The following is a 72,089-nucleotide window of genomic DNA, read 5'->3' as shown; positions in this document are numbered from 1 at the left end:
ACACTAGTCACACCAGGTGGGAGTTATCTTGAGAGCTATGAGTGCTCTCTGGACGAGCTATGTTGGGTGTAGAGATTGCTCTTTCGTGAGAGCTAAAGAGATTGGTTGAGTAAATTGAATATTGATGAGTATGAAATAAATAGGTATGTTTGACAAACTACTTGAATGAGATATTTGACTCCTGGCAAATTGTGTATATAGTAAAATCTATGTTTGGTAAATAACAATTGAGAGAATGTCAAATTATATGTATGGCAAATCATTTGAGTAGCAAATTGTTGAATATATGTGAATATATAGTGATTTCATGATATGAAAAAGTTTGTGTGACATGTGTCATATGCACATAAATTGATAAATCAATAAATCATTTAATATGCAACACGCATATCTTGAAATTAGTATTAAATGCATGCAAATTCAGAATCTATGTCCATTGCATTTCATATTGCATATACATGAATTGTAATGATCAATGTATTATGAATTAGTGATTGTGTGATGGTGATAAATGATTATGTGTTATAAATGAGTGATTGTGTGATCACTACAAGAAAAATGCTGATTTTCGACGGAAATTTCCGACAGAAATAGGTAAATTTTCGACGGATTTTGCTTTTTCCAACGGATTTCAATCCGTCGGAAAAAGTGGCGTCGAAAAAAAAAATTCGTCGGAAAAAAATCCGTCGAAAATTGCTGTCAAAATTTCCGACGGAAAAATCCGTCAGATATTATAATTTTTTTTAAATTTTAATAAATTTATTAATGTAACAACTCTCATATTTGGCCTCTCAAGGGTTCTATTTTTCACAATATTTCACTATTTAGCGTGTTTTATCCTTACTTGTGCAATTTCTGGGAGACTTTCCAGAAGGTCACCCATCCCAATATTACTCCAGGTCAAGCACGCTTAACTGTGAAGTTCTGATGAGTAAGCTACCGAAATGTCTATGTATGTTGTCAGTATAATTTGTACAAATTAATTCATTTAAGTCATCCTCAAATATACAATCTCATATTTGTACTATAATAATAATATATAATAATTTTATATTACGAATAATAATAATAATAATAATAATAATAATAATATATTTAATTATTCTTTATTTATATGTACTTACTTATATAATTAACATCTACTTATTTTTATTTAAAATTGTCATTTAAATTATTTAATTTTATAATTTATAATGATAATATAATTTATAAAATTATAAATATTTATTTATTACATACTAATAAATTAAATTTTAATATTTTAAATAAATTATTAATTAATTTAATATATTTATTTACCTTAAATCAAACATATAAAATTTAAAAAAATATATTTATCCTTATTTTTTTTCTTCTAATTATCAACTATTAATAAAATACTAACTTAAAATCTTATCTAATTATATATAATATTTTCATATCAAATTTAAAACCAGATATTAGTTATACAAAAATATTAAGATCATATAGTAAATTGTCAATAAGATTTTAGTTAAATAATTTAAAATAAATAATATTTCAATTATATTGTTAATTAGTAAATAATTTATTCCAAAAATAATTAATTTTTATATTAATTATTAGTAAAATTTAATAACTTTTAATTTAACAATTAATTGGATCGATGAAATTCAACACACCATGAGTTATTGAGCGGAATAACTTTACCAAGAGTTATTTTGTAAGTTATCTTAAATCAAACATATAAAATTTAAAAAATGTATTTATCCATGTTTTATTTTTTAATTATCAACCATTAATAAAAATACTAACTTAAAATCTTATCTAATTATATCATAATATTTTCATATCAAATTTAAAACCAGTTCTTACATTTTCGACAAATATAAATTTGTCTGAAATATTCTATCAATAATATAGCTTTTCCTACAAAAATTTTCTCATCAAAAATATAAATTTTTCGACAGATTTAATTTTGTTTTATAAGAAATCATCTTCGATTAATATAACATTTTGTATATATGATTTAAGAGTAAAAGATTTTCAATTTAATGGTTGAATTTACAAAATTCACATTTAATATAAATTTATTGAGCGGTGTAACACTTAGTAAAATTTATACCATTGTAATTATAACTCCCTCATATATATATACATATGTGTGTGTGTGCATGTGTGTCTATATATATATATGATTTAAGAGTAAATTTTTTTTTAATTTAACGGTTGAATTTACAAAATTCACATTTAATATAAAGTTATTGAGCGGTGTAACACTTAGTAAAATTTATACCATTGTAATTATAACCCCCCTTATATATATATATATATATATATATATATATATATATATATATATATATATATATATATATTAAATGCGACTTTTACAATGTATTACACCGCTCAATAACTTTATATTAAATGTGAATTTGGTAAATCCAACTGTTAGATTGAAAGTTCATATCTCTTATAGATTATATATACAAAACTTTATATTAATCCAAGATGATTTGATACTTCATTTTTATAAAACAAAATTGATGTAATATATTCATTTCAAAATACACTAAAATATGAACACTTGGATTATCTTCCAGTTATTGTTCAATTTTAACAAAATTTGATATACATGTATAAAGTGATATGAACTTTCAATTTAACGGTTAGATTTACAAAATTCACATTTAATATAAAGTTATAGAGCGGCATAATACTTAGTAAAAGTTACACCGATATAATTATAACCCCCTATATTATATATATATATATATATATATATATATATATATATATATATATATATATATATATACACATACATATATATACAGCGACAACTGCACGTTTGGAATGGTGAGGCACTTGCCCTCACTACTATTTGACATATACATAATTTTTTATCTAAAAAAATAATATATTTTAAAAAATAAAAATTATATTCTAATAAAATAAATATATAGATTCAGAAAAAATGTTTATTTATTTGATATCTGTCAAATTTTTGAAGGAAATTAATTCTCATGTGATAAAAAAAATTCTTAATAATGAATTAATTTTTAAAAAAAGTTTAATTATAATATATATATGTATATATATATATATGTCTTAATATTCACATATATAATGTAATATATTAAAACAAATAATTTTTTGATAAAATAAAATTTGTAGCATGCATGGTTTTCTTTTGTGTTTTTTATTTATTGTATACGTTGATTGAAAAAATCAAAATAGTAAAATTGTATACATTGATTAAAAAAATCAAAATAAGAAAAATCATAAGATTTATATTCCATTTAGAATTGTTATTATAAGATATATTTTAAAATAAATTATCATCTAAAAATATATATTAGATATTAAAAACATATTTATATCATAAATAAATTAAACTTTATTTTTATAAATTTAACATATAGATTTTTATATTTTTAATAGTGTTAAATTATTATAAAATAAGTCTATATGATTGTAGTTCTATCCAAATATTTAAAAATTATCTATGATAGATAAATAAGTCACACTTAAAATATATATTTTTAAAGAAAGTTAGGTTCAAACCAAGTAAATTATAATAAAATATAGTATAACCTAATTTATTTTCATCTTTAATACTAATCGTAGATATATATAAAAAACTTGTAATAAATAATTATAATATATATTTATACCTTTAAAAGATATATAAAATTTTTAATACTACAAATATATATAAGAAATTAAAAATAAGAAATTAAAAAAAGAAATTAAAAATAAAAATAAAAAATAATAATTAAACATAAGATTTTCGACGAAAAATTCCGTCGGAAATAAATCTGTCGGAAATTTCCGACGGAATATTCCGTCAGAAATTTTCCGTCAAAAATTTACATTTTTCTTGTAGTGGATGGTGATGTATGAGTTATTTGATAATGATAAATATCTACTAATGTTATTGTATTAATAATATATTAATTGTGTTTTATTATTATCCCTTATTCTATGTCATGAGCTAGAGTGAGAAGCTTTTTCACTCTCTTTGTTTTCATGTCTTGGTTGTATGAATGTTGTGGTAAGTAATGTTTATCAGGATCTTGATGATGTCGATGACAAGACATAATCCTTATTTTAGGAGTGTTCTAGTAAGTCATGTGATATCAAGACTTGGATTATGAATAATATTTTTGTTAATTCTTATGATAGGATTAAAGTTTAGTTTTATGTTTTCACTTAGTAGGGAGTTTGTTATGTGATACTCTTACCCTATGTTAGAGATTTAATTTGAATTATTTATGCAGATTTAGATTAATTTTTATAAATATATTAAGAAATTTTAAATTTATCTATATATGTGTGATAAAGGACGTCAAAACATTCAATCCAAATATGTCTAGAAACATTCATCAAAAATTTATAAATGTGTTCAAAATACTTAATCTAAAATGAAAATATGTCTTTTTATAGTTAATCCAAAATTTCAAAGAAAATGAATGTTGACTATTATTAAAAAAATTACAACTAATAATTAAGGAATTATTAAATACTTTAAAGGCTAAAGAAAATGGTATATTTTTTTTACTCATTTTATTCTAGACTGAGCAAAGAAACTCCAGTAAGTACGACTTTTTTGATTAACTAATCTAGAACATAAAACGGGAAAAAAAAATCCAGATTAATTTATGCTCTGAAACACTTATTTTGAAATGCATAAATTATATTCCAAAAAACTTAATTCGGAACACGTTTCTTTATGTAGATGAAGATCATGAGGATAGAAGGTGAAGTAAGAAAATAATGAATGCTGAAGTGGGGAAGTAAAAGGGGAGGGTATAAAGATAGAGTTAATGACTTATACATTACTAGTGTAAAGATTTTTTATATTGACAATTAATTATATCTTTTATTTATGTCATATTACTGTTAAAAATAAATGTATTTATAATGACATGACACAACTAAAAGATATAATTAGTTGCCAGTATAAAAAAAATTTATACTGACAGTGTATAGGTTATAAAAATATTTTGAGAACTTTTCAAAAAGAAAAGAAGATGGTAGGTAGTAATTTCAACGGTGCAGAAGGCAAGGTTGCAAAAGTTTTAATTAATGGGGCACGTAGGCCCAAACTCAATAGAAGTCTCTTAGCCAACAAGGGCTCGATGTCATGCATTTGGGCACAGGCCCATTTTGTTTAGCTTTTCAAATTCTCTTTGCAACACGCCAGACACCAGATCTGCACACTCTGAAACATTACAACATTTTATTATTTTCTTAAATGAGAAAAGTTATATAATCGAGTAAATTAAAAATTGATGTTGAACTCTTATACAAATTAGTTATGCCAAAACTTAATTTAAATTAATGATATAACATTAAATTAGTTTAATATATTGTTTAGTATGGTGACATTACGAATTGCTAAGTAAAAAGTATATGAAGAAATTTTAATATATTTATCATATCTCAAATGCACTGTCTTAAAATAAAGAAAAAGTGGAGAAAAAATTAACAAGTAATTTTACATTAATTTACCATAAATTATATAAATTATACATTTGATTCTTGAGAAAGATATTGAAATATTATATCACTTAGTATTCTTTATAAATTGAGCTTATCCAATAATTGAATTACAAAATATTATTGTTCTTAATCTTCTCTAAAGTAGATATGAATCAAGACATTACGAATTACTAAGTAAAAAAGTTATAAATAAAATTTAATATATTTTTCATATCTCAAATGCAATATCTTAAAATAAAGAAAAAAAATGAAGAAAAAATTAACAAAGGAATATTTATCACATAAATCATATGAATTATACATTTCATTCTCGAGAAAGATATTGAGATATTACATCACTTAGTATTCTTTTTAAACAACAATATCAAAAGAAAAAAAATTATTATCGAGGAAGAAATTCACTTATAGACATTTCATTAATAGATAATGGAATGTATCTATTGATAAATTGATTGGAACTTGATTCTTGTGGGAATGTTGTTGGATCCATTCTGCCATGCAAGAAAAATGCAGGTTCTTTTGGAGTTGGCAAGTTAATTGAGTAATTACTAAGATACGAAACAACGGTTGACATTGTTGGTCTAGCATTAGGATCATGTTGAACACATAATAAACCAATTTGAATGCACTTAACAACTTCTATTTTAGAATAATTTTCTTCAATACTTGGGTCTAATATGCTTAATAGTGTTTGATCCCTCCATTGTTTCCAAACCTAGAACAATTTGTCAAATTAAAAATCAAAATTAATTCCAATATAAATTAAAAATTCAATCTTAAATAGGCTATAACAATTAGTAAATATTGAAAATGTAACATATAAACAATTTAGCAAAGGGACAAATTATTAGATTATTATACTCACATAACTTAAGAGGCCATCAGCAACACGATGCAGTTCATAAGAACTCAAATTCTTTTTTCCAGTAATAATCTCTAGAATCATGACTCCAAAACTAAAAACATCAGATTTCTCTGAAAATTGTCCAAACATTACATATTCTGGAGACATATAACCACTATAAAGTAAAAAAAAAAAAAATTAGCCAAAACACATCATATGAGGAAATAAGAATGAAATAATAACAAGGAAAAAAAAACTCTAGACTTACAATGTTCCGACAATTCTATTTGTACCCTCATGGTCTTGATTTATTTCAACAATTTTAGCTAGACCAAAATCAGAAATTTTTGGAATCATGTTTTCATCTAATAGAACATTACTTGGTTTGAGATCACGGTGTATAACTTTGAGGCGAGAAAGTTCATGTAAATAAAGAATTCCTTTGGCAATCCCTTCTATAATATTGTAACGTTCAAACCAATTCAACAACTTTGACCGTTGAGAATCTATATGTCAAAGTAAAAAATGTATATAAGTGAAACATGTATATACATAAACATATATATGTGTGTGTGTAATGCACAAATATAATCAATAAACTTTATTTAATTAAGGTGTTTAAGAGTAAGCTTCATACCAAATAAAAAATAGTCAAGGCTTTTGTTTGACACATATTCATATATAAGTATTTTATTTTGTCCTTCAAGACAAAAACCAATGAATGTCACAAGATTTCTATGTTGAAGTTTGGCTATCACTAAAACTTCATTCTTGAACTCATTTGCACCTTGCATAGAACTTTTTGAAAGTCTTTTTACTGCTATTTGTCGTCCATCAAGGAGAATTCCCTAAAAATTAAATGATTACTTATAAGAAAAGATAAAAATACAAAAATAACTATATTATATATATATATATATATATATATATATATATATATATATATATATATATATTAGTTTCTCACCTTATAAACTTCTCCAAATCCTCCTTTACCAATCCTATTCTCATTTGAAAAGTTGTTAGTTGCTGTTATAATTGTAGCTAAATTGAACCGCAAGTGTTCTAGTGTGACACTTTCATTGCCAACTGGATAAAATAAATATGATTGAATTATAAAATTAATTAAGTTGAAAAAATTGTTGAAACTTAAAAGGCATATATTTAACATGTTTTGTCTTTAACAATACTTACAATTTTCTCTAAGAAGACTCTTAATATTCTTTTTTGATGCGAACACAAATTTTTTTGACATGTGGAAGTGGTTGAAGCTTGATTTCCTCTTTGTCAAATAGTAGCATAAAAAGATAAGTGTTACAGCAACAATTGTGGATGCAATAATCAAGATTTTTGTTAGCAATCGGACTTTTCTTTTTCCTGGAAAACAATCAACATATATCATTCGCATGATGGAGTAGTAATGTCATAATATATAAATATAAATACAAATATAAATATAAATATAAATATAAATATAAATATAAAGTGATCTAAATTTTTAATCTAACAATTTAATTTACAAAATTTATATTTAATATAAAATTATTAAACGGTATAATACTTAATAAAAATTACACTAATATTATTATAATTCTTTTATATATATATATAGTCCAAATTAATTAATTAATGGTGACTTTTTAATCCATTAGGGACTAATCCTTTTTATAAAATAAATAAATATTTTTAAGATACATTCTTTTTCTAAAAAAAAGTGTACGTAAAAAATAGTATTTTAATGTAAAAAAACTAAAAGAAAAGGATACACGACGTGCCATCTTTTTTAAAAATAAATAAAAATCATGTTTAAAATTACAACATAAAAATAAAGGAAATAAAAAAAAGTAAAAGTCGTGAATATGACTTCCAAATTACTTATTTCGAAAAAATTTTAAAAAACATACTCCCAAAAGGTTAAAAAGCCTCCAAATGGTATTGGACTAGCTCTAGTCCATGTTACTCAGGCATTAGCAAGTGAACTGTTTGACCAAGCTAATGGTCAATAATTAAATACAATGAATTTGCTTAGTCAATTCAAATTTTAAGATATAATTATGATTGTAACTTTTTTTTTTTTCCATGAATATCTCCTATCTCAATCAAAGGCTAACCTTGCTCACGACTATCGCTGGATTGAAGAGTTTTAGTAATTAAATATGTTCTTAAAATTAAATCACAATGCTTGATTGAATTGGCTCCACCCATATTGTAAATAAGAAAAAATAAATGGGTGAAAATACTATATATATTACATATATGTTGTTAATTTAATGGACTGTGTAATTTAACTAATTATCATATTTTTGTAATTTAATTGTTGATAAATACTCTCTCTAAACTTATATATAACAAAAAGTGTTGGAATTTTTTTTAATTGAAATATGAAATTTTTTTAATTAAATTAATCTTAATGTTCTTAATCTAAAATTACTCTTATAGTAATAAATGAAAATAGTATTTATTATGAATATGGTCAATAATATTTTAAAAATTTTAGTATATATTTTTGTATAAAATTGTAAAAATTATATACATATATATATATATATATATATATATATATCAAATTTTAATTTGTGCGAAATTAATTACTTTTTTTACTTAAATATAACATTTTTTTAATCGAAATATAGCTCTGTTTTACTCTATGGAACACATAATTTATTTTTTAAATATGTGATGTCGATTGATACTTATTAATATTTTGAAATAAATGAGTTTAACAATATCAAGAAACCTTTGAATTGAAATATTGCAATAATTATTTGCAGATATTTGACGGAGAACGAGCCAAAATCCGGAAATTGGTTTCTGTTTAGACCTGGAATCCAAGATTTAAATGTAATTATAAACCATGACAACAAATCATGACTATTATCCCTAGATTTTAACTTAAAATGACAACTAAAATTTTTTAAGCAGACTATTGATGAATTTTCCAGAAAGAAATACATTATTTAACCGAAAAGATATAGTATTTTAAATACCGATTTAATTAAAATCATGTTTAATGAACAAAATATATATTTTAATATAAAAAAGTGTAAAAAAATTATAAATATAACTTCTTTTCAACTTTAGTCAACTAATTTATAAAAACAGATATAATATTTAGCTAGTGAAACCCATAAATAAATATAAGTGATAAGGCTAATATAAGTCAAAGAAGGAAACCCATATTTTAAAGGGAAGAAATATATGAACACGTCTCTATAATAATATTTTTTAGGTGAAAGACGTGTCTATAATAATTTTATTTATTAATAGTTATCATTTTCTATTAATTTTCATTGCATTGTTATATGTATTTTTATCTCATTCTCACCTTAATTTATGGTTAAAGAACATAGGGGTAGTAAGAGAATCCAGGTCAATTAATTTAGAAGTGCGTGTGCTATTATAAATTTTTCATTTCGAGTTCAAAAATATAGCATATGTATTTTTTTATTTTTTATTTTAGAGTATAACACATGGGTGATTAGTTGATTACCCATATAGAACATGATTTTCTTTTAAAGGGAGATGAACACTGTTGAATGCTACTTACTCCTACCTCATATCTATACAGTAATATTTTCCATAAGAAGAAAAGGCTCAACCGTCAACGGTCAGAAAGGTGTGCGGATGTATTAAATACAAAAGAAGGGAAAAGTCAAAAGAAGCTAAAACTCTTAACATGAAAAAACTTTAGATGTGATCAGTCAATGGCCATTCTCAACTGCGCTTCTTAAATACAACAATCCGGTCTTACAAATTTTCCTATATTGTAAGAATCATTTTTACATAAAAATTTTCAAGAACCAACTTTTATGAAAAAAAAAAAAAAAAGAAGAAAGTGATTAAGATTCCAAGTTAATAATTTGATTGAAACAAAATTTAGGAAACTTCTTAAATTCGATGTGTCATAAAAGCCCATAAAAAAATGCTTTAAGAACATAAAATACTTTCTTTCTTTAGAGATGTTTTAACTAAACTCGAAATGAAAATAAATAAAAAAATTAACCATCCATATATTATTAGTGTAAAATTTTTTACACCAACAACTAATTATATTTTAAATTATTTTAGTTTTATTTAATTAAATAAATAAATAATATTATTAAAAGATATAATTAATTGTCAAGTGTATAGATTATTACCTTGAATAAAAAAAAGTCTGAGAAATGAAGAAGCTATAGCAAGCATACCTGAGTGTGGACATGAAGCATTTTGAAGTCCATCCTTGCAGAAACATTGAAATTTTGCAGCATCGAAGCCACACTTTCCATCAGAATCAGTACAAGTTTTGCACTGATCCTGATTTCCCGTCCACTCCAATCCGAAACCGTCATTCAGTGCTGTGTTTATTGCATTGGAATCGGCAGACACAAGTGAAGTGATGTTTTGAGAAATAGGAATGACCACAATCTTGCATGGCCCAGTATACGAATAAGGGAAAGGTCCGAAAGTGTAGTAGACATCATTTCCACAGCCAGTACTATAGGGATTCGTGATGCTATTGGGGTTTGAACTTGAAGGGCACTCATAATACAGCGTCAAGTTAAAAAGCACATCATAATCATATTGAAAGGGAGTATTATCAAATGTGATGTTCTTGTAACCACCCACCACACAGATGTTACTCCAATCGTCCCTAGCGACTGTGAGTGTCTTTGCATCATCCCAATGAAGAATACGGTATTTGGTGTCATGGATGGTTATCTTGGGGACATTCTCTTCGCATGTGAGCTCCTGTGAACCACAATACTTATCTCTGTTTCCTCCCCAGAATGGGTACTTGAGATTTGTGACACTACTTCCGCACCTGAAAGCGTTACTACAGGTCGTGTAACTACTATCATCCTCACAGAAACAAGTTGGAACAGTGGTTGAGATCACAAACAGAATGAAAATGAAACAAGGCTCAAGAGGCACAGCTTTCATTCTTCCTAGCTACCTAGCTAAGATGAGAAAATATTACATGATGAGGTGCAGGATTAGGAACGAACAACAAAAGGAAGATGAAGGTTGAATCGGTAAACTGCGCGTATTAGATTCATTATATTATAATCAATGCACCTTTCACTTTCAACTTTGTTTTAAAGATTGCATCCAAATTTCAACACTGATGTTTCTACGAAACCCCAGCGAAACTGCAACTTAGAATTTACGGAAAACTTGGGTTTCCAATTGACCAATTATTTATCCTTTTTTTTATTTTTTATTTTTCCTATCACGAGTATCTCTCATCCAACTAGAGATTTGGCACTACTGTGAGGACTATTGACCCAAGAAGATTTGCAACAATGTGATTATCGTTGATCGGAAAAATTTGCATATTATAAGTTGACCCAAAAAAATTTCAGGGAGCAAAATATTTACTCTTGTTTGGTGTGGTGATGAAATCCTTGATACAAAAGACTGTTTTTTGGACACCGATTATTTAGAAACACTTGTGAGACATCTTTACACAAGACAAAATATACCGAGTCAAAAAAATATATAATTTGTTTAATTTATTAAAAAATAAAAAGACATTTTTTAAATGTGTTGGAATAAGACTTTTTTGTATAATAAATATGTAGTAGAGTGAAAATATAATAAATAAATTATTTTAATAGGATTTATAAGAGTTACCAGGCTCTTTATTAAATTTATACAGAGAGCATATATTACCCTTAAAATTTAATAGGCTTAACACATTTATCACTATTTATTTAAATGAGAACAGTTATATGCGACTAACGTCATCGGAAATTTTTCTTTAACGAAAAATGACTTTATGGGACTTTCTTGTAACGAGAGTATTTTCTAAAGTTTTTATTTTATTTTAATTTTTATTAATCATATTTATTTTTAAAATTAGACTTTAATATTTTTAAAATAAATTATCAATAATTAATAATCTATATCTATTGCCTATAGATATATACAATTGAAGGTCATACAAAAAAGTAAATTTTTACATGTGTTAACCTCTCAAGCATCCACCATTTTAATGAAGTTTCAAAAATTAGCATCAGAAGCCCTAAAAATAAATTAACTTTAACAAAAACAATAGCAAGATTAAAAAATATACATGTGTCCGTTTGCATGGTTATAACAAAAGCTTTTAACAGTTGTAATAACCATATTACCTTTAGCTCGAATAAAATAAAATTGGATTAATTTTAACCCAAATCAAATTTCTTTGTATATTTACTCACAGACCTATTTTGGGAAAGGATTTTTGAAGTGATCCTCAGGCCTCAAAAGTGCTCCTATCAAATTTGAGTAGCTAAAATAGAGAACTGAAATAATTTTTTTTATAAAATATTTATGTCATATATATATATATATATAAATTTTAATAAAATTCATATAATGTCTTAAAAAAGCTTTAAATTTTTTTTGTAGTATTGAGAGAAAAAATAAATTATGAATTAGTTAAACTTCATAAATTAATATGTAATTTTAATTAAAATATATTATATAATTTATTTGAGTTAATTATACAACAATACAACATGTTAATTTAATTACCACATTAAAGTGTTAAATAATCAAATTCATCTTTATTTTTATTTTATACAAAGAAATAATTAATTTAAATTAAAGATATGTATATAAATTATTTAAGTCAAATATTATATAATGTAAAAATAAAACATAATTTATTGTTATTATATATATAATATGTTTGTGTAGCATATACTAATAAATATGTATGGTTCAGTGGTAGGTTTAGTGTAATTCATGTTAAATTGGTGGATTCGAATCTGACATGTGAGTGTAGTCAATTTTTAACGGTTGAATGCTGACGTCATTTCCGAGTTAGCTACATATATAATCTCATGTGTAACTCAAACTTCTTATGTATCTGAGTTCCTGTTGGAGCCGAATTTTAAAACTCTGCTTTCACAAATGACAAATTATTTGCTTGGTTTACGAGGAGATTGTGCAATGATAGAACAATATTCAATTTATTGTTTACTCTATTATATAAATTATAAATATATCTATTGTTTAATAATGTTATGTTTTTGTCCAGTTACAAACATATGAAGTGTACAACATGATACAAAAACATGACATAACGGGGCGTCCAGAAGTTTACACCATTGCCGGATGATAAAATATAGATTGGGAATTTGCTTCAACTATGTACAATGAAAGGGATCCTAATAAATTTGGTAAAAGCTGTGATAATAAGTGATAGTTAGGTTATCCATGGGGACAAAAATTATGACAGATATATATGTTGTGTTCATTTTGCATTTTCAAATTTGTTAAAGTCTATGTCTGTACAACATAATTGATGTCATTCAAAAAGCAATTCATTCTTTTTGTTTAACAATGTTATGTTTTTGTCCACTTACAAAAAGATGAAGTGTACCAAACTACCAATGATTAAAAAAAATAATATAGCGGGATCTTCAGAAGTTTACACTATGGCCATTAATTCTTTCGGCCAAATTGGGAATTTACAATAATGAACTGGATCCTCTCGAATGAGGTTTTTTTTTCTTTTTTCTTTTTTCTTTCTTGGTGATATTGATTATTAAAATCTTTGACATTTGATTTTACCTTTAATTTTGAGAGATTTTTGCATAATAGAAGTCTGTGTTTTATTTAATTTATTGAATGTTTTATTTTAAAATAATAAAAGCTTGAGTATCAAAATCCCCCCCTCTCTCTCTTTAAGAAAAGTTGATTTTTAAAATTACTCGAGATAAATTATAAAATTGTATCATTGTGTTTTTATGACAACCGTAAGCAAAAACATAACATTGTTAAACAAAAAGAATTTTTCAATTACTTGAATTTTTCAATTTTGTGACACAATTATACTTTTATTGCTCGTTATGTTTTGATTTTGACTATATATATATAAGGAGAGTTATAATAATATCGATGTAATTTTTGTTAAGTATTACAATGTTCAATAACTCTATATTAAATGTGAATTATATAAATCTAATTATTAAATTAAATTTTTTTTATTCTTAGATCATATATACAAAGTTTTATATTAATCCAAGATGATTTGATACTTCATTCTTATAAAACAAAATTGACATAATATATATATTGCAAAATATACTAAAATATAAACACTTTATTTCCTTTCAAGTTGTTGTTCAATTTTAACAAAATTTGATATACACATATAAAGTGATATGAATTTTCAATCTAACAGTTGGATTTACAAAATTTACATTTAATATAAAATTATTGAGTGGTGTAATATTTGGTAAAAGTTACACTGGTATAATTATAACTCTCAAATATATATATATATATATATATATATATATATATAAAGGTTCAAACGACACCGGTGTAACTTTTACTAAGTGTTACACCGCTCAATAACTTTATATTAAATGTGAATTTTAAAAATCCAACCATTAGATTGAAAGTTCATATCTCTTAGATCATATATGTCAAATTTTATATTAATCTAAGATGATTTGATGTTTCATTCTTATAAAACAAAATTGATGTAATATATATATTTTAAAATATATACTAAAATATGAATACATTGATTACCTTTAAATTGTTGTTTAATTTTAACAAAATTTGACATATATGATCTAAGAGATATGAACTTTCAATCTAACAGTTGAATTTTTAAAATTCACATTTAATATAAAGTTATTAAGCGATGTAACACTTAGTAAAAGTTACACCGGTATCGTTTGAACTCTCCTTATATATATATATATATATATATCAACTATAATGTTATGAGAAACGTATTCAAGGGTGCCTTGACTCTTTGGATTTTTTTTAATAAAATAGTATTTATTATACAAAATATATAATTATATTTTAAATTTAGTTAAAATTTTATATATATATATATATATATATCTTATATTATTAATGATTTTATTATTTAAAAGAATAATATTCACATGTTATATAAATAATGTAATATATTTAACAATTAAATTTAATATTTATTTTAATATATTATTTAAAAAAAATCTGCCTCTTAAATGGTGTTCACGATCTATCCCTGATTGTTATTAATAAATTTTGCGAATTACATGTAGGGACGATCGTAAATCAAATTTATAAAAAGTTTAAATTGAACTGGACCAATTTATTTTATAAAAGTGAATTAGTTAATAAATTCATTTTTTATAAATTGATTATTGGTTCAATGTTTTAAAAATGTGGATCGAACTTTTTTCAATTTGATTTTTTTTTTTTCACACTCCTAATAAGTGTATTATGCATGTATGAATATACTAATATACTACAATAAGATACAACTATAATATTTTCAAATAATTTTTTTTGTCTTAATCACTGCTCGTAACATCTGCCTTTTGAATTTTTTTTTCCAAAAGCTAGTAGCTATCTGCTCTTTACACAGGTGATAGATGTACCCAAAACATACAGAATATTAGTAAAAGACTCAAACTCAACTTTTCCCCTAACCATCATTGAGTGAGTATGACAAAGAAAGGTGCAAATCTAACTAGCAACAATAACAAATGTTGCATGGTCAATGCATGATAAGCCAAGGAAAAAAAAATCATGAACCGGAGTCATTGACAAGGCCATGTATCTTTCTATCCAATACTTCTGAGCAAATCTGGCCCATAGTATGATAGAAAGACAAAAGTTCAGACAACTGTTCCATTGACATTTTCTCCATTACCTTTCTTGCCATTTTTTCTCTTTCCTCATTCAGCTTCAATCTCTCTATGTAGGACCCTGCATTTCTAACCGTTGCACCCATTTGCTTTAACCTATTCTCTTGCTGCACACTCAAGGCTGTGTTGGACTGCAAATTTTAAACATAAATCAATACAGAGAAGAAGAAAAAAGTGATAACTAACTAGCACATATTCCTTAAACAAGGTAAAATGATGAATTTACACCTCATGCTAGTAGAAATGGTATCTAAATCAATACAAATAGTAGAAAAAGAAACACTTATAAAATTGTATATAAATTTTGTACCTCAAGAAATTCTGCCCCGGCTTCAAGTTCAGACACTTTGGTGGCGTTGGTTCCACGGCCAGCGTTGTAGAGGTTTTTTGCAAGTGAGAAACTACGCACTATAATCTTCCTTTTGTTTTCCATTTCCTTGTTAAGCTTAACAGGCTTTTGGATGGATGCCAAGTTGTTCAACTTCTTCTGATAAGCAACAACTGCCTTTACAAATTCCTGCATAGTTTCCATCAAATCACAAATGCATGTTAACTCAACTAGCCAATGCATAACACCAAAATACATCTCCAAAGGAATTTAACATTTTCATACCTTATAAGCAAAGGGGCATCCTGGGTAATCAAATTCATCAGAATCAGGCTTCCTCATACGCTCAGGGTGAAACTGCAATCCCATAATGAACTTACCCTCTTCTGGATTATAAGCATCAGGGTCATAAAACCCTTCAATCAAACCATCAGAGGCAAAAGCCATGGGCACAAAACGTTGTGCCAATCTCTTTACCCCTTGGTGGTGGTAGCTATTAACCCGAATATCCATTTTCCCTTCTTCCAAAGAATCCTTAAACCAATGATGCAAAGGGGTGTTTTCAACCACTTCCACATCGTGCCTATGCCCATCATAATCATCATAGTTTATGTGCATCACCCTCTGGCTCTCGAGGCACTTAACTGAAAGCTCCTTCCCTATGTCCTGGTAAAGGGTACCCCCACATGCAACATTCAGGATCTGTGAGCCCCTGCAGATTCCCAAATAGGGAATGTTCCTCTCGAGACATAGCTTGGCGAGGCTCAACTCGATTGAATCTTTCTCTTTGTCAATGGCTGTGTCACTTGCGTGAAGCCTTCTAATCTCTTCCAATTCCTCTTGTGATAGACCCGACGTGTCTTCCTCGTACCATGAGGGATCAATGTCCTCTCCTTCACAGAGAAGCACACCGTGGATTGGCTCGAAGCTATCCAACAACATGTGCACCCCGGAAACACGAGGAACAATCACGGGCACCGCGCCATACCCTACTATAAGATCAAGGTGATATTCACCTGAAAATGAAAGAGTCACATAATTAATAACATGTTTGATCAACAAAATTAAAAAGGGTCATGAATCATGATTCATGCACATGATTGGAAAATAATTAAAGGAATTTCACAATTGCACTACCACAACAAGAAGAAAGCCTTATGACTATGTGAGTTTAATTTTTTTGTAGATCTAGATCAGGTATACCCTGATGAAAGTTCCGATAAATATTTTTCTATATATACATACCAGAGATCAAACTTCTAATAATATAGTTAAAGGAGAAAGTTGTTTATCAATCATATCACACTGATATGTGGGTGAGATCACGTATAATTATTGGTAGTCATTTATCATAAGATTTGTCTTTGAATTGCACTATTGCACTGAAGGGTTTGAAGGAAAAGGAGGAAGATGAGATACGTACCAACGAAATCAACGAACTTGTTCTTGCGAACGCTTCGTCTAGAAACGATTAGAACGCGAGGGAGAATGACGGAGAGATCGGTGGACATTGTATGAGAATGAGGTTAGTTTTGAAGAAAGTATATTGTGTAGGTTATGATGGGGCTTTTTGAAGCACTATTTATACATTAAGTTATTGGATATGGATAAGGATTAGGGAATAGGGGAATAAGGAAGAGGGATTGATGAGCAATGATGAAAGGTGGGTGAGTTACAACTATGGATATATACTGAGAGAAACAACGTTGGAGTCGCAGAGGCACAGAAAAACTAGCAAACATTTTCGTGGCTCCGCGTATGATCCACGTTTACATACCTTTCAGTTTCCTTATTACTTAAATATTTAAATACTACCTTTTTAAAGTTTATTCAGGCATCAATTAGGTTAACACGTTTTAAAAAAAAATGTTTTGACTGTTGACTTAAACTTCGGAGGCTGTGTGTTTGATGGTGCCAAACTAGAGTCTTGATTTAGTTTTTTCTTAAGGCAGTATAGGGGGTTATGATAAGATTTTGTTGTCTACATGATAAGTTTGTTAATTTTATAATATCATATTTTTATCTTATTTTATTTAATGTTTAAGTCTTTAGCATGTGTTAAAAAATATAATTAATATTTTAGATTTTTTTTATATTAATTAGATTTTCCCTTAATATCTTAAAAACAATTCTATTATTATACTTTTTTATATCACTTCATAATAAATTTAAGGATATAATTGAAAAATACTTGATATTTTATATTGATATTATAAATGCTTAAATGTATTTTTAGTCTTTCAAATATAACTGTTGTACAATTTTAATTTCTTAAATTTTATTTGAGCTAGTTTAACAAGTATTGCAATCGTGTAATATTGTTCTCTTATATAAATATTTACCTATTTAAATTATATATTAGTAATTTTAATAATAATAAATATATATTTAATACATGAATGAAAAATTATAATACATATAATTTAAGTAGGTCAAAAATTGAATAATTATAATACTTAAAAGACTAAAATCTTACAATTATAATATTTGAGAGACTAAAATTATTTAATTAAAATATATAAAATATTTTTAATAAAAATCATCTTTTAAAATTAATAAAGTCACTTCCAATTGAGTTAATCGATATCATGATCCTACCTTATTAATTTAATCATTTAAAAAAAAAAAAACACATCCACAACCTATCATCCTTTTTTTTTACCCTTCAAAAAAAAAGTATTAAAAGCTATATACATAAGTATTTCATCCATATCTAAATATTTAATCCACTAACATATTCAGGATTTTAACTCAAAATTGACAAACTGAAACAATATTATATTGTTTGTTGGTATTATCTATTGATTTAATTAAATATATTTTTATATTTTCCTTAATAACCAAGGGAATTTAAATTCATAATTAACCTTTTTCAAGGGGTGGAGCAAGCTATTCATTAATAGGATTTTTATTTATTAAGGAAATATCTTATCCGTTGCAATAATATATCATTATTAATCAATACATTGGTCTTGTCTTGTGTATGGATTTATATCGTAAAATAACATATCACACTTTTCTGAATGATTCATTCCATATATTATAATTACATAAAATATTAATTATGGTACATAGCCATGTGTTATGTGAGTTGATAATTTAAAAATACATATTTTATTAATGAAGAACAAGTTAACAGGAAAGGAGGCCTATTCCAAGCAAATGGATGTCATATATATATATATATATATATATCTTTAATTTTTATAGAAACATACAAAATATTTGTCTCCCATTAATGAATGTTAAAGAAAAACTTGAATATAATTAAACCTTACAAATAAAATAATTTCATTTTTATCAACTTGTTAGAATAATGGGGTCGGTATGGTATACAGTGGTGCAAGACATACATGCACTTGGTTATAGTACTATAAATTTAATAGAACAGGAACGTGATTAAAATTATAGACATAGATGAGGATTTATCTGGTGCAGTACTCATCCAGTTTAGTTAATTAGATTCGATTTTTTAAGTCTTTGCTTTGTTATATAATTGCTATTTGAGCAATGTTTTTCTCATCAACAGCTTAACTATGTTGACCACTCCCTTATTAAAAGGGGAAGAAAAACGATAATAACATATAGGTTGGCAATGATACCTTTTGCTTCGTCACTGCCTACGCAATAACTTCATCCTATAAATATTATACATTCATTAGTAATTAATCATCACTCATGACAATATATAATATTAATGTTATTTAGATGCTTTAGAAGATTAGAGTGGTGTCTTTAATTTGTAACATATTTTTTTAAAGCAAATGTCTGACAATTAGTTAAGAAATTAAAGCTGATTTTTTTTAATAAAAATGATATTTATACACTCCACTGTATTTTTTTAATATATTTACGATGGGATTTCCAATTTTCAATAAAAATATTCTATTCACTAATAATGATTATTTAATTAGTATTCTAAAAAATACTACTTTGAAAATTAATTTTGACCCATTAGTTTGATAGGTCGAACCGAGGATTGATCCGAAAGTTAGCAAAAATAAGTTGTTTGAAAATCTATTAGAGTTAGTCAAAAATCAGTTGAAACAGTATAAAATCTGTTTTAAAGATCCGGTTTGAACATGACCTATTTAAAATAATGTTTTTATTTAGTTTAAAATATTTTTAATAAAATAAAACAATTATTTAATAAAATTATAAATTAAAATAAATCATTTTATCAATTATTTTTAAAACTTTTGTAAAGAATATAATTTAGTCAATTGTGTTAATTTACAATCAACTCTCATATATTAAATACAAATTTTTATCTTAGGCAATAATATTTTTAGAGATTTTTTTTAAAGAAAGATTTTTAGAGATTTTTTAACTTGTTGTCTAATTATATTTTCATTTATCATAATTATTCAGATATTAAATTTAAAATTTTAAAATAAATTATCATAAATCAAAATAATATTATGCTATAATATAAATTATTTATCATGAATCTAAAATATAATTTATATATTAAAAATATTTTATTTATATAAATTATATTCAAATATAATATTTATTTATATATATAATTTATTATAAATTATAATTATATATAATAAATAAATAACTTATACGTGTTAAATCGATTTTTATATATTAAACACAAATCCATCTCTTTTAAAGATTTTGTTTTAATGAGAATTTTTAAACAATTTTTAATTTCTTATTTAATTTAATTTTTATTTATTAAAATTATTTAAGAAATAAATTTTTAATTTTTAAAATAAACTATCATAAATAAAAATAACATTATACTATAATATAAATTATTTATCATAAATGAAAAATATAATTAGTATATTTATAAATATTTATTTATATAAATTTTAAATATAATTTATATATTAAAAATAATATTTGTTTTTATATATAACATTTATTATAAAATTTAAATATATATAATAAATATTTAACTTGTGTATTACAAATGTTAAAATATTAATTTTTAATATCTTTATTTTTGTAATCTATATTATATAAATTTGATACTTTTTTATTTTAGATGTAAACTTATTATTTATAATAGAAATTGTTATATTTTATTAAAATTTGAATTTAAATACTATATTATACTTAATTTAGATTTTTATATATACATTAAATATTAAAAACTTATAAATAATGCTTTATTTTTACTTTTTATATTTATTTATTTAATATTATTTTTTATTAATAATATTTATACTTATTATTTTATTAATATTGACTTAACTATGATTAAAACTTTATTAAATTTTAAATTAATATCTAAATTAATTTAACAGTTGATTCAATTTTAAAAATATTATTAGAAAAGATACATATTGGTAAGATTTTTTTTCTTCCAATACTTTATGAAAAATATTAAATAAAAAACTAATATTATTTAATATCTCCTACTACAAAAATAATACTAAACATTATTTGTATTTTTTTTTTGGTAGATAAACATTATTTGTATTAATAAAAACAATATCATTTAATTTATAGTTTATCAATAAAAACAATACTAAACATTAACATTATTTGTATTAGTGCAACTAATTGTTTAATAGAAATTAAACTATTCCCTTAAAAAAAATAAAGAAATTAAACTATTAAAAGAAACGCGTGAGTTTATAATAACAATATGTATATTATATTAATTTATTTTTTCCCAACAAAAATTGGTCCGAATAGAATTCAAATCTCATAAAATGTGAGTTTAAATTCCACTAACAACGTAAAAATATAATAAATAAAATTTAAATATTATTTTAATTAGTCATAAGATTTTACTTGAGGACTTAAATGAATCCCGAGACTACGTACATACACAATCTTTCTAAATTCTAATATTATAATCTATTTTTTAACATAAAAACCTTAATTAAAATAAAACACTAAATAAATAATAATCATCAAAGGTGGCAATATATAATAACAGTTGCAATCAAAATGAAGATGATAATGTTGATTATAATTAATAATTTTCATCATAATAATAGTTGTCTCAACCATGTTACCATAAATTAAATTTATAGTCGTGTTTTATAAAAAAGTGTCTATCACACGCTTTTTTATATGAATTAAGAAAAATTAATAATATAAAAAATAATTTTATAAAATTAACTTTATTATTAATATTTTTTACTCCAACAAATCATGCAATTACAGTTAACTACATAAAACAAATTAATGTAAAATAATAATTTAGAGTCGAATATAGGTCACATATATATGTGACACTAAAGAAGTCCAGCACTAATTCACTTGAAAAGATAATTAATATTACACTAAAAAAGTAAAATGATACTTATTTTAAAATTTAATTAATTATTTTTATTAAATGATAATTATTATGGAACATAAATAGTATATCATATTATTATTTTTAAGATTTTGTTATACTCACAATAGACTTTAGAAGTTTGCTAAATTTTTATTTGATCTTTTTAAAATCTTAAAATTACTGATATATTAAACTAGGCATCGCAACGAGGCGGAACGGGGCGATTTTTACATTTCCCGTCCCCGCCTCCACAGATTTAAATTACCCCGTTCTTGTTTTTACTTTTTTTTTCTTCTTTTAAATAAATATGAACAAATTTAAAAAATAAAAGAAAAATAAAATAATATAAATTTTTATATATAGATATTTTTAATTTTGGTTTATATATATATAAATAATTTTTTAATTATATTATTAGGGAAGGGCAGGAGCAATAACATCCCAGTCCTCGTCCCCCTCCCCGATTTTATTAATCAGAAAAATTCAAACCCGGTAAACACAGATTTTTCCCGTCCAAATCAGAGCGTGTTCAGACGAGTACCTACTAAGATGGGTTAAATTACCATGTCTATATCAAACTAATTAAAATACTTAAAAAAGCTTGAGATTCTCCAACTTCATTTCTACCCACACAATGAAAGCACACATTTAATTTACTAAAAAAATTATTTGCAATACATTCTTTAACGTACTTTTTTAAATACAATTTTAAATACATTTTTTTATTATTATCTAAAAAATATTAAAAATCATTAATTTTTGTGAGACCGACTTCTTTTTTTTTTTTCCAATTTACATTCATGATGTTGTATTTTTTTTTATAATAAATTATGTTCAAAAATAAAAAATGCCTTATTATACTCCTAGTCTTATAATTAGATGATGGGATCAAAGTTTAGAAGTTAATTTTAAAAAACTAAAATCGCTGAGCCCGGGTTCGAACCGGGGACCTCTAGTGTGTGAGACTAGCGTGATAACCAACTACACCACCCAGACATGCTAAATTTTGTGATTCCTTTGTTCAAACTATTTTTATCTAATTACAAGGTGGTCCTAGTTTTTTTTCTTTCCCACGAAACGCCCACCTGTTCTACTGTTTGTCAAATTATCGATTGTGCCAATTCAATTATTAATTGGATTTTCATCACATGGAAATTTAATCATTATTTCCTCTTATGTTTCACTGTTTTTTTTTTTTTTTTACCGGAATTTGTCAAAGATGAATCTTCACTATAGCCTACTGGCCCGTACAGAATTCTAATTTTAATTATCTCTTTAATACATAATAAAGTATATGTTCTAATATGAATCTACATGAATAAATTCATATACACATGTGAATTTCATTAACAATATTTAACTTTTTTAACAAATTAAGTTAAACCATGTTACTAATTTTTCTGTAACTTTTTTTCTATAATCATTAAATGTCTATAACTAAATGGTCATGAACAATGCACAGGCGAATATAATACCACATTATTTCCTTATTTATAGTCCTTAAAACACCATATTACACATAAATCCCTAGATACAACGTGTATACTAGTGTATACACCATATTCATATCTCTAGAGACGAGGCAACACGTCCAAATTCTTAGACATACTTAGACTGAATAATATTCTTACAAAGCTCAATTCACATACAAAAATAACAAACATAAAACTTCTCTACACAGATATTCAATCAGAATTTACTCTATTATTACATCATATTAATGAATCGAATGATGTAATAAGATGGTTAAAATTCTCTTGAATATCTGTATCAAAATGTTTTACGTATAATAAAAACTCAATATAGAACTTGAGTTTTTTTCAACGTTACTTGGGTATATAAATTAAACTCTTGATATATATTTGACACACTTTATATTAACAAGATGGGATGGCAACGCCACAAGCAGAAGCAACTCTTTTGGCACCAGGAGAGCTAACATAGGCCTTGAAGCTAGGGTTTTTGAGGTATCCACACAAGCATGGCTTTTGCTGCTTCAGCTTCTGACAACAAGTAGTAGAGGGAGGAGCGTTGGAAGAGATTGCTGCAAGACAAGAGCTCAACTCTGTTGGAGTGCAATTCACAGCCTCAGCCATGGGCCCCACCTCAACCAGAACCAGTGCCACCACCATCACTATAGCTACACCACACTTCATCATTCTCTTCACTCAACACAATGTTTGTTGATCTGAAAAATGTGCTTGTGTTGTGGCAGTTTATATAATGAGAGTGGAGCGGTGGATATTGTCTGGTTCCAATGAATAATGATGGTTTCTGTGGGTGGAAAGTAAATGCCCAATGTCCCCACAATGGAATGGGAGTTGGGGATGATATTGTTTTGCATTAACTCCTCTGCAATATGTGGCAATAACTAGTGGTGTATCAACACTTGAATTTAATGTAATACACCTACTTTTTAATTATATGCAGGGTCACCTGCCGATCGATGTGAAAGTACTAGTATTTATTTTAGAAGGGTGTGCCCACAATAAGTTTTTTAACCTAAAACTTCATACAAAATTAATGAAGGAAAGAGGAAAAATATTAAATATTTTTAAAAGGTAAAATTCATATTTCTAGTAGATACTTATTTTATTCCTCATTTAATGATGTCAATGTGACACTCTTAATATTTTCTTAATTATGTACTGTTATTGGATTTAACTTCTGATCTACACTTTAACTATTTTATCAACAGATTAATTCAAGCTTTATAGTCGTACTCATAATAAGTTGGTGACAAAATTAGAAACTTTAATCATTTTTAGTTTGCAGCACCAACAATAAGTGGTTAAGGAAAAATATCAAATATTTATATTTAAAAGATAATTATATACCTAATAGCTATTTTGACTTATTTAATATGTGATACCTCTTTCTAGGAATAAGATCTTCTGAGGTTCAATTTTCAACTGCACGAATTTTAACCATTGTCTTACATTTACTATATTAATAGAAAAATAAAATAAAATCTATATTGTATAATAAGATTGAACTGCATCCGGTACAGTTTTTGTTGAACTGTATATGATCCATATCCCTCTTACTAATATCGTGTTGGTTTAAGTGGAACTGGTTTTATTATACTCTTAAGTAAAGCTTCATGTTTAAGCTTTGTTTATGGAGAAAACAAATGATTGAAAGATGGTACTCTACTAAAAAGGTGGTCAATCAGGTAGGTATATTGATAAAGATTAATTTTATAGATAAAATTAATAGATATTTTACATTTATAATTTTAAAAAAATGTGATTCTCATAACTTTTAATTAAATATGTATTTTTATATATTGGATTTAAACTTCTTCAAAATTTAATTAATCACTTTAGAAGTAAAAGTAAGAAATATTAAATATATATATATATATATATATATATATATATATGTGTGTGTGTGTGAGAAAATTAAAGGTCAATATTATGAATTTCTTATATTTTTGTCACCTCACACGTACATCTCTTTATTTCAAATGACTCAACTCGTAATTATCTAAAAAAAATAGTTGAGATTGCTTATAATCACTCGTTTTAGAGAAGTTGGATTCGTTATCATTTAATCAATTTTGTTGCAAGTTGCAATTTTAAAAGCTTATAGTAAAAAAAGTTGTATTTATAAGGTTAAAAACCTTTTTTAGTTTTTTATAATTTTTTTTTTAAATTTAGTCTTACTTTAATTTTAAGTCTCAATTTAGTCTCTAATAATTTAAATTATTGTAATTTGGGACTTCTGTCTAAATGATTTAAACGAAGTTAACTAGTGGCCACATGGATGCCAGGTGGATGCCACGTATGTGGATCCCAAAATACTTGAATACACTTGGAACCAGAATGACTCGTTCTGAAACCAGAACGTCCCGTTCTGGTTACACTATTGGTGTGTAAATTTTGTACATGGAACGGGTCATTCTATATGCAAAATTAACACACCAACAGTGTAACCAGAACGGGCCGTTCTGGTTCCAGAATTTCGAAAAAAAAAACCAAAATACAAAGCATTTCAAACACTAGATTTGGTAATATTCTTAATGGGTATTGATAACTTCAATTGCTAAACATTTGGGCTTATACAATGTATCATTAAGGACGATGCAGTGTATCACTAAGGACAATGGTAACAAGTTTTATTTCATTGTTAGTCAAACTGGAGTAAACCACTTACTACCAAATTGATACTATACAGTTAAGGATGAAACGAAACGGTATTTTCCCTTGAAGTCATTGACGATGTACCCCAATGTTAGAATATATTTAGCATATATTCTCTTATTACTTGTATATATCTTTATTTAGCTAGTCAATATTTGTTACCATAATTTCAGCCATTAGTTAGCTATTTTATAGCCTATCTTGGCGCTTGTATCTTGTATATATTAATCTGATTTGTAATGCAATCGACACGGAATCAATTTCCTTCATGGTATCACAGACAGTTTCAATCCTATCTCTTGAACCCTAGCCGTTCATCTTTTTCTTCTTCCCCCATTCTTCTTCTCACTCTCAAACATGGCAGAAAGCGCCAAATTTCACCCTGCCCTCACTATCACCAATGTGAAATCTCTTGTTCCATTCAACGTTACCCAGATGATTTCCTTTCTCAAGAATTTCTTTGAACTTTTTTAGTATATGTTATGTTTTGAATTTTTGTTTTCAGTTTCTGAACCATGTTTCTGTCTTTGAATTTATGATATATTATGAATTTTTATTTTCAATTTTTTAATCACATTGCGACATTTTAGTCAAGATTTTGAACTAGATAAGTTCAAATCAAAGAAGGATTTTGGAAGGTCTTATTTTATTTGATTCTTTTTTTTTAGTTTTATTCATAAATGAATATTAATTTATTGTATTTTTTATTTATTATATTTTTATTAATATAGATATAATAAAAAAATATAATAAAAAGCATGAACTTAGCGTTCTGGAACGGGCTGTTCTGAATTCAGAACGGTCCGTTCTAACAACATAACGGCCCGTTCTGGTTTTAGAACAGTCTGTTCTGCTTCACTCATGGTGTGTTAAATTTGCATTTGGAACGGCCCGTTACATTTGTAAAATTAACACATAAAATAGGCATGTAGAACGGGTCGTTCTGGTTTCAGAACGGGTTATTCTGGTTCTAGGTGTATTCATGACATTTGACATCCACCTATGCATCTACGTGGCATCCACATCAACAAGAATTAACCCCTTTTAAATTATTTGGACGAAAGTCTCAAATTACAATAATTTAAATTATTGAGGACCAAATTGAGACATAAAATTAAAGTATGACTAAATTAAAACAAAAAAATATTATCAGGACCAAAAGAGTTTTTTAACTTATTCATAATTAAGGAGATATATATTGGAACTTTTTCGATTATCATTATTTATCGACAATTCGACAAGACTCGTCGAATATTGAATTTTTAATATTTTATAAACGTTATTTTTATTTTTTTTTAATAAATAGCATATATGAAGTTTTTTTTTTCTCTCCTTGTTTTGCATTACGGAACGTATATTCATGTGCAGGAAAAACATATATATGGATAACAAAAAGTCATTTCTATAACAAAATAATATTTTTGCTAATTATAAAGTTATATAAAAATTAAGTGAAAATATATATCTTCCATGCATGAAGAAAAAATCATTTTCAAATATAAATTAATTAAAAAAACTATTAATATGGCATATTTAACTGCTTCTTAACTAAACTACACAAAGGAAGATGTTGATGATATTTTAGAAAAATAAAATAAAAAGATCCACTCATCAGGTTAGAAAAACCATGCTTACAAAAAGCTTCACTCGTGTATTTACCAGGTATATAATATAAGGCAAGGTAAGGTAATTTATCAAATTAAAAAAATAAAAAGAATAAACTAAGAAATTGAATAACTCTAAAAAAAATTGAATTTAATAAATGTGTATTTATAAGGTGAAGAAGTATGGAGGCAGAAGCTGTTAGCTGTTAGCTGTTAGCTGTTGTTGTCAAGACTAGGCAACCTTGTATCTGGAGAAGTGTAGAACGAATTAATCATTACAATGTATAGATGCAGATGCACGCACATGTCTACGTCTATCATACCATGTACTACATGTAGGGATGGCAACGAGACTCCATAGGGCGGGTAATAGTAAACTTGTCTCTGCTCCGCTAGATAAAAGTTGACCTTGTACCTATTCCATATCTGCGCGGGTATCATTAAGTGGGTATTCATAAATTTATTGAATACTCACGGACATCCGTGAATAACTATGAATATTTATAAATTTTGTAAGAAATTAAAAAAATTATATTATAAATAATTTTAAGTTTATATTTAATGTCATTGAAATATTAAAAAATAAAAATTAATATTAATTTTGAACTTGTATTTAACGTTAATTTTGTTGAAATAATAATAAAAATGCAAGATAATCAATAATTTAAAATATATCAATCTCACAAGTAAGTTAAAGTCTCGTCACAAAACTACAATAATTCAATCTCATAATTTCAAACGAAAGTAAACAACTTAAAATACATCAAAATTTATTGGTTCAATCAAAGCTAGAAAATTAATCAAATTACATCCAACATAATTATATAACATGTTTAACACGTTGGTAACTTCAACCTCACTTTTGTAAGAAAATAAGTAGAGAGAGTGTAATTTTAGGGTTAGGTGATACAAAGATAATTAGGATATTTAAGAAATATTATTAAACGGGTAGCCGCGGGTATGAATATCATCATACCCGCCCCCGCCCCATTTATAAACGGGTAAAAAATTATCCGTCCCCATTATCTGCGGGTACCTAATTAGTCTATTCATTTATTATCTGTAGTGGATTTTACCCACAAATACCCGGGGTGCAGATATTTTTGTCATCCCTAACTACAGCGCTTGTAGCAATCATAATATATAGTTATTGTAGGAAGAAAAATTAATTGTTCTTGTACTATCAATAATTTAAATTAAAAAATTAATTTACAAAACTAACCGTTAAGTTAAAATTTATCGTATTTATAAATCATATTTATAAAATTTGAATCTAATATTACCTTAATATACATCAAAATTATAATGTTGTATGTATTTTAAAATAAGTGAAAATGAAAATCATTTTATTTGTATTTTTATTGTTGGTCAATTTTTATAAAATTTGATACAAACAATCTACACATAAATAACTATAGTTTTTTATTATTATTTTATTATAAATAAATAAATAAATAAATAAATATATATATATATATATATATATATATAACATAATAGATTCAAAATGACACTTTTATAATTACCAAATTGAAAATCAAAGATGTATTGAATATTTTTAAACAAATATTACCATTCAATTAATTGTTAATCGATTATCGTTTATTTAATAATCAATAATTTTAATGGTTTTTAGTTTGGTTTAGGAAATTTTACTTATCGTAAGGACTATTGATATAATTTTAATGATTATAGAATGTATTAAACTCGTCTAATAGATAAGTATAAATTTGAATTAAAATTTGAATCATTATCATGAGCAAATAGCTATAATTTAATTGTTAGATTGAGATGCAAAACAACTTGTAAATAATAAACTATTTTAGTTTAAAAAAACTACAATTGCAAGTTAAACGATTTCAATAATATGACAATAAATCAGTAAATAATAGGCTAAAAAATTTTACTTTATCAATGTATCAAAATTTAATACATAAATTTTATTTCGCATGAACGCAAATTAGACAATAACTTGTTGCTCATGTATCTTTTCGTTCATTAAATTAATAAATTGCGGATTAAGTATTTTTTTTCTTTGAAATTCCAATCTATCCAGCATGTCTTATATAACCCAAATTCAGTTGTTCAAACTAAATTGGAGTTTACATGATTTTGTTTTATTTAATGAATAAATAATAGTATTTTCTTTACATCAAATAATAAATTTATTTTTTTTATAATAATTACCTTAAATATTATACTAATAATAATTATTTATTTGTTTGATAATATAAAATATTTTACACTACACATATCTATTCAACTTTTTTTAAAACTAATTCATATTTATTTCTAAAAACTAAAATTACTCAACTAAAAATTAAGAGATCAAAATTGAATAATTACAATATCTAAGAAATTAAAACCGCTCAATTAAAATTTGAGAAATTAAAATTATTACTTAAAATAAAAATGCATTTAAGCATCTTATTTATTAAGGAGACCTAGTAGTTTTAAAAAGTGTCTTATTTATGGATAAAAGTGACCAATTTAAAATGAAAAGCAAAAAAAGTAGTCAATCGTACCCCTTTTAGACCGACTACCGACTGTTCACGCTCTTTCCAAATAAGAAAGTAGTAACAGTTGTCCAAACCAAAACGCTCGATTCCCCAGTTGGGTGTTTCTAAACATAAAATGTCAATACAGTCCCAAATATAAAGCATTCAATAATTCATTGAACAATTCACAGATTCTACCGTGCTCTTCTTTCAAATATTTCCTGTCCCCGACACAAGGCCTAATAGATAATAATAGATGATACACAGCAAAATATATGAAGAAACTGAAATAAAACATTTATCTATATTTTCATCTCCTATCTCAGAAAAATCACTGTAAAAATGTTTTATAAAAAATGTATGATATTTGGGAAACAACAGTGGCCAACCTCACCTAATTGTACAAGTCTCCGTTTCTGTTATATATGGGAAACCACAGTGACCATCATCATCAGAAGGATCAGAACGGGCAAAATATTACCATGCAGAAATGCATGTTATTGGTGGTGACCTTCCTCTTGGGTTTTTGCTTTGCCACGAAGCATCTCGCTAAAATTTCCCATCATGATCCGCTTGAATCTAGTGTCTTCTGCTGGCGAGGGTGTAGCAGCTTTGGGAGACACAGTTGCTTCTGATGTTGGCTCTGTGGATTCTTTCTTTCCAAGCAACCCACCCTCACCAAAGAAGCTTGTGACGGATGAAGGAAGGCCAATATGAGCACCCATCACCTTACTAATAGTCTCAAAAGTTCCTCCTGATCTTTCCTTCATAATAATTTCAAGGGCTTCTTTATGTGCTGGATCCAATGCATCCAAGTCCTTCAAGAGATTTTGTATAGCAGGCAGGAAGTAGTCCCGAACACTATTTGCAGGAAGATCTACAAGAGAAGAAAAAACAAATGTAAAAAATCAGGAAAACAAATTCTCCATGGAAAATTAAAACAAGTAAATTATGACTTTTACATACCATCTTGAAATTTTAGACTTGGCTTAAGAGTGTAAATGAGTCGAGTTAAAAACGAGTACTAGAAGTTTTGGATTGACTAGTAGAAAAACAAGGTTGCTTAAGCTTTGACTCATTTAAACAAACCAAATTTAAAACCCAGAGTTCGGCTAGACTTTTACAAAATGCTACTGGTAGAAAATGATAGATTTCTTTGAAGAAAATCTTTAGTCGCCATTTAAAATGATTCTTGAAAATTGAAATTAGGTGTGTATATATATAAAAGATTATAATGTTTTAAGTAAATATAATAAATAAAGTTACAATTATCTAATTTTTAAATGAGTAAACCTGTAGCATCCAGAGCACGGATTGCCTCACAAAATGCATTCGCTCGCTCTCGTCGACGCATCAAATCACTTGCTGAATTTGGCGTAGCTGTAAGCTGAGAAATCTTGGACAAAAGATGTATGTCAAGTTAAAGAAACGAACAGAAAAATTTCAGAGATCTTGAAGCCAACAAAATACAAGTAACTATGACAAAAATGGTTATGACATTAAGCACTTTTCGAAACATATTTTTTTCACAACAAGGTTAAGGATATAATCTCTAAGTCTTTCAGTTGTATGTGGTACTGCAACCACCAATGCACGAATAACAGCAATAGTAGCTTCATGGGAACCATCTTCAAGAAAAGCATCCATTTGAACACGTATCTTGTCAACAATCTGTAAGATATTTTATTTCATCAGCGATTCAAAATTAGGACCTGCATTAAAATCATAATTTAATCAGAAATCAGGGAGAAACATTAATGATACCATCTCATTTTTGAAGTGTTGAGCCACAGCACCAAATGCATCTATGCTGGCATACTTTACATTCAGGTTTTGATCAGATCCAAGAGTAACTAGGGCAGGCAAAACATGAGTTGAAGCAACCTTTGCATCAATGTATGGCACCTATTAATGAATACAGCTGTGTTAGTTTTGTCATTTGTATGAGATAAGCAGGAACTAAGGAAACAACAGCTTACAATAACTTTCAGAAGCTTAGCGGCATTTATTTTCATGCTCGCATTAGAGCTGACAACCATTTCCCATAGTATATTAACTATCATAGCATGGTTTTCTTCATGTATGCTGCATTACAAAGAATGATCATAATAAATATTGGAGAAAAATATAATAAATTTTAAGAATGTTTATGGTGCTTAAATGCTGATCATACCAAAGGAAGCGAATAGCATTAATAATTTCAGGAGTGTGCTTGGTTGACGGTTTCTGCATGGAATTGTCTTCTAGTAGCAGCTTCCTCAAATATTCTGCTAACTGATCATGTTTTCCTGGAGCACTCAAAACCCCAGCCAATAGAAGCGGAAGGACACCCATGGTAGAGAGCCTATCAGCAACAGCAGACCTTGGTCTCAAACCTACAAGTGAAAAGTCAAATACAAAATAATTGTGTGAAAAATCGCAGAAATATTGAAGAATCAAATACCTTTAATTTTTGAATGGATAGATGTAGGAAAAAATGTCAAATCAGCGTCATCCCCAACTGCTATTAAAAATACTGGAAGCATTATGCATCTCACGTAGGAATCCCCAAAACTTTCAGAAACAGATAACAGAAACTGCATTTAAGTGAGTAATGTCAGCAAAAGCTCAGACATAACTATGATCAAACTTTGATCAAAAGTCATTATAAAATAATAAAATAAAAATCTTCAAAAGATAGGCAAGTGACCTTTGAAATGCGACTACGTAAATTATCTTCTTTCTGAGGTAACAAGCAAGCCAGCTGTATCAAATTAGGAAAGCACTCAACATGCATCCATTCAAAGGCATCCCATGCAACTTGCCCCCTAACAAAAATGGAAACCATTAAAGATCAGTAACAGCAATGAAAGTGCGGTCATACACAGTTTGTCCTTCAGCAGCACATGTAAATGTGCTATGCATGTCTGACAGGACGCATATAGACTTGCAACATATACCATTCTTGCTAAGCTTACCTAGCATACAACTCGAGCAAAGCAGTGGATAACGCAGCTTGGGTAGTTTCTGTAGTGGATGAAAAGGGGCATGTCTCAATTACTTTCTGGTGCACCATACAAAGCAATTCCGCCAGCATTCTCAACAGAACATCTATATTCCAGCGCTCTCTTTCACCCAAGACACGGAGATTTGACTCAACAGATCCTTCAACCCCAGAAAGGGGTGGACAACGCTGCAGATTGGGGCAAGAATTTCAACTTAGAAAACAATATCCGTCAATAATGAAATTCTCAGTCACGAGGGAGTAGTGACAGCACAAAGACAAACAAATACCAGGGCAGAGCTTATAACGTGAGAAAGCAAAACTCTCAAAACATGATCTAATTTGTTCCCCCACTTCATAACTGCAGGAACCAATTCCTTGAGAGTTGTTTCCACCACCACTCCTGATGTGTCACATACCAATTGGAACATTATATCCTCCACCTAACAACAGAAAAAACAAATACTTGGAGCAACTCTTAATCTTTATTATTATTCTTCTAAAAAAAATGCTGTCATATTATGGTAAGGTAAAAGGCTCCATTCCCTAGACCATGTTTCGTCAACCTGTTCTAGAGCTTACATTGTAGCCAAGTCTCAAGTCAGAAACCTTCTCCATGATTGCCTCGAAGCAAATATAGTGAGGCTGACCTTGAAATATTTATCCATGTTTGGGAAAAGTGGAAGCAGCATTGCCAGATTACGAGAAGCAGCCTCTCGAACAACACTGGCAGAATCTTCTATTAGTTGCTGCACGATAGATAAAATAAGAGAATCGCGAATCTCAGGCCGTACAAAATCTGCAAGCTCTCCACATGATTGAGCCACTAGCAGTCTACGCTCCTCGTACATGTGACTGATCTAAAAACAAAAACATTTAACAAACTGAAAACCTGGTTCCAAAATCAGCATGGCAAAGAGTATGTTGAAAATTGAGGCAAGAATATACTTGTTCCCAACACTGCGGAAGCAATTCTGTTTCTGTTCTCATCTCTCCAACATTCTTTGCAAGGCTGACACATGCCTGAAATGACAAAAGAGAAATTAAAAGTTGCACTTCAAACCATTCATAAGAAAAAGTTCAGAAAATATGACATACATCCATTATTATTCGCCTCTGTTGTTCATCAGGACGCTTTATTAAATTAAACAATGTGTGGGTCAAAGAATCTCGAGTGCTACTATCTGGGTGGCGCTCAATTGCACACATTATTAGGGGAAGGAGCTCCTGCAACCAAACAAAACTGATGCAGCCAATATAGGACAGTGAACAAGTGAAATACATTTATTGAGAAGCAAACCTCTCGATGGTTGATCAAGACATAAGGAACAATTTTTGGCAAAGCATCTGCAAGTATCTGAATGGTTCCTAACCCCTGTTAAAATATAAACATAAATAAGAATAAAAGAACATAATTACACTATGGTGTAGACAAAGACATATCACTTGTTAAAATCTAGTCATTCCGACTCTTCCTCATTTCTTTTGAATAAATATGGGAGAGATTTTTTATCTTTATAATTTTCAGATGCACTATATTACTGGCAATTGAGACCAGCAACAGTACCTCTAGTTCACTGTTTTTAACACAAGAATAAATCCTGACTACAACTGGTATCATTTATTCAGTCTCACTAATTCAAAAAAGTAAGTAATATGAAACCAATAAGTAACGATGTTTATGGATTTCCTCAAGCCAAGAGTAAAATGAACTTGCCGGCTCAGATATTTCTTCATCATTCACATTGTCTGATTTTACAAGTAAACTGCTATCCTCTGCCTGTTGCCCAACATTTTGTTCAGAGATGTTTTCAATATTTTCAAAAGCACTATTTGTATTTGCAGGATTGAATAACTCAGGCAATGCATCCTCATGTTTATCAGCATCTTGATTAATTGTTTGAACAACTGGAGATTGGGCAGATTCACTTTGAACAACACCCAAATCCACATCAACAGAGTCAGAGATTACACCTCTGTCTTCATGAATCTCAATCACTTTATCATCTGTCTGTAAATTTTCATTTTCAGAACCAGCAAAATTTCCAGGTTCAGGAGCTCTTGTATTCTTTTCCTTCAAAAATTCATTTTCCATCTGCAATTTCTTAATTTCTTCCTTATACTTCTCCAGAGATTCAGATTGAACATTATTAACATCACTGACAACCAGATTATTTCCCAAGTGAGACCCTTCAATATGCATTTTCAGGGAAGTGATCTCAGATCTGCAATCATTGATCTCCTTTCTTTGGTGCTCCAAGGATTGCTTCAAAACTTGCACCTGAAAGTTAAATTAGTATATCATAAATTGAAATATGGATATTGTTTGTCAGCATCTTTTAAACATACAAAGGAATTACCATGTTTTCTTTGTCTTTAAGATCTCTCTGCATTGCATCCAAGGATTTGGTTAATGTTACTATTTGAGCATCTGCCAAATCTTTGTTCTTCAACAAATTCCCTTTTTCTTGATTCAGCCTCTTATTTGCATTCAGCAACGTTTCGTTTTCTCTAAGTAGGGAAAATTTTTCCTGCATTAGAATTCATGCGTGATTCAGCAGAAAGCCAGAAACCATAATTTGGAATGAACATTATAGGATTAATTTGGTAAAAATATTTACCTAAATCTCCGAAAGAACAACTAAAAATCAATTCAGAACAACCAATGCCTTCAAAATATAAAGAAAAGAAGTTTCACATACTAAGAACAGAAACAATTTTACGAGAAAAGTGACTACCAAAGAGCACATCTGTTAGGCACTCCTATATGGGTAAAAGGCAAAAATAGTATTGACTTTGGCTATAACAAACTTGCAGATGTGGCAACAGGTGCAAGAAGTGTGTTGGTAAAGTTAGTGGCTGTGGGTAATAAGGGAAGAAGAGAGAAATGAGACAGAGGAATCATTTTGGCTAGTTTTGGGTGGCTGTGGGCAGAGGAGTTTTCTGCTCTGATTTGTTTGTCTTTCATTATTTATTGCTATATGCATATTAGCCTTGTAATCAGAGCACTGTTCTCTGAGTATTTTTTTCTATTAATCCACAGTAAATTCAGTTCCTATTAACATTACAGAAAGATCTGAAGATAATGCCATAAAACATTTTCAAATCTGTTCCAGTCGTAGTTTTAAAACCCAAATTGACTGACCAATTCACTTGAAAAGCGATCAAATAGTTAGCTGAACAGTTACTCCCAATCAAATAATGTTACACATAATATAAAAACCATTGATGTGCCTTTGAAGGCCTAACAGCTGTTGGGATAGTTGGTTCATGACAAATAGCATATATTAACGACAGGTTTTAGAAAGGTGGATTTTAGTTTTAAAACTCAGCCTGATCATCAACAAGATTAAGTACACAGGTTGTAAACACAAGCCCATCCTATATACTAATTTTAACCTAATTAGATAAGCCTATAAACTAATACCAATTCTATGACTTTAACATCAATCATCAGCAGAAACTACTGTAATAATATCTGACGAAAAAACACATATAAAACCTATGAATGCATAGTACAAAATATAAAACCTACAAAACGGTAAGCTTAAGAATAAAAAGTCAGGTGAGGCAAAGCAGTAAAAAATATAGTGAAGACAATTTATCAGCACCTTTCTTACTCGAGTACAAATGTACAATCTCAGCAATATTTAAAAAGTATACAATGAGAAAAATGCTTATACAATCAAAATAAAAAAACACCTCGGCAGCCTCTGAAGTTGATGAAAGATACTGATAATAATAATGACGTAAGGCATCAGGTACAGATGCAGGTGTGTTGTGCCAAGTGTCCAAGTTCTGGTCTGTAACCTACAGGAACAGTTGTAGCAGATCAAAACAGTGCTAAAAGTAAACACAAGAATGGCCATGCCAACAAAATGTGGCATGCTGACATTATACAAACATGTCCACCACAGGATTTGACAGCATTTCGGATGTTTTACAAACACAAGAACCATCACAAATCTGTCACTGTGTTAGGACACCAGAAACAGAATACTGGTATATTTAGTACTATTGAATAAGAAAATGAAGCTTCACAGAGCCTTTACAATGAATGTATACAGAATTTATCCTCCAGAGCCAATGGCTCCTCAGAGAAAATAATCTCAGCCCAGGCAATAGCAGAAGATTCCACCAAAACAGCAGCATGCCCCTCCCCAATCCCCATGCAATTACCAGCCTAAAATCCATATTAAACATCTGGTTTTTTATTTCCATATTAAAACTACTTCCTCATAAAAAATAAAAACAAAATACAGCAACCAAAATCATATGAAGCATCTAGTTTTTTATTTGACTAGTTTGGTGAACCTATTGTACCATTAGTTATCACTAGAACATTAGGGTTATGAATGTATTGAGTCCTTTCGGGAATAATAATACTCACCACGGTTCTTATTATAAGGCACTTCTAACCAAATCACACAAACCAATATCAGCAGTTAGAAAAGTGCTAACAACACACTCTTCTTAATATATTCTCTCTTATTGGTTAGAATCTATTGAATATCACAAAATCAAAGGAAATAATCATTTAATAGGATATGAGACTCACCAAATTTTGTATTTTCCAATAAATTTCAACCAATTAGAAAAAAGTGTATTCAAAAGAGTGTGTCAGCAGGTGTATCCCAAGCATTTCTCTAGGTATTTATGTTAGTTAATTTTATTGGTTTTATAAAACAAAATCACATTTATCAATTTTATCCTTCTTAATTATTATTAACTTTCCATGAGAGAGAGGTAAAGATAATATTCTAAATAAAAGTTTATGCACTAATACCAATAAAAATGATAAATGACAATTGGAGAGTTTAAGAGGTGAGAGGGAGAAACTCATACTCTCACAATCTTTAATAGAGGCAAAAAATGAAAAATATAATTAATGCTTTATAAAAATTATAAAAGTGTCTTATAACAAAAGGGCCACCAATTCTTTTTAAATTGTGCCTTATAACAAAAATTGAAGGGAGTAGTAAATATACTTGGGAAATAGTATGGAATGCATTTAGTGTTTATGGGCATTATTGTCTAGGAATTTTCACTTAATTAATATTAGCCTGGGAAATAGTCTCTGAGAAGTCTATTAAGATTCTATATATATATATATATATGGATGTCTTGTGTAACCCATGTACTACCTTCTCTCGCATAAGAAAGCATTCTCATTCTGAATTCTCTCAAAAACATTTTGTTCTATCTTTCTCCTTCTCCCCCTCTGTAAATTCAACAAGTTGTTTGTACATATACCACAGACACATAATATCAATCCAATATTATTATTCAGAGTCTCCTCTCCTTTGCTATTAAGTCCTCATAAGTTATAATTTTGACTTCTGTGACACACTACTTTGTTGGCAGTAACATTAACTGTTGGATGATTGTTGAACAAATCTTGAAGGAAAATAAATAAAAAAACATAGAAACCTCCTTTAGTTTCATTATTTGTTTCTTGAGGGGAAAGAGCACATATAAAGCAGGACATTTAGCGAAAAGGAAACATGAGGAAAATATTTTATCTTAAAGTAAAAGAAAATAAAACAGAAAGAACCGTAGGAATACAAAACAGACCCCATAAATACCAACGAAATTGCAACCTGATTTTCATCTAACTAGCTGTATCAGTATGAAAAGTTCTCGATAAAAAGAAAGAGCCAAGTGGAGTAACTTTGTGCTTCTTCATTTTCCCTTACATAGCAATTGGATAAGACTGTTCCCCTCTTATTTTAATACCCAACTGGTTAAAATTTAAGAGTGAAGAAGTTTATGTAGAAGCATCATTTTAATTCATGATGTGACTGAGACCAATTCCTAGTGCCTCATCCCACCTCAAGTATAAGATAGTATTCCATGGCTGCCTCCTCGACATGAGGCCCCTCAGACTATCTGAGGTGATAGCCCTAAAACCTGCCTCACCTTATTGTTGATTTAATAATACTATCCAAGACCCATCATCCCACTCCCAAAACAAAAAGTAAAATATCATAACTTCATCCATATATTCCATGTATGACTTCTTTATATTTGAGTGGACCATGCTCCATACATTAAGCTACTTAACACACTGCCAGTGTAACTACTTTATTTCCCAATTGCAAATCAGAAGAGGACAAAAAATCCAAAACTGAAAGAAATGAAGCAAAGTCCATTTCAAACAAGAATGTAGGTATCAGTTTCTTAAAATGTACAAAAGTCTAACCCTACCCTCCCAAAAATCATAAAATCATAGAAAGAGGGGGTGGAAAAGTGGGGAAAAGCCAATACAGAACCTCTTCATAAAACGTCATTGCAGTAAGACGGTAACCAGCTATAAGCAAATATTCCTTTACAGCACAGTTAAGATCTCGACGCTCAGTTTCTTTTAATGGACCCAAATCAGTGAAGGAAGTACTCTTCTTTTGTTGTTTAATTTGCTGCCCATCATTCACCGAAACATGTCCACTTATCTGTGCAGCTACATCAAAAAACAGAAGCTGTATTAATTTTTAACATAAAACAATAATTTTCAAAAGAGGAGAGAGAAAGAAGTACAGGAGCAGAGCATGTAAGACATCCTCCAACAAAGCCAAATTGCATTATAAGCTAAAAATTAGTGGTAGGTAGTCAACAAACTATAAATATTAAATGAGTTTGATTCTGAAAACCATTTTGATTTTGAGAATATATTAAGCAAGATTAAGTCATTAAACCAGAAATGGCACTCAGTGATGCCATTGTAGCAGTATCATTTGCAATACATATACATGTTGAGATCTCACATTGACTACAAATGGCCAATGCGGTCTTATGATGCTTGAACAGTTCTCATCTTGCAAACCGGTTGTGGGGTTGAATTAGACCCTAAGTCCAAATCCTAAGATAGTATCTGACCCTATCTTAGATTCGTTATTGGGTCCCCCACATTTGTTCATACTCCAAATGTCCAATATTAGGTGTGAGGGGAGGTGTTGGGATCTCCACATTGATTAGAGATATAACCAATGTAGTCCTTATACTGCTTAGGAAGTCCTCATGTTATAAGTCAATTTTTTTTGGCTTGAGTTAAACCCTAAGCCCAAATTCTAAGAATACATATAGGGGAACTGCAAGTCACTCAGCCCAATGATCATTTCATTTGTTCTTTTGCACCAACACATTGTTATGTGTTCCACAAGTCATATGTCAAAACCTTTTGAATGTATTTCTTACACAATTTGAAGACAATTTTTTAAGTAATTTCCTTCAATAGTCTCAACATTCCAGGATCATGTTATTAATGGCAGATGGCAAAAAGCCAAAATACTACCATAAGCAAAGGCCTTCAATATAAACATATACATATCAATGTGAAAAAATGTATGACATTGAAGGCCAAACCGATAACACAAAAAAATGTATGACATTGAAGACCAAACTGATAACACAAAAGACAAGAAAGATATTGAGATCAAAATATCTTGAAAAACAAGAAAATTACCATTTATTTCATTAAGGTTTTCTGCCTTCTTCTGCAATTCACTCTTGAGTTTTAAGATGTCTTCTTGAGCCAAACGCAATTCATAATCACTAATAGCTAACTTTTCTTCTGCTGCTTCTTTCTCTTCTAGCAAAGTTTGAGGATCCGCCACTGCATTGCAAAAATGAAAATGAAAAAGAGAGTATATCGAGCTTAGTATACAACATGTATCCCTTCTAAACCAAACCACCTTGCACTTTGATATTTCTTATAAAGGTATTCTCACCAATGTCAATATAAACGAAACCAAAAGCGTATGTTGCATGAAAGGACCCAGTATAGTTGATATATATTCGTTTTTAACCTATATTTAAATGTCATATCCAACATTACGTATTAAATTAGAGTGCATATATACATGTACCTGAGAATGGCTTAATTTCTGAGTCTAATCTCCCTATAAAAAAAAAGCCCCTCGCCACTCTCAAGTGTCAAGTCTTAACTACTATTTTTCATCCTTCCATTCCAAATTGAAATTCTCTTCTAATGAACCATGCTGCATATCATTATTTTCAATTTTAAAGACAAATTCTATTATTGAAACTTAATTAAAAAAATCTCTCTGCATAATGCACAGAAAACTTATCATTGACTAGTATAAGCATAATTCATAGAGTTACAATTACAAGCAACAGAACGAGCTGCAAAATGGAAGAGTGAAGGAGTGTGAATTGATTTAGAGGAAATAGGAGGGAGAGGGAATTACCTCGGAGAGAGTTGAGGCGAGAGATGAGATCGGGAGGGAAGAGGGAGGGATCGGAGAAGTATTGCTTGAGGCGAATGGCCTGGTCGTCGCGGCCATCGTCGAGAAGCTCGTGAAGAAGCTCGAACGCGGTGAGAAGGTAGTTCTCCTCCAACAGAAAGTTGACCACGCAATTGCACAGCGACGATCTCTCCACGTCCATTTCTCTTTTCTTCAAAAACCTCTCTCAACTTTCTGATCTGAGGACTTAGGCCATTGAAGACAAGATTCAGTCGGATCGTCGTTTCAACTTTCAACTATATGCTACCTACTTAGTACTTAGGTGACATCTCACATCTTTCATTCATTTTCTTTTTTCTTTTATACCATCCTCTCCCGTGCTCCAACCAGTAAAACCTTTTCATTTTTACCTTTTTTTAGGGTCAATTTCACCGTGAAATATATATATATTTTTTAAATTATTCTCATTTCAAAGTTTAATATAAGAATTTAAAATTTTCATATAGTATTTCTTATAGATGATATTTTCATTATGTAATACAATTTTTTTTCATTAATAAACTTTAGCTTTCTCTTCTCTCTTATAGAGGATAAAAACTCTGCCATTGATTAAAAAATAATACATTTAATGGTCATATTTTCTTTTCCACCATGGAATACTTGTGGATGTTTCTCACCATAGGATGGTTTTTTATTTTTATTTTTTATTATTCAATAAATTTAGTTTTCTTCTCTCTCACTTTTTTCAACTATTTTGTCCTTTTTATCATTATATTACTCTTCCAAATAAAGCAATAAAAAATGGTTAGACCCAAATGGCTAGTTTAGGATAGGCTCCTAAAATAGAGATCTAAAAGATTCGGAACCCAAACTTTTAGGTCTGAAACTTACTAGAGGAATTTGACCCTATATTATTTATTTCTTTATAAAATTTAAATGAAAATAAAATAGGTTAGTAGGTAAAATAAGGCAAAAAAAATTTAAAAACAAATGATAGAACCTCCGTCGAAAATCATTCCAAATGATTAAAATAATAATTTAAATTATAAAATATTAAATTAAATAATTATTTTATAATAAATTTATTAAAAAATATTAATATTTTAATGTTCGGATTCAGAATACGATTTTGAAACATATATCATTGCTCAAAAGTAAATAATCAAAGAATATGAGTTGTACTTATTCATTTGTCAACTCTGCTTTTTCTAATACTTATTTTTAATATTTTCTTTGTTATAAATTGAAAATCATAAGAAAACTCGTTAAAATTTATTTATTTTATATATTTTTAATAAATTTCAGTCTATAATAAAAAATACTAAAATATTAGAAGATTAGAATCACAACAATAATGACAATGTTTTTGTTGTTATGGATTTGAAGATTAGAACTATAACAACAGTGACAATATTAACATGAAGGATAAAAGTTCAAGATTTTAATTTTATTATTTTTATTATATATAATAATTTATTAACAATACAAACTTACATTCTTTGATTTACACCTCTTTAATTCTCATGTCAAAAGAAAGGGAAAAGTTAAACTATCAAAAGGTGAAAACATTTGTTGAAAAAGAAAAAAAAAAGACAAATTAAAGCTTTTTAAAAACTTTGAATATCACATTTTATACTATAAAAACAAGTGACAAAAGCAAAATAATACGCCATATGTAGTTAAAAAAATCAAAGTATATTAATAAGGGAAAAAATTAAACATATAAGAATAGAACGTGAATGAAACTTAATATAAAAACTAAAAAACAAATTTGATAATACGCTTAAGTAATGTGATGTGTGAGGTAGTAGTACAATCAAACAATTTGACAATAGTGAATTGAATAATAAAATTCTCTTTTGCAAGGAAGATGAGTGTGAAGACGATTTGATCAACTTTTCTATGTTCATGTTTTTAAAATCATGGAAGCTTAAAAAATTGTTTCCCTTTACTAAACTTTACTTATAGACCCATTTTATAGCTGATATTAATTTATAATCCATCCTCCACTATTTAATCATTTCTTCCCTTTTAACTAAGTAACCTTATTTCATAACCTTTTTTTTTTTTCGACTATTAGTGATTTATCTTTTAACGATCAAATCTTCACATTATTTCCATTTATCTTCTTTTATTTTTATATTTTAATTTTCTTTTATATATTTTCAGAAATAATAACAAATAAAATTGGTTATTCACATTTTTAATTATCTAAACCACCTAAAATCCTTTAATATTCTCCTTTAGCAGCTGGAGAATGATGTTAACATACTTAGTCGGTATAATTTATATAGAATTAGTTATTTTTTTACACCATATAGATTAAGTTATTAAATAATGATATATTATTGTTTTCTTATCAATATATATTTAAAATAATGATATATACTTTCCACAATTTGGTTGGGACAGGTCACAGTTAATTAAATATTAATATTTAGCCAGTTGGTGGTTACATGCGTATTTAGATTTGTGTTTGGAGAATTAATTTTTTAAAATTAATTTTCTCCATGTAGAAACAATCTTTACCAGCTTAGCCAAAATTAATTTTTATCTATAAAATTGTGTGAAGAAGAAAAATCCAAACATACATCCAGAGAGAAGAATCGCGTTTTTGGAATGCAATGCGCATACAAACACGCACTACATGTAGGAGACGCAGTTTTGATGGTTTTGGATTTGAAGATGTGGCCGATACTTGGACCAAAGATTTATTGTGGCAAAGCTATTCCTTACTTTATACTTACTAGTTAGGGATGACTTTAAAACATGTGACAGATTGAAACAAGAAAGAGCTAGAGCCATGACAAAAACACTGTTTTTTTGTGGATTGTCGTTTCGTTCACCTTCAATGCGGTTTTGTAACTTTATAAACTTATTTCAAACTTTTATATTAGAAGAACTTTTTTTAAAAAATTCAAATAGTTCAAGATTTTACAGATTAATCTAAAATTGAGAGTGTGCATAAAAATATTCAAATTGAATTAATCGCGCTAACGTTGAATGACAAATCTCAAATGGTAGCAGAAAAATGTTTTACTAGAAAACATTAGAGAGCACATTTTAAATTTTTTTACCAGCTAGGAAGGTAACTATGAATCAGACAAAGAAGTGAAAATGAAAAGTATGTGGTCCCAAGAAATATTTGAAGAACAAAAAATTGGGACCTGAAAATGTAAGGAAAAAAATCTATAAAGAAATAAGAAAAGGGACAAGAAGCGATGTGTCCAATTCCAATACCAGCCAGTCATCAATACTCCCTCCCTCTTCTTGTTACACACGTTCTTGTTTTGGCCATTTAAGCATAGAACTCTCAACCACAACTTTAGCTTCACTTTTTAATTTTTCTGCTAACCAACCATCAAGCACAGTCTTAGGTATGTATTTCCTTCCTTTCTGATGTTTTCCTATATCACTGTTTAGATGTCACATAGTGAGTGACTAGTTCAGGTAACAGAAAGAATTTGTTTCATATCAGTGTTTGTTTAATTGAAACGGATAATACAAGGTGATGCTATCTTAGGATAAACAAAAAAATGAACAGTTATGATTTATCTGAATTTATAGTATTGGCAGCATTTGTTAATATCTTGGCAAAACCAGATGGATGGTGCAGAGCTTGGTAGCAGAAGAAGGGTTGGATCAGTTAAAGCTGCAGTTAACTTCTATGATGATAAGGTTGCTGATATTGATGGTCCTTCATTGAAGAAAACCCAGATGGATTTCTCATTGGTATGTTCACCTTCAAAGAATAGAAGTTAACCCTCTTTATGTATTTGCAGTTTGTGCACAATTTTTGCATTCTTATATTAAATTTTTCTGTCTTTTTCTCCTAACATGATCCTCAAAAGCCCTCTTCAAGAACAAGGGAACTCCACAGAGCAAGAAGGGATATTGGAAGGTACAAAGAGACCAGATGGGCTGCAGAATCTGCAAAAGCTCAAGCAGAATCCGAGCTTTCAAATGCGAAGAAGATGGTGAAAAATCTTTCTTCTATGATTGAGGAGTCCAGCAACAAGGCAAAAACACAAATGAGAGATGTAGAAGGACTAGAGAAGTGGGGGAAGGGTCAACATGGGGCAATGGTTGTTGCAAAGAGGAATGAGAATTATGAGTATGCACAAGTCATGAGAGAGTTGGAGTATCTCAAAAAGGAATTGTTCAAGCTTAAGCTTGATGTGGCTTCTGTGATGAAAGAGAAATCCCAGGCAGATAAGGAAATTGAAGCATCAAACTCAAAGATGCTCTCATGTTTAGCAACTGCAGAAGTACTTAAAAAGGAGATCGAGGAAGCCAATGAAGAGCAAGTACTTGCTGAACTCGCCAGGATTGAGGCTTTGAAAGAATTGGCAGATATTGAAGCTCAGAGAGAACGGGAAGCTAATGAACTTTCATTCAAATTGGAAGGCACAAGGGGAAAGTTGAAGGATGCTATTAAAGAGATTGACGATTCAAAGGAGCTTGAAATGAAATTAGCTGTGACAATATCAGATGTTAATCTCTTGCAAAATGAGTTGAAGACAGTTAAGGAAATGCAGAAAAGGGTTAAAGGAGATGGGAATGTGAAGCAATTGGAGGAAAGTTTCAGGAACTGGGAGGAATCAGAAGACTCCATGATGTTACAGACTATAATAGAAGAATTGGAGGCAGCAAAGAAAGAATTAGCTTTGGTTAGAGAAGAAGGTTTTCAGTTTATGGCCTCTATGGATGTCATAAGAAATGAGCTGAAGCATGTCACTGCTGAGACAGATAACTTGAAGAAGAAAGAAGGGAAAGTGGACTCAACAGTTCAAAACCTCAACTCCAAGATTTTGAGAGCAAGAACTAAACTAGAAGCTGTATCTGCTGCAGAGGAAAAGGCCAGATCCATATTCATGAGTCTGTCTCATACTCTTGACAAGCTGAAGACAGAAACAGAAGAAGCAAAAAAAGAGAATGAGCATATAAGCCAAGAGGTTACAACCACCAAGGAAGAGATTCAAAAAATTGAGTTTGAGATGGACATGACTGAAGAAAGATTGCAAGGTGTCATGCAAGAGCTGGAAGTAGCCAAAGCAGCCGAAGCTCAAGCCTTAGAGAAACTGAAAACTCTCACTGAGACTACCATGAAAGAAAGAGCTTTAACAGCACAGCATAGTTCCTTGATCACCATCTCAAAATTTGAGTACGAGTATCTAACAAATCATGCAGCCTCAGCAGAAGAAATTGCTGACAAGAAAGTAGCAGCAGCTGAGGCATGGATTGAAGCTCTCAAGGCCAGTGAGAAGGAAATAATGATGGAAACAAAAATAGCTCAAAGAGAACTCAAAGAAACAAAACTGGTGCAAGAGCTGGAGATTTACACCAAAGAGAAGTTGCATTCAAGAAGAGATAGTAGTGAGGAGTTGGAGAATTGGCCAAGAAAACGCGAGAAGAGTTCATCCAAGAACTTCCAGAGAGCTATGTCTAGAAAGAGCATCAAACTCAATGGCACTATAACTCCTGCAAGGGCAGCAAAGTTTCAGAAGAATGCTTCACCTGCAGCTAGGCATGTCAGTCCTTTTGCTATTAAGAAGAGAAAGAAGGTAATACCAAATTTGACAAAGCTTTTTAGAGGCAAGAGAAACTCTGGGGATACACAGTGAATATCAAATAGAAAATGTGATAATGATGATGACCCTTATTGATCACTGCTAGAATTTAGAAGAAGGGAAGTGTGTGTGAGGCAACATGTCAATTAGTGACTGACATGTAATTCCCATCACAGAACCCATGTTCTCACTGTGTTCCTTTTCATAGTAGCATTGCCACACGGCTCAAGTGTTTCCTTATCATTGTTCCATCCATAACAAGGATAAAGGATTTTACAACTAAAACACTTTTTTATTTTTATTTTTGGAATTGTAGAAAATAATAGAGTGATTGATGATTGATGCATGTGTGGTGCTATTTAAAATACAAGACGCTTTGAGCACAAGACTATCATAGATTATCGTTGATGTACAATGAAGTTTCATTAGTGGTGATAGTTGAAAATTGAAAGTCACTGATAAATTTTATCAGAAAATAATTCTAACACAATGAAGTTTCATTTGGGATGATGAGATGGCGAGGAAATTTTTTGGTTCTTGGAGGAAAAGGGAAAGATAAATTAAATCTAATTTATTATTATTATTTTTGTATAATAGATGGATTGGATAAATTTATTTATAGATAGATTAGATAAATAGATTGTTTTTTCACCTCTAAGTATTATATTGAAAATGTAAAGTAACTTTCACTGTGTCTTTAATGAACCATTTTGTAAGGAAATGTCCATTGTGAGGTGAGATTCAAGGAAAGGAAAGGTAACGAAGGTAATTACTACTAAAAAAAAGAACTTGTTAAATAAGACTCACCTTTTATTACAACTTCGCATGCTGTGTCCATATGCTTTTCTTTTGTAAATTTCATGCCATATTTTGAAGTCACTTTGTATAATGAAACCGTTCAGTCAGGAAATGTGCATCGCGAGAGTAGTTTAAAAGCTTCAAGACAAGAGAATCTGTTTAGCCCAATATTAGATGTCAATTTTGTGTTTTTTCTATACAGCCTATTTAATCTTTATACATATAATGTAACGGGTTTATAAGTCTGTTGAAATTTATAATTTAAGAGTTTTCATTACAACAATAATTTAAGAGTTATAAAACTGACATTTTATAAGTTAATTAACTTAATCTAAAGTGTTTATAGTAATATTAACATCTAACTGTAAAATGAAATAAAAATAAAAAAAGACATTTAGTTAATTAAAGTAAGAATATGTTTGACAACACATTACAAAAAATTATAATTTTTTTGGTCAAATTGATGACTCTAAATTCTCTTGGGAGTCTCCTTTTTATTCCATAACCCAACTGTTCAGTTCCCTTTCCTTGAATCGTCTTCACGACATCAATTGTTTCAATATACAAATTACAAAACCACTTGGAAAGCCAATGGACACAACACTCGAGGTTGAACCTTTATTTGACCAATCCCTCGTGCAACTCTCTTTGCTAACTTCCCTTTCCTTGAAACTCTCTTCACAGTGCACATTTTCAAGACAAATAGTTCATTAAAGACAGAGTTTTAGTGTCTCTACATTTTCAATATAAATACTTGAAAGTTGAAACGCTTTACAAACTTTTCAATAACAAAAGAAATGTACTACGTTGAAGGAAACTAAAAAATAAAAAAAATGGGTCACTCCGAAAAGAAAGGTACTGCTATTACCTTGAAACTCATGGTGAACAAAGGAAAAAACTAAAGTTTTCTTTGCCAAGGCAGGGAAAGAATTCGTGGATGTTTTGTTTAGCTTCATAACATGCAAAGAAATACTACTACAAAACATGGACAGCCGCGAAGTTCATTGATACCATGTCTGTGTCAGAAAAAAAAAGTAAAGGACTCGTGAAAGGACCAACAATGTACATGGCAACAGATGAGTTGGTTGTGAAGCCTATGACCTCCACTTGTGTTCTATCTTTTCTAGACAGTTTAAGCTTCCCTCTTAGTGACATTGGTGTCAAGGAGGTAAGAAGAAATCGTGTCCTTTATATTTTGTAGTTTTTGTTCGTTTGAGTAGATGATTTTGGAGTTATTCTAAACTCTATTATGTTGGTGCAGTGTCTCAGCATACTATAAGCATCTTTGACATCACAATCGGCCTTAACATATGGTCTCAGCCACATTGTTAAGGTGGAGAACAGAGTAATCAATGATATTTGTTCTTTACTTGGGTTGCATACTCAACTTCACACATGAGACATGGAAATGTGTTAGCTGATAGCCTAACGAAAAGCCGAAAATTTCTTTTATTGCTCATAATAAGTGCTGAATGAATAGAGGACTATCTCATCAGCTATATTATATTCTTTTTCCATCTTTCATCTACACGCTGATTCCTATCTTTTAGAATAGTCTATTTAGTCTCTTTCCAATAAACATGATACTCTCTATTTTCTTTTTTCATAATCGTTTAATTTTTTTTTTACGAAATTTAAGAAAATAATTCATATTTTAGTTTTCAAAAATATTTATTATTTATTTTTTTGTTATTTTCTTTTTATTTTTATTGCATTCAAGTTTTTAGACTGTTGATTTGTGTAAATTTATTATTGTTATGCATTTTTTGAGAAATTCATGACTTAAATGCATTGATTATTAGAATACACACGTGAACTGTAACCTACTCTATTTAATCACACCTTTAAGTAAATTGTATCTTTTAGGTATCCTAATTCCTGAATGAATACTATGAAAAGAAAAAAAAATTCATGAATGAATAATATTGTTGGAAATATGTTACTCTCATAAATGCAACATTAACTTTATATAGATGGTTGAAGAAGAAATAGGTAGTACATTAAAAATAAATTAACACATTGTTCAGTAAGCATACATTAATTATCAAGGGTGAAAATGAAAAAAAAATTAATGAGTCATTAATTTTAGAAAAATGACAATGAAAATTTTTTTTAAAAAATAAAGTTTTTTTCATTGTTATTTTTCATTTAAAAATAAAGTTTTTTTCATTGTTATTTTTCTAAAATTAATGACTCATTAATTTTTTTTATTTTTACCCTTGATAATTAATGTATGTTTACTGAACAATGTGTTAATTTATTTCTAATGTACTACCTATTTATTTTCTAATCACCTATGTGAAGTTAATGTTGCATTTATGAGGACAACATATTTCTAATAATATTATTTATCCATGAATTTTTTTTTTCCATGATATTCATTCAGGAATTAGAATACCCAAAAGACACAATTTACTTAAATGTGTGATTAAATGGAGTAGGTTACAGTTCATATGTATATTCTAATAATTAATGCATTAATTCATTAACTTTTCAAAAAGTGCATATTGTATATACAAATCAATCGTCTCAAGACTTAAATACAAAAAAAATAAAAAAAGGATATAACAAGAAAGTAAATATTAAATATTTTTGAATACTAAAATATCAATTATTTCTTTAAATCTCGTGCAAACACCTTAAACGATTAAGAAAAAAAATGAAGGGAGTAGTGGAGCAGTTACTTGCGGTTCTTATAATCGTTTTTTCTTTTTTTACAACATATTCGATTTTATTTCACGTGAATATTTGCAGTTACCTATGTATTACGAAGATTGGGCTGATTGACCATAGTGGGGCATTTTATGAAGTTATTTACGTAATTGGGGCTCTTTTTAAACAATGTACACCTTTGGGACTGTTTATAATGGTGTCGCTATGACCCATAGCGACACCAGTGACACGTGGATTTTTCTAGGTCCAGGGAAGCCATGAAAGTCATTTTGATAAAGTCGCTACAGCCCATAGCGACATTAAACGGCTTGACTGAAGTTGCTATAGCCTATAGCACCCCATTTTTAATACAAAATAAAAATTTAAAAAAAAATAAGTAAATAGTATTTTAAAAAAATACGAATATGTGAAAGTGGCGTTATGGCCTATAGCGACACTGTGTCGCTATAGGCCATAGCGCCACCAGTTAAAAATTAAAATACATTACAAGAAAAAATATATATATAACATAAAATAAATACAAAAAAGATAAATATATAAATATAAATTATAAGAACTTAATAAAAAAATTAAAATTTGGAAAAAATAGATTAAGTAAATTATTTATAAAAAAAAACGTAAAAAAATGGTGGCGCTATGGCCTATAGCGACACAGTGTCGCTATAGGTCATAGCGCCACAGTCTTAAATATTTAAATACTTAAAAAGAAAAATAAAATATATATAAAATAATTAAATAACAGAAAAATTTTGTATATAAATATAGATTTATATTAAATTGATAATATAAATTAAGAAGTGGAAAAAATAAATTAAATATATAATTTTCGTGGCCCAGTTTATTTTAATATTTAATTATATTATATTAAACAAATTATATATAAATACTGAAATTATTATATTTAATTATATTAAACAAAATACTGATATTTAAATTTAATTAAATTTGTTTATTTCTATAAATATTATATTAAAAATATATAAATTAAGTTTTTAAAATTAAATGTTAATATTTAACAAATAAATAATTAATGAATGGTGTCGCTGCCCATAGCGACACATATTTTTCTATTTTTTACGTTTTTATTTTATTTACTTATTTTTTTCAGTTTTTTTTTTAAATTTAACATAATATAATATAATTTTATTTTAATTATTCAGTTTGTTTACTTTGAATTAAAAATACAAAAATGAATAATTATAAATAAAACGTGATTATTTTGCAATAAATAAATAAATAAATAATGCAAGGCGCTATGGCCCATAGCGACACAGTGTTGCTATGGCCCATAACATCTCTCTTAAAAAATACGTAAAATTTATTTTAAAATTACTTTTTTTAAAAACTTAATTTTATTTTTATAAATATATAATAAATAACTCAGTTTATTATTTTTATTTTACATTTCTATTATTTTCGTTTTTCTTTTTTTTTTCTTAGAGGGTGTCGCTATGGGCTACATCATTTTTGTTAGTCCATCAACTGTGTTGGCCCAGCCTATAGCTACATTGATGTGGCTCATTCTAGCCTATCCTAGACAAAAAAAAAATTGCCACGTGTCATGGATGTCGCTATGGGTCATAGCGACACTGTTATAAATGACCCCAAAGGCGTAATTAGTTACAAAACAGCCCCAATTACATAATAAACTTTTAAAAGGACCCTACTTTGTTCAAAAAGCCCAAAGATTTTTTAAGAAAAAAGCCACATATTGTTTTAAGGTGGGTTTCGTAGTAAATAGGAGTAAGTATTTTCCCCGTTAAATATAATTTGTTTTTCGCAAGAATAATCTGTTTTTTCTTCCTATTCTTTTTCCTTTTTCAATCATATTTTTGTTCACACTCAAGACATTCACTCATTTATAACAAATTATATATATTCATAAGTATTATATTTGAATACATAAATTTTATTTAAAATTTATATAAATAAATATTTTTAAGCATATAAATTATATTTTATATTTAAGATAATAATTTATATAAAAATATTTTTAATTAATAATTATTTATTTTATAAATGTTAAATTTTAATTTTAAATAAAAATTAAATTAAATTAGAAGATAAGAAAATTTCTATAAATATTTTAATTGAGAAAAAATTTCTAAAAATATTCTCAGAATAATTGTTTGCGCATAATATAGGAGTTTGATTTTGTAACTTTTTGATTAATAAAGTAACTTTATGCAGTTAGGAAGAAACCCCAAAGAGTCATAATTAACTTTAAGGCAAATGTAAACGTCCAGTTAAGAATCAGGTTTCAATCTGCCAAGGGCAGTTTCCTGAACATCAATTTTGTTTCCTCTTAACCTATCAAAAGACCAAAATGTGCAATAATTTAGGAGCCACGTTCCATTTCTCGCCACCTTCGTATTTTTTGTTTTTTCATAATATCATGATTCATGATTAGGATACTAGTAATTTACATAATATGAATGAAAGTGACCTAACCCAGTTCACGGTGCTGCACTTCATCTTTTTTCTTGTGGACAAAAATTGAAATTGAAATTCTCAACTTCTTTTTCAGTGCATATGCAATTATTCTCTGCGACCCCTTCGCTTTTTACTTCTTTTCCACCTCTCAGTTGATGTTCCCAATCTCCTTGTCTCTTTGAATATTTCCTTGAATGGTATTTTGTTGCTTCACGCTATGGCTTCTTGGTGGGATTTAAGACCCTTCTTTCGTTTTCAGTCTATTAGGACCCGCGTTCAGGTCAGCGTTTTATACTTCTATTTCAACTTTGTTCTTCTTCCCTGTCATGGACACTCTGATTCTGTTGTATGTTTAATGGTGTAGTTCTCTGGACCCTGCTTTGGAACTCTATAAATTAAGCTTTTGAAGTTGTATTCGTGGTAATGTAGTTGACATGACGAAAAAAAATTGTGATTTTGTTATAAATTGATGGATGGACGGATCTGTGTGACTATCGATGTTTTGAACCATTTAATTGATGTCCATGATAAAGGTAATTCATTTTATTCATATTTGTGAAGCTTGTATCCTCCCTTCTCTTGATCAGAATTCAGAATTCAGAAATCAAGTTCAATGCACACATTCTTCTTGTTCTTTGCTTTCATGTTTAGTTGGTGACATGATATTTGTCTTTCAAAACAGAACATTTATAAATGTAGATGTGTTTATTTAATATTCTGTTTGTGTGTTCTATTTGTAGTTACAGACTACAGTCATACCCATCATTTGTTTTTCGTGTTAAAGTTTGTTTGCCTTCTTGGAAATTCTTTTGTCTGCTTTGGACATATAGGCAGGCTGATATTCTATAGGAGTAGACCGAAAGAAGAAAATTGTTGCAACTGCTAGGATTTGGACCGTATGCATTAGGCAGGCCCTGAATGATTTAAGCTAATGCTGGCATGATTTTTTTTTTAATCATATCAGTTGATTTAATTAATTGCTGCTGATATGATAAATGAACTCTTCACTTTGGCTCATAACTCTTGAACTTTACTATCACTTTCATGAGAACTTTTATTCATGTTAATCAATGCTTTATCCTCTGTTCATCCTTCTTTCCCTTTTTCTCTTTAGGATAGTTTCATTGTGCCTTCTGGTTCATTTCTACTTAACAAGGGCTGTGTAATCTGTTTTTGATTGATTTGCTGGCTGGCTGGTTTAATCTGTCTTTGAAGCTTAAATTGCAGATTAACTTCAACTGTTTTTCTTGTTTTGTGGTGATTTTCCTGAATCTTAATCCATATTGGCTTTGTGTTCAAAATTTCAGTAATATTTAAGATGTTTATGTGTCAATGTTACACATAGGATTTTCCAGGTTTCTAATTTGGATATTTTGCAGCTTTGTTTAACTTAAATAGTTGTGTCTATGAAAACACACAAAAACAGAATGCCAAAAGTTTCAAGAGAAACAAAGCAAATCAGGGTTTTTTCATGGTATTTGTCCCTGATATTGCTTTCTGTGGAGTTACCTAGGATTTAACAGGCAGGAGGCCAGGGATCTCTGCTGTGACTGGTGCTCACTTTTCATCCATTAATTTTCCATTGATAGACTCAAAGAATGAAGAGGTATACAATCTAATAAGATTTTTCTTGAATAACTAAAGGAGATTCTTCAGGCTTGGGCATTACAATATTGCCTCTGAGAAGATAGAGTTCATAACCTTTTTCTAGTATTTTATTACACAAGGAGTTCATGTGGAAAGGATTGACACATAATTTAAGGATTATTTAAGAATTAGAAAACATGTTCTCATATGTCTGTATGACTGGCATTTTAAAGCCTCTTCTCTACACAGCTTTAGTAGAATCAGGCTGTTCACGATGCTTTAAGCTGCTACAGAGATAGGAATTAAGCAACATGATGCTTATTGCTTTTTAGTGATGAAGGAAGTCTCCATCTTAGTTCATCATACAATTATACTGTTTTTTTCTGTGGTACTAGCTCAGTTTGTGTCTTCTTTTTTTTTACACCAAGCCCAATTTATGCCTTTTTTCGAATATTCTAATTCCCATTTTATTGATGAAAAATATCCACTAAGTTGTTAATTGCATTATCCTTATATCATCAGTGTATGAAGATATACATAATGCAAATTTTGCTAGGGGTGATTCTTTTATTAAATTTGATTGTTTGCTTTGTTATAGACATGATGGAAATCTGCTGGTGTTTGTTAACGAAGAATTGAACATCTATTTCTGATTACTACTAATCTCAATTGTGTTTTTTTGTGTGCTCTAGGAATTGAGGACAAGGGAAGTCCAACTTGGTTCACATACCATGAGTTCTCATGGATATGCAGTTGCGAAAACACACAAGCACGATTGGCTCATTCTCTTGCTCCTCGTGTTGATTGTTATCATTCTGTACATTATCCATCCTTTCCATCGTTTTGTTGGGAAGGATATGATGACTGATCTCAGATACCCCCTTAAGAGTAATACAGTTCCTGTTTGGGCTATTCCTGTAAGTTTACTGCTTCAGATATAACGTGAATTTTTTTCCTTGAACAATTACGTTAACAAGATTATCTTGTCATTCACTATTTTGTCATGGTTAGATTTATGCAGTTTTGTTGCCTATAGTGATCTTTCTTGTTGTCTATATACGAAGGAGAGATGTCTATGATCTTCATCATGCTGTGCTGGGTATTAATTTTTAAATACCCCTCATTTTATTTAATTGCTAGCAAGCATATTCTATTTTCTGAAACGAAACTGTTAGAGAGCATAACAAAAAATTGTTTGCTGGCACAGGTCTATTCTTCTCCATTTTAGTAACAGCAGTATTTACTGAGGCAATTAAAAATGCAGTTGGTCGACCTCGACCAGACTTCTTCTGGCGATGTTTTCCGGATGGAAAGGATGTATGTTTTCCTTTAATTTTAGGTTATCAATTCATGTTTATCAATCACGTTGATTCTTAGTATAGCATGCATACTTAATGACTATTGGCTTCTTGTTAGGTTTACGATAAATGGGGAGATGTCATTTGTCATGGTGACGAAAAGGTCGTAAAGGAAGGATACAAGAGTTTCCCAAGCGGCCATACTTCATGTATGTGGCATTTATTTAATGTGTTGTTTGTACAAAGGTCTACAGAAAAGACTGGTTTTGCCATGCTCGTGACTTTGCTGTAATTTAGTTTCAATAGAAATGAAATGTGGAATTAGTTTAGCTCATTCAAAGCATGTGTACTCAAATTTTATCTTATTAATTTGATTAAAATAATTTCAATTTATATGCAGGGTCATTTTCCTCTCTTGGGTTTTTATCATTGTACCTGTCTGGAAAAATACAAGCATTTGATCGCAGAGGTCATGTTGCAAAACTTTGCATTGTTTTCCTACCACTACTTTTTGCATCACTAGTTGGCATTTCTAGAATTGATGACTACTGGCACCACTGGCAGGACGTGTTTGCTGGAGGTCTTTTAGGTTGGTCCATCCTTAGTATCTCAATTAGTTATAAATTAACTAGGCCTTCTTTTCAACCCTCGAAAGAGAAAACTACTTAGTACTTACCATTGTTGCTGGCACTTGACTCACTTTAATATCTCTTCTTTCAGGGCTTACAGTGGCTACATTTTGCTATTTGCAGTTTTTTCCTCCTCCTTATCATTCTGAAGGTTTGCTTCAATGCAGATTCCAATAGATGCTCTCACTTTCAATATGTTTCTGTTAAAATTATCCTAACTTCATTAGTTTGTTTCTGTTATGAAGTATGCCGTAAACCTTTTGATGTTCTAGATATATTGTTTTTCTCTGCAGGTTGGGGTCCTTATGCATATTTTAGGATGTTGGAAGAATCACGTAGTATGACCCAAGTTCCTAACGTTCAAAATTCTGGTCAAGCGCAGTTATCGGAGGCTCAGGTTGAGAGCCAAGAGGGGCAAGGTTTCCATGGGTGTATGGGGCGGCTATCTTTAGCACGGGATCATAATGCAACATTGAATGACATTGAATCTGGGAGAACATAAAGTCTGTACATCTCATGATCTTTCTATTTGTAAAATGCCAATCAGATGTTAGTTCATATCCTAGCGTTTTATCCCGCATGTAAAACTAACACATTTTGCTGAGTTATTGTTTCTACTCAGTTCAAGTGTCTCTGAAAACTTTGAAGCGTGGTTGTTTGCAGGTCAGATTTGGGACAGTTAGTTATTTCTCTATTTGTGAATATGTCAACATTAGAAAATATGAAATCTATTGAAGAGAAAAAATTATTAGATAATTTAAAATTATCATTTCAATCAATTTTTATACGACATGCATTTAAGTTTTTCAATATACAAAAAGAATTAATAACACTTATTACGTGTCATATAAAAATTAGTTAAGATCATCTAATAATTTCTCTTTGAATAACTTGTGGGTATTGCCATTCATTCAAACACATTTTACATTACAGAGAAAAATCATAGTGACAATTAAATTTTCAAGGGTTTAAAGTAAATATTTTTGGATCAATGGGATTTTGATAAATATAATAACAATTGTTATTACCTTACAGCTTTTATTTATGACAAACTATGCGTATTTGTTTCTATTTGTGTTCTCTAATCGGTAGATGCTACAATTGAAGTGGGGGGAATGATGCTATGTTTCTGTCAAATCAATTTCCAGCAGAGTAACAAACAGTTTTATTGGTAAGTGTCTAGTACAGTCCATAACAATTTGATTCCATTCGGTTCAAAGTAACTTTTTTTCTTCTTTCTTTCCATGCCATTCCATTTAATGCAAATGCTAAAAAGTAAGAATAGATTTTTTAGAGGTTGTACTTCAATGTTTGCGGCCTAGATTTTACGACTTGTAAGACCAGAAAAAATAATGTTAAAAACATAAGCTACTTTTCAGTCTTCAGCAGCTGCAAGGAAGTAAAATTACTGACACATACTGTTGAATATAAGTCTGGTATTCCAATTACCAAACGTTGATTTGAAGCAAGTAGAAAATGCTGACTTTCTCATTCATGGACTATAAATCAAATGAAGCATGTTATAGGGTGCGCCGTCAGACAATTAATTGGTCAATTTTAACGACTCAACAAGAAATGCAAAAAGTAAATAGCAAATACTAGGAAAAAAAAAGTGAAACAGCATGGTAATCATATCTGAATGACAATTGTTTTTTTGGGATCCGAAAAGTGTTTGTTGGATTTTCTAGACTTACGGGTGCGGAAATTGAAATCGTATCCAATGCCTTGGCCGAAGCCGAAGCCAAGACCCACTCCACAACCCATTCCGACACCAAACACGAGGTGCATGTGGTTGAAGGGCCAGCCTCCGAAGCCGAAGCCACCAACCAAACCAAAACCTATTCCAGCGCCGCACCCGATCCCAGCTCCGAACCCAGGACCCAACACTGATGTTTCAGGTTTGGGGGCCTTGTTTCCTAGGAACTTGCTCACTGAGAATTGTTTTTCCTCCTTTTGGTTGCCATTCCATGTCCAGAAAGAATCAACATCAGCTTTCGTTTCCATCCCCTTTCCGATGAATGGATAAGAATAAGATTTTCCAACTCCTAGGTTTCGCTATCTATTTTTGTTTCTATAGCACCCGACCAACACCAACCTAAACCCTATACAACTCTACTACCTAAAATTATTGTTTACCTAGTAACTATTTAGGAGGTAAATTCTATAAACTTTCTACCCACATAAAAATTATATTTTTCCATTTCTATTTTGAGGAATATTACCACATTTTCTCTAATAACACAGTCTTAAAAATATGTCATGGATAGTGTTAGAATATTATAAAATTTGAATCCGTTATTGATTTCCTAGGGATATTGAGTTAATGAATCATCAATTAGTCATTGATTGAATTATTGGTTGAATTGTGTAAATTAATATAATTTTATATTATTATTTTGTTATATATAAACCTGTTATCTTAAATGAAGAAGTGGTTTGAAGTAAGCATTTTATAATTCGACCCGACTTTAATAACACATTGAGATAATTTCCACTCCACCCTCAAAAAAAGCCCATCTATCAAAATAAATGGGCTCAAAACTAAAAATTAAAATAAAATATTTACTGTTTGCTCTTTTTTTAATAATCGGTTTTTTTGTTTGAATCTTATTTTATTTATAAAATTGAGTGAAAGCAAAACAAACAATAAGCAAAAAAAAAAAAAAAAAAAAAAAAGACAAGTTGTTGGATGGCTAAGAAGAGACAATAACAATTACATGGGATATAGTTCATAGGAAGCAACCAAGGTCTTAGAAATCTCAAAAATAAGCCTGGCCTCAAATTCATCACCGGAATACCCCTTAGACACTTGACGAGCCTTTGGAATTCGTTTCACACCAAAGATATTATCACTATTCATAGCACCTACGTTCCCTGCCAACCTCAACATAAAGTTCATATAAGCATTCTTGAGCTTTGTCAACATTTTCAATGGTGATCTCATCACCCATCTAAGCCTTGGAATTGCTCTTATCTTCCAATACTTACGTGGACTTTTCAACCGGATGATCGTCATCTTCCTTCTCCCGGTGGCAGCACCACCGTGGAGACTTCGGTAGCGCCGCCTCCTCAAGTAACTCTTTATGCCACCGTATAGGGTTGGCTTAGGAAATAGTGACTCCATTTTCTTGCTTTCAGTAGCTTGAAATGTGAATAGATTGTGGTTGAACATGGCTTGCCAGTTGAGCAAATATATAAGTGAGAAATTCGTACTCAAAATATTATATTTAATTTCATAAAATAATTGTAAACGGAGAACATTAGAATGCATGTTCATTGTGAACTAATTAAGATTAATAAAATCATAAACCGTGTAACAATATTGATCACGACATAAGATTATTTTACTTTTAATATTATATATAAATATATATAAATGGCTGCTTTTGAAAAATGAAGAAAGTCAACAAATAATGCTTTGAGCAGTGATGATGGAGCGTGTGATGATGTGGGTGAACAAACATGACCATTAACAACACAGTCTTTGCCTTCCTAACTTCCTTCAAATTATTATATCTGTATTATTTATACCATGCAATATTAAATAAGAGTGGTAATAATAATATTTAAAATAACACTGGATAAGTGCAGTTTATGTAAACCAGAAACAAAATAGGTGACTGGTGTGGTGATAGTGAGATGCACAAAAAGAACAGGAGGTAAATGTCAGTGCTTACGTTACTCTAATAATAAACAATTTTTTTTTTTCCCAGAATATTCTCTTCGGGTTGATATGTACACTCTGGATGAGTAGTATTCTCATAGGGTTAGGGCCAAACGTGATTTTAGAGCGCTGGTCAAACTTGGTTTTATCTTTGACCAACATGATTGGCATTGACAATTCTTATTTTGCATTCGGATTTATGTTTGTTGCAGCGTATTTCGTTGAAGGCTTGTAGGGTCATTTAATTATTTATTAATTCAATACTCAGAATACTCAATGAAAGCAAATAACATATTAGGATTAGTAATTAAGGGTCATTTAATTATTTATTAATTTAATAAATAACTAGTATTTTAGTTTGTGTAATGTACATATATATTTATTATATATAATTAAGATTTATAATAAATTATATATAAATAAATACTATGTTTGAATATATAAATTATATTTAAAATTATTATATATAAATTATAGTTTAGATTTATGATAAAAACTGAATTAAACAAAAAAAATTTTAAAAAATTCCTACCAACCTTCTCGTTGAATAAAATTAAAATCCCTAAAAATACTCTTATATAAATTTATGTTTAATATATAGGAATTGATTACACTCAATTGCATCAAAGTTAAATCATTGTGTTACTGTTAATTTGGATCATGTAATTACCTTTCTTTTATTTATAAGATTTTTTAATTGATAATTCAAATAAAATATTTAAACTGTTGCAAAATATAAATCAGAATGTAAAATGACATATTAAAATTTGGTAATTAATTATACCGTTAATGATATTTTATTTTTTAAATTATTTTTCTTTATTATCCAAGATTTATAATTACGTACCATTCAATATAAACATAAAAACCCAAAACATATAATTTACTCTTACATTAATTAAAATTAATTTGTAAAACTCTGTAAATTAAAAGTTATGAACGATTTTTGTATATTTTATATATTAATTTATATTTTCAATATCAATAATCTAAACTTAAAGTTTTTTCATTATTTTGTACTTTTGCTAATGCTTGTAAATAAATCAAATATTTACTGATATATGGTTGTTAAACAATATTTATTCATTTTGGTTCTCGTAATTAGAAAATTACATCTAAAATTAGTAATTAATGTCAATTCAATTTCAAATTAAGAACTTATGTTTACTTAAATTCATTAATTGTCCTTAATTGTCTTAATTTCCTAAAAATTAAATCACCAGACTACTTTGAATTCGGATCCAAAATTTTGCTGCAATTTTTCTTATTTTAAATATTTATAATTGATTATCCAAATTAAAAATTTTAATTTATGCATTACCAACTGTCAATCAAAATGCAAATTAATATATTAAAGTTTTTAATTGAATATCTAGTTAAATATCTCTATTTTTTTTTCATTTTAAAGTCATTTATTAAGTTTTTTAATTTATAAATTTAAATATGTTTTTAATTCTTATAAAATGAGCTACTTTTTATTTTAGTTCCTATAAAAGAAAATTATGTTTTTCATCTTTCAAAAATTTGTAAACATGATTTTAGATTCCTATAAAATGAATAAATTTTGATTTTAGTCTCAATATAAAAAAAATTAAAATTGTCACCCCTCTGAATTAAAATCTCTATTTTTTTTGTTCCTAATGACCACTTAAAGGTGTATATATAACAATTATTTTAAAAATTTACACAAAAATGTAAAAAGTGTCACGTACAGATAAAGTATCAAAGATACTCGTAGGCACCACCTAGATGGTCATATAACTTTCTAATGATCAAATAGTAGTATTAAAACAATAGTTTTAAATTTTATAAGGATGAAAAATAAATAATTTTTTTTACAAAAACTAAAATCAAAATATACTCATTTTTCATAGACTAAAAACATGCATGTTTAAACCTAATTTATAAAATAAATTATAATGAAAATTAAATATAAATATATTCAAATCAGCATTAATTATTTAATAAATTAAAACTAATTTTAAAACATTAAAAGTATGAATGGTTGTTTATTTTATATTTTTATTATCAATAAAAATTAAATACATTTTTTCATACTTTAAAATGAAAAAGACTAAAACAACTAAAATTTAGAATGATCAAAATGAAAATAAAAAAAAAAATAGGAGGACCAAAACAAAATAAATAACTATGAGTTTATTTTATTTTGGTCCTTTTCTCCCAAATTTTGGTTATTTTCATTTTGATCTTCTTAAATTTTAGTTTTCTCAAATTTTGGTCTCTATAAATTTCTAATTTTTCTCCATTAAATTTAACAATAAGAAGAAAAAGGGAAAAATATAGGGACGAAATTGAAAAAAACTAGAAACAAAATTATCCTATTTTACATGGACAAAAAATATATTTAATCCTTTTATTACGGTACTCAAAATAAATAATTATCCGATCTCAATAGAGATAATTAATAATTAATAAAGGAGATAAATATTTCAAACCAACTTAATTAAAAAATACATATCAAAACCAGCAATTAATAATCACTCAATCAATGGTTAGATACTCATTTAGATTAATTAAAATAATTAATTATACTTAATTACATAAAAGTTAAGTAACCATTATACTCTTCACTTGGACTCAAAAAATTTGTTGCGTACGATCTTTCTCTCTCTTTCTTTTTTCTTTTTCTTAATTCACAACACTCTCTTTTTCTTTTATAAGATTTTTTAAATTAATCATTCAAATAAAAGGATTTCGTTTTTTCTGAAAATTACCTTGCAGAAAAATAATATATTAAATATTTAATTGATTATCCAACCAAATATCTTTCTTTTCTAAATTATTTTAATTAATACTCAAAAATATTAAACAATGTTAAATATACACGGAATTAATTTTTTCTATCAATTCAATTAATGTTGTAAATTAAAAGTTTTATTATCATTAAACTAATATTTTAAATATATTTTTATGTATATTTCAAATATATTTAAAATACCTGTAAATAATTAATTTTATTTCTTATATATATATATATATATATATATATATATATATATATATTATTAAATACCTTTTATACCTTTGAAACTCAAAAGTCAAAAGGTTAACATAAATTGGCGAAGACGTTAATCAATTGATATGGGTTCTGCAAAAGTGATATGATTGGTTAAGTTGTTTTGTTCTTACTAGTTAGGCTTCAGATTGAATCCACTTTTTTTTTGTGTTTTATATTTTTTCATATAAATTAATTCTATTCAAAATCATCAAAAGGGTTGGTAATTGAAGTTGACGTTACATGAATCGAGCCTTATCCTAATGCAATATTTTTTTTGTTACAAAAAAAAAAAATAAAAATCAACTGGTAGAGAGTTATGTTAAATATTCAGATTTAGAAGGGAAAATTTTGGAGTCCATGATAATCTTATTTGACTTGAACACAATTGTATCCAATAAAAATATATTTATATATATATATATAAACAAAAAAAAAAGTTGGTGTTCAAAATAATTAATTAGTTAATTATATATCAAAATCAACAATTAATAATAATTCAATCACTGATTAATTGTTATTTTTAATTAAACTTAATTATATTAATGGCATAAGGTAAATTATCATATTACCCTTAATTTGAACCCGAAAATTTACTGAAAACTATATTAATCCTTTTTTAAGATTTTTTAATTAATTGTCCAATTAAAAAGTATTAATTAGTTACATATTACCTTATTACTACAAAATAACATATTAAGATTTCAATTAACACATGCAATATGTACGACATGCTTAATATTTTTAATTACAATTATCAAGTAAATAGTTGTTACCAAATTAAATTATATATATAATTTGCAACAAAAAATTAATATATTAATTACAATACATATACTAAAACTTAAAATATTCATTATTTTACCATATTTAAAACTGATATTACTGGTCACAGTTGTCTTAATTAATTGAATTAATAATATATACAGTTTACAATTATATTAATTAAATTAGTCAGTTTATAATTATTCTACTTTATTCAAATTAGCTTTAGTGGAGGATCCTTATGATGCAGAGAAAAAGATATTAATTAAATTATTTATATATTTATATAAGTAAAAGAATAAAAAATCAATTACATTTTTTAGGAAAAATTAATTAAATTAATTTAAGGTGGTTATATATAATTTATAATTAGATTAATTATTTTAATAATATAATTAAATTTATATGAGAGTTATAAGTAATTATTTTAATTATCTAATTTTAAATTACGTTAAATAAATTCTTTATATAATTTACAATTGTCCAATTACCCATGTTTAAAATAATTTTCATTAACTTAATTAAAATACATCCGTCATAATTATTTTCATTAATTCAAATAATAATATAAATGAATTGAAATTAACATAACTAATAAAATTATACAATATTATTAATAAAAATAGTATTTTAGCCATATTTAATATAAAAAAATTATATAAAACAATACATGTAGTTTATATTAATCATATATATAGATTTAATTATTACACTAATTATTTTAATAGCATTGATTACTTTAATTGCATAACCAAAAATTTACTATGCATGCATTTATATTAATTATATATAAATTTTAATTACTAAATTAATTATTTTAATTAAATAACTAAAAATTCTTAGTAATTTTTTTATCCATGGAGATAGTCCACACAATATTTCAAAATTAATGGTCAATAATTAATCTACATTCACGAAACATGACTTTTATTGGTTAAATATTATTTTAATACAGACGATGTGAATAAATTTTATAACCGTTGGATTAAAAGATTGGATTCATTTTTCTAATAAATTTAATAATTATATTAAATTAGATTAAATATAATAATTACCAAAATAATATCTTAATTGAAATATTTATTATTTATGCTAATTATTTTAATTAAATAATTTTAATTAAAGTTAATGAAATTACACCTTTAATAACTTTTATCAAAATATAAATATGCAATTATAGTATGTGATATTCTTACTAATTATATCTGGTATATAAAAATTCATTTAGTTTCAAATTTATTTGATAGTTAATCATATTCTTATAATATGATATTAAACTTTTCATATATATATATATATATATATATAAAAGGAGGGTTCAAGCAACATTGGTATAATTTTTATTAAATATTACATTACTCAATAACTTTATATTAAATGTGAATTTTATAAATCTAACCATTAGATTGAAAGTTCATATCACTTTATATGTTTATACCAAATTTTGTTAAAATTGAACAATAACTCGAAGGTAATCAAAGTATTCATGTTTTATTATATTTAAAAATGTATATATTACGTCAATTTTATTTTGTACAGATTAGGCCATTCGGCCATACCCCTTGACCATTCAGCCACACCCCTTGACCATTCGACCATACTCATTCGATCATACCAAATGTACGGGTTAGTTCATTCGACCACACCCACTCGGCACCACTAAAAGCAAGACTCCCATTGGCACCTTCGACAACCGATGGGAGAGGCCCGCTTGACCATGTCTTCCATCCTGAGAATTCCTAATACCATTCGACACGGTCGACAACCGAACGAGACCACACCTATCAACATACTTTGGCACCTTCGGTGGTCGACAGTCGATCGACGTCCCCAACAGCTGAGACGACTCGGTGAAGGTGATTTGTCAACTGGTTAATCATTCTTAAGTAGTAATTAAGGGCTAATCATATGTGTAAGCTAATTAATGGGGTATTACCTAATTTGGTAATCCTAGTACAGGATCCATTGAAGACTAAGCCCATTAATGTCAGTATAAATAGTTCACATCTCAAGGTAAAGTTATCGTTCATTTATTACTATTGATATTCGTGTTTGTCCTGACTTGAGAGTCGGAGTGCCTTTTGCAGGCACCTCCCCTCACCGGAATATTTGCTCAGAGCTCTCGTTCAGCCTTTAGACTATGTGAAGATTACTAGTGTGCCCTTAGATAGGTACATATTTTATAAGAATGAATTATCAAATCATTTTGAATTAATATAAAATTTTGTATATATAATTTAAGAGTAAAGAACTTTCAATATAACAGTTGGATTTATAAAATGAGTTAATCATTTATACACTGCTAGTGTAAAGTTTTTTACACTAGCAACCAATCATATCTTTTAAATTATTTTATTTTATTCTTATTTCATTAAATAAGCATCTGACATGGCACTGTTAAAAGATATGATTGGTTTCCAGTGTAAAAAAACTTTACACTGACAATGTATAGGTGATTAACTCTTATAAAGTTCACATTTAATATAAAATTATTGAGCGATGTAATTCTTAGTAAAAGTTACACCAATTGAACCCTCCTTTATATATATATATATATATATATATATATATATATATATATATATATATATATATATATATATATATATATATATATATATATATATATATATATATATATATATATATATGAGGAGGGTTCAAACGACACCGGTGTAACTTTAACTAAGTGTTACACCGCTCAATAACTTTATATTAAATGTGAATTTTGTAAATCCAACCGTTAGATGGAAAGTTCATATCTCTTAGATCATATATGTCAAATTTTGTTAAAATTGAACAACAACTTGAAGGTAATCAAAGTGTTCATATTTTAGTATATTTTGAAATGTATATATTACGTCAATTTTGTTTTATGAGAATGAAGTATCAAATCATCTTAGATTAATATAAAATTTGATATATATGATCTAAGAGATATGAACTTTCAATCTAACGATTGGATTTACAAAATTCACATTTAATATAAAGTTATTGAGCGGTGTAACACTTAGTTAAAGTTACACCGGTGTCGTTTGAACCCTCCTCATATATATATATATATATATATATGTATGTATATATAAATCTAAGAGATATGAACTTTCCATCTAACGGTTGGATTTACAAAATTCACATTTAATATAAAGTTATTGAGCGGTGTAACACTTAGTAAAAGTTACACCGGTGTCGTTTGAACCCTCCTATATATATATATATATATATATATATATATATATATATATATATTACTCTAAAAAGTGTCCAAATTATACAAATTTTGATATATATATGATTATGAATACAATATTACATAATTTAACGATTGAATCAATTTAATTTGCATTCTTCAAAAAATTATTGAAAATGTAATTTCACTAAGTTTAACATATGATGTCAACATGTAGGTCATAACTTTTATATATGAATTATATAATATTATATATAACATAATTTGTTGTTAGAGAAGACATGGAAAAGTGTTTTGTATATTATTCTTGCTAACTTAATGAAATGATGTATCAAATAATTTTTAAATTTTTTAAAAATTTGTAAATTTGACTTATGCTTTAAGAACTTTAAATTCAACGGTTGGATCGTTGAAATTTGAGATAGAGCATGAGTTATTGATTGGAATAAGTTTAGATAAACTTACTTCTAAAGTAAATAGATCCCTCCCTCTATATATAAATTTTCATATAAAATAATAATTTTTTCATGTAAATTTAATATATATTATTAATTAAAGTATCTGACATATATTATCATGTCAAAACTCATCAGCAAGTGGAGTGAAATAAAACAAATTTTTGCCATGAGAACCATTTTCAGAAAATAATTAAGATTTAGGTGAAACCATGAACATTATATTGTGGAGTCCATGAGAACCATTTCCAAAGAAAAAGAAAAAATATCTTTAGATGGAACCAAAACTTTCAAAGCCTTAATTATTTTCTGAAAATGAATACAATTAATCATGGCCAAGAGTTGTTCAGATATAAATTAACTTTTTTAAATTCACACTAAAGATATTTCTCTAACCGATAGTTAATGATTAAGTCATTTTTAGATATAAAGATTATTAAAATGAAATTTGTAATGATTTAATAGTCTATATATATATATATATATATATAAATTGGTATAGATAAAATAAATAAATAAATAAATTAGTTTGGAAAAAAAAATGGGGGATGACATGGTGTGCAGTGGATTATAAGTAATCCAAACTTCTAGATGCAGCCCTTTTTTTAATATAAATATGATGTTTGCGTACTACTTTTCCCATGTTTGATTCCATTTCCACGTGCTTGCAATCGGAAAATCCGTGTCCTTGTGTTGCACGCATATTTGTAATTTACCAACCCTCATAGGCTCCTAACCCTAACCATCAATATAAATACACACAAAACTTATTCTACTCAATTCTTGGTTTCGATATTTTAATGTTATATTTTAGTTTTTAACAAAAAATAATAGAAAATATTTTAAATAATAATAAAAAAGGGAATTGAGATTTTTGGTCGTGACAATTTTAATTAAAAGAAAAGTAAGTGAAAATTTCAATGGAAAAAAAAAATCCCGTAATATCAAACTTTGTGTTCCATATATGTGGATAATGGGACTTTCATAATATTTTTTAATTTCATATTAATTCCTTGCCTATATCACGCTATAAAATTATTTATAGTAATTATTTTATACATATTCATTTTTTATGTTCGTTCTTCTTTTATTTCTTTTTAATTTTTTAAAATTATCAACTCTCTTTTTTCATCACCAAAGTATTCTCGTCAAATATTATTTTATTTATATTCATTTATTTTTCTCTATCTTCTATCTTAAACACTTAAAGATAACGTGCAAGTTTATCATACAATAATTAACTTTAATTAGTAATAGTATTGATTATGTCTCCATAGTAGAAGGAGGAATCATTGATGGACAAAGATAAAATATTAGATGGAGGAAATTACGTTGTTCATGTTGACTCTCATGCTCACACCCACCGTTTCTGGTCAAACTGTAGTTTCTTGACTTTTATTTTTCAAAAGCAAAAAATCCCTTTAAATGCTCCAACAACATGCAATTCCATACACAAATTATATCACTTCCACAAATAAACCTTCTCCTCCTCTTTCACAAATTTGAAGCTTTAGGAAAGCATGGAAACGGAGTCACTATTACCTAAGCCAACTTATGGTGGCATAAAGAGGTACTTGAGAAGGAGGCGTTATCAACGTCTTGGTGGTGACAACAATAATGGTGGTGGAAAAAAAACCAAGATTGTAAAGCCAAGAAGAAGCCCACGTAGGCATTTTCGGATGAAATCAGTTCCAAGGTTGACATGGATGGTAATTAGGTCACCTTTGAAGATGTTGGCAAAGCTCAGAAACGCTTACATGAACTTGATGTTGAGGTCGATCAACACAGAGAGCATGTTTGGTGAGAAAAGGATTGCAAAGGCTGATCCTCATCATGTGTCTAAGGGTTATTACAAAAGTGATGCGTTTGAGGCAAGACTCATTTTTGAGATCTCCAAGTCATTGGTTGCGTCTCATGAACTATATTCCATGTAGTATTAATTGTTTTTTCCTTTGACCTTTTTTTTTTTTTTTTAGATTTCTCAAATTTTCCTTCCTAAATTTCCCGTGTGATTCTGCTGAAAATGTTGAAGAATCACCCACAAATTGTATTTTATTTCTTGACTTCTTGTTAAACTCATAATTAATTGAAATCTCTGTTCATATAGCACTTACATGCTTGTTCTCACTTGTTAAAAACTAAAAATTAGTTGTAATTTTTGAAAATTTTAAAACTTATAACCAAAAACCCCAAACAGATTCTTAATACTTCAGTGTTAGGTGGATGATAAAAATTATTCCGAACTTGATCCAAGGTATTAATGTAAAAAAAATTTCATTGAAATTATAGCCTCGCTCATGTTATTTTTCACTATGCCATCAAAATTAGCTTTACTGCAATGTCAAAGTTTAAATTAATTTTATGTGAATTATCAAAATTATTTTTTCCGTAAAATTAAATTTAATTAAATAACTTAATTTTACATATATGATTAAATTATTTTTTCAAGTAAAATTATTCAACTCATGTTCTAGAACGCTAGCTGTAACAGCCCAGCAACCCGCATGTGGATATTGTCCGCTTTGGCGGCAGCCCTCACGGTTTTGCTTCTGGCAATGGCACGCATGCCACCCCAAAAGGCCTCCACCAAGGCAAGTCCTGCCAACCCATCAGAGTAGCACAGCGACCCCACATGGCCAGATATTGTCCCCTTTGCCCTAAGGCCTCAGGGTTTTGTTCTAGGCAATGCCCTCATGGCATCCCTAAACGCGTCCTCAAGAGTAAGGTATCCACACCCATATATATGGCATGTTTCGTTCTCCTTCCTAACCGATGTGGGACTTCAGGAGCACCCCAAAAGGCCTCCACCAAGGCAAGTCCTGCCAACCCATCAGAGTAGCACAGCGACCCCACATGGCCAGATATTGTCCCCTTTGCCCTAAGGCCTCAGGGTTTTGTTCTAGGCAATGCCCTCATGGCATCCCTAAACGCGTCCTCAAGAGTAAGGTATCCACACCCATATATATGGCATGTTTCGTTCTCCTTCCTAACCGATGTGGGACTTCACAATCCACCCCCCCTCAAGGGAGTCCAGCGCCCTCGCTGGCACACCGATCCGGGCCCCGGCTCTGATACCAAATGTAACAGCCCAGTAACCCGCATGTGGATATTGTCCGCTTTGGCCGCAGCCCTCACGGTTTTGCTTCTGGCAATGGCACGCATGCCACCCCAAAAGGGGTCCACCAAGGCAAGTCCTGCCAACCCATCAGAGTAGCACAGCGACCCCACATGGCCAGATATTGTCCCCTTTGCCCTAAGGCCTCAGGGTTTTGTTCTAGGCAATGCCCTCATGGCATCCCTAAACGCGTCCTCAAGAGTAAGGTATCCACACCCATATATATGGCATGCTTCGTTCTCCTTCCTAACCGATGTGGGACTTCACACTAGCTGTCCTTGGTGATATATATTATGGTGGAACAATTAATTGAGCAGCCGCCTCCCACGGATGACGCCAGCCACACGTGAAACTAAAATTCATTTGCCACTAACTCATATTCATATGTTTAGTTATTCGCTAATTTTATTAATTTATAATTTTATTTTTTTAATTTTAAAATATGAATATTTAAATTTCTAATTTTAAAAGTATAAAATTTTAGTTATATTATTAAGGTATAAGATCCAATCTAAACTTATGTTTTCATAGCCTCAGTTCAACACTTCCTATTAATATAAAATTCTATTTTAGTGGGCAAACTATTCAAGAGAAATGTAAGTGTCACAAGAAAATTTCTATAATGAATATCTTCTGACCGTCAAATCTTTAATATGTCATTGATTTTTTATTCGATATAACATTTTTACTATTTAATTTTATTGTTAACCCATTAATTATATGTTTTAGGTGACATTTAACACATACATATATCATGAGAATAACATCTTTCAACATTTTTTTATCATTAAATTTTATTGTTAAACTATGATATGCCTCCAGTGATATTTATAACATACACATTATAAAAATGTCATCTCTTAACATTTTTTATTATTAAATTTTATTGTTAATCCATGATATGTCTCAGGTGATATTTAACACAAATATATATGCCTTAAGTGA

General features: G+C 28.5%; 6 protein-coding genes and 1 non-coding gene across 22 annotated transcripts; 3 read left to right on the top strand and 4 right to left on the bottom strand.

Moving 5' to 3' along the window:
* Positions 1 to 5,725: 5,725 nt before the first annotated feature.
* Positions 5,726 to 11,599, bottom strand: LOC109801875 (cysteine-rich receptor-like protein kinase 18). 5 transcript variants are annotated; one of them, XM_083073206.1, is made up of 8 exons: positions 10,450 to 11,599; positions 9,048 to 9,131; positions 7,505 to 7,687; positions 7,278 to 7,399; positions 7,098 to 7,158; positions 6,579 to 6,816; positions 6,332 to 6,485; positions 5,726 to 6,181 (listed from the first exon to the last, which is right to left on the bottom strand). In XM_083073206.1, the coding sequence occupies exons 1-8, from the start codon at positions 11,231 to 11,233 to the stop codon at positions 5,849 to 5,851; spliced, it is 1,959 nt and encodes a 652-aa protein (XP_082929332.1). In that variant the 5' UTR covers positions 11,234 to 11,599; the 3' UTR covers positions 5,726 to 5,848. The 5 variants fall into 5 exon arrangements, with proteins under 5 accessions (XP_082929332.1, XP_029128091.2, XP_082929330.1 ...); XM_029272258.2 differs by having other exon boundaries at positions 6,948 to 7,158; positions 10,450 to 11,597; XM_083073204.1 differs by having other exon boundaries at positions 6,948 to 7,158; positions 10,498 to 11,597.
* A 3,964-nt stretch (positions 11,600 to 15,563) lies between these two features.
* On the bottom strand, positions 15,564 to 17,946 carry LOC109801873 (putative glutamine amidotransferase GAT1_2.1). Its single transcript, XM_020363023.3, has 4 exons — positions 17,694 to 17,946; positions 16,556 to 17,286; positions 16,253 to 16,459; positions 15,564 to 16,073 (listed from the first exon to the last, which is right to left on the bottom strand). The coding sequence occupies exons 1-4, from the start codon at positions 17,779 to 17,781 to the stop codon at positions 15,822 to 15,824; spliced, it is 1,278 nt and encodes a 425-aa protein (XP_020218612.1). The 5' UTR covers positions 17,782 to 17,946; the 3' UTR covers positions 15,564 to 15,821.
* Positions 17,947 to 23,440: 5,494 nt separating this feature from the next.
* Positions 23,441 to 23,516, bottom strand: TRNAV-CAC (transfer RNA valine (anticodon CAC)). Its single transcript has one exon. It is a non-coding gene; the product is annotated as a tRNA-Val (tRNA).
* A 7,394-nt stretch (positions 23,517 to 30,910) lies between these two features.
* Positions 30,911 to 42,294, bottom strand: LOC109801943 (HEAT repeat-containing protein). Its single transcript, XM_020363121.3, has 20 exons — positions 41,955 to 42,294; positions 41,210 to 41,359; positions 40,023 to 40,207; positions 37,453 to 37,560; positions 36,111 to 36,281; positions 35,468 to 36,031; positions 35,051 to 35,125; positions 34,849 to 34,977; positions 34,699 to 34,773; positions 34,401 to 34,610; positions 34,041 to 34,193; positions 33,725 to 33,939; positions 33,457 to 33,574; positions 33,211 to 33,343; positions 32,941 to 33,142; positions 32,747 to 32,852; positions 32,532 to 32,672; positions 32,315 to 32,438; positions 32,061 to 32,177; positions 30,911 to 31,644 (listed from the first exon to the last, which is right to left on the bottom strand). Exons 1-20 carry the CDS (start codon positions 42,151 to 42,153, stop codon positions 31,265 to 31,267), a joined length of 3,555 nt encoding a protein of 1,184 aa, XP_020218710.2. The 5' UTR covers positions 42,154 to 42,294; the 3' UTR covers positions 30,911 to 31,264.
* Positions 42,295 to 45,168: 2,874 nt separating this feature from the next.
* On the top strand, positions 45,169 to 47,867 carry PMI2 (PLASTID MOVEMENT IMPAIRED protein (DUF827)). Of its 7 annotated transcripts, none has more exons than XM_020364400.3 (3): positions 45,169 to 45,328; positions 45,555 to 45,683; positions 45,800 to 47,867. In XM_020364400.3, exons 2-3 carry the CDS (start codon positions 45,555 to 45,557, stop codon positions 47,573 to 47,575), a joined length of 1,905 nt encoding a protein of 634 aa, XP_020219989.2. In that variant the 5' UTR covers positions 45,169 to 45,328; the 3' UTR covers positions 47,576 to 47,867. The 7 variants fall into 7 exon arrangements, with proteins under 7 accessions (XP_020219989.2, XP_020219994.2, XP_020219991.2 ...); XM_020364405.3 differs by having other exon boundaries at positions 45,170 to 45,328; positions 45,803 to 47,867; XM_020364402.3 differs by having other exon boundaries at positions 45,178 to 45,328; positions 45,528 to 45,683.
* A 5,376-nt stretch (positions 47,868 to 53,243) lies between these two features.
* LOC109802390 (putative lipid phosphate phosphatase 3, chloroplastic) lies at positions 53,244 to 57,702 on the top strand. 6 transcript variants are annotated; one of them, XM_020363740.3, is made up of 10 exons: positions 53,246 to 53,705; positions 53,790 to 53,958; positions 54,939 to 55,031; positions 55,705 to 55,929; positions 56,024 to 56,111; positions 56,220 to 56,329; positions 56,429 to 56,519; positions 56,711 to 56,899; positions 57,031 to 57,090; positions 57,233 to 57,702. In XM_020363740.3, the coding sequence occupies exons 2-10, from the start codon at positions 53,944 to 53,946 to the stop codon at positions 57,439 to 57,441; spliced, it is 1,080 nt and encodes a 359-aa protein (XP_020219329.1). In that variant the 5' UTR covers positions 53,246 to 53,705; positions 53,790 to 53,943; the 3' UTR covers positions 57,442 to 57,702. The 6 variants fall into 6 exon arrangements, with proteins under 6 accessions (XP_020219328.1, XP_020219329.1, XP_082929325.1 ...); XM_020363739.3 differs by lacking the exon at positions 53,790 to 53,958 and having other exon boundaries at positions 53,244 to 53,705; XM_020363744.3 differs by lacking the exon at positions 53,790 to 53,958 and having other exon boundaries at positions 53,251 to 53,705; positions 54,805 to 55,031.
* Positions 57,703 to 69,468: 11,766 nt separating this feature from the next.
* On the top strand, positions 69,469 to 70,138 carry LOC109803013 (uncharacterized). The gene has a single exon (XM_020364459.3). The coding sequence runs from the start codon at positions 69,550 to 69,552 to the stop codon at positions 69,961 to 69,963; it is 414 nt and encodes a 137-aa protein (XP_020220048.1). The 5' UTR covers positions 69,469 to 69,549; the 3' UTR covers positions 69,964 to 70,138.
* The last annotated feature ends 1,951 nt before the right edge of the window (positions 70,139 to 72,089 follow it).

The sequence above is a fragment of the Cajanus cajan genome, chromosome 4, assembly GCF_000230855.2.
Source record: "Cajanus cajan strain Asha chromosome 4, NIPB_CcT2T_4, whole genome shotgun sequence".
NCBI lineage: Eukaryota > Viridiplantae > Streptophyta > Magnoliopsida > Fabales > Fabaceae > Cajanus > Cajanus cajan.
The sequence above is the reverse complement of the archived record's forward strand: the minus strand, read 5'-3'. Positions and strand labels throughout refer to the sequence as shown.

Coding starts and splice junctions, on each gene's coding strand:
- LOC109801873 (XM_020363023.3), bottom strand. CDS start 17,781: ATGTCCACCGATCTCTCCGTCATTCTCCCTCGCGTTCTAATCGTTTCT. Junction 17,287..17,693: donor CAAGTTCGTTGATTTCGTTG/GTACGTATCTCA, acceptor TTTCATTTTCAG/GTGAATATCACCTTGATCTT. Junction 16,460..16,555: donor GATGCCCCTTTGCTTATAAG/GTATGAAAATGT, acceptor GAAACTATGCAG/GAATTTGTAAAGGCAGTTGT.
- PMI2 (XM_020364400.3), top strand. CDS start 45,555: ATGGATGGTGCAGAGCTTGGTAGCAGAAGAAGGGTTGGATCAGTTAAA. Junction 45,684..45,799: donor CCCAGATGGATTTCTCATTG/GTATGTTCACCT, acceptor CATGATCCTCAA/AAGCCCTCTTCAAGAACAAG.
- LOC109802390 (XM_020363739.3), top strand. CDS start 53,643: ATGGCTTCTTGGTGGGATTTAAGACCCTTCTTTCGTTTTCAGTCTATT. Junction 53,706..54,938: donor CTATTAGGACCCGCGTTCAG/GTCAGCGTTTTA, acceptor GGAGTTACCTAG/GATTTAACAGGCAGGAGGCC. Junction 56,112..56,219: donor TCTTCATCATGCTGTGCTGG/GTATTAATTTTT, acceptor TTGCTGGCACAG/GTCTATTCTTCTCCATTTTA.
- LOC109801943 (XM_020363121.3), bottom strand. CDS start 42,153: ATGGACGTGGAGAGATCGTCGCTGTGCAATTGCGTGGTCAACTTTCTG. Junction 36,032..36,110: donor TTAAAGACAAAGAAAACATG/GTAATTCCTTTG, acceptor TTTAACTTTCAG/GTGCAAGTTTTGAAGCAATC. Junction 32,178..32,314: donor AACTGAAAGACTTAGAGATT/ATATCCTTAACC, acceptor AACTTGACATAC/ATCTTTTGTCCAAGATTTCT.
- LOC109801875 (XM_029272258.2), bottom strand. CDS start 11,233: ATGAAAGCTGTGCCTCTTGAGCCTTGTTTCATTTTCATTCTGTTTGTG. Junction 9,132..10,449: donor CAGACTTTTTTTTATTCAAG/GTAATAATCTAT, acceptor CTTGGATTCCAG/GTCTAAACAGAAACCAATTT. Junction 7,400..7,504: donor GAGTCTTCTTAGAGAAAATT/GTAAGTATTGTT, acceptor TATTTTATCCAG/TTGGCAATGAAAGTGTCACA.
- LOC109803013 (XM_020364459.3), top strand. CDS start 69,550: ATGGAAACGGAGTCACTATTACCTAAGCCAACTTATGGTGGCATAAAG.